The sequence below is a fragment of the Asparagus officinalis genome, chromosome 3 (assembly GCF_001876935.1).
Source record: "Asparagus officinalis chromosome 3, Aspof.V1, whole genome shotgun sequence".
NCBI classification, from domain to species: Eukaryota; Viridiplantae; Streptophyta; class Magnoliopsida; order Asparagales; family Asparagaceae; genus Asparagus; species Asparagus officinalis.
The window spans coordinates 23,682,974-23,740,830 of NC_033796.1; the positions used below are offsets into that span (position 1 = coordinate 23,682,974).

General features: G+C 37.0%; 3 protein-coding genes across 3 annotated transcripts; 1 reads left to right on the top strand and 2 right to left on the bottom strand.

Annotated features, from left to right (window-relative positions):
• Positions 15,132–16,069, top strand: LOC109832154 (36.4 kDa proline-rich protein-like). The gene is given in 2 exon segments (XM_020399592.1): positions 15,132–15,554; positions 15,556–16,069. Coding segments are annotated over 2 exon segments (756 nt in total). The 5' UTR covers positions 15,132–15,182; the 3' UTR covers positions 15,940–16,069.
• LOC109832155 lies at positions 18,126–18,889 on the bottom strand. Its single transcript, XM_020399594.1, has 2 exons — positions 18,435–18,889; positions 18,126–18,311 (listed from the first exon to the last, which is right to left on the bottom strand). Exons 1-2 carry the CDS (start codon positions 18,735–18,737, stop codon positions 18,225–18,227), a joined length of 390 nt encoding a protein of 129 aa, XP_020255183.1. The 5' UTR covers positions 18,738–18,889; the 3' UTR covers positions 18,126–18,224.
• LOC109833413 (cell division cycle protein 27 homolog B) lies at positions 28,799–47,522 on the bottom strand. The gene is made up of 16 exons (XM_020401066.1): positions 47,235–47,522; positions 46,873–46,945; positions 46,556–46,665; positions 45,927–45,973; positions 44,199–44,296; positions 41,309–41,589; positions 40,296–40,445; positions 37,814–38,051; positions 34,673–34,911; positions 34,523–34,588; positions 33,872–33,991; positions 32,407–32,483; positions 31,449–31,568; positions 30,713–30,932; positions 30,241–30,522; positions 28,799–29,268 (listed from the first exon to the last, which is right to left on the bottom strand). The coding sequence occupies exons 1-16, from the start codon at positions 47,337–47,339 to the stop codon at positions 29,218–29,220; spliced, it is 2,277 nt and encodes a 758-aa protein (XP_020256655.1). The 5' UTR covers positions 47,340–47,522; the 3' UTR covers positions 28,799–29,217.

A 57,857-nucleotide genomic window follows, 5' to 3' on the forward strand; every position in this document is an offset into this window, starting at 1 on the left:
TTAAACTGTGTATACTCCAGCAAACGTACGAGTATAAACTGTGTTAATGGCGATCCGTAAACCCTAGAGGCAACGCCAGTCAACGCATAACCCTAGGTCAACGCCGGTCAACGCGTTGCGACAAAAAAATCAACACACGGGGATCCGAAACCCTAAGCCAGTACAATGTGGTGGAGATAGTTCAAAGTCAACTCAATGACACGAGCCAAACTCATCAGCTGCAAAACTCGAGGCTCCGACGACGGCCAAGCGATAAACGCAGCGCCGGAAGAACTTCGGCTATTCGTCAAAGCATCGGATAAACCGAAAATCGAAGGAGCCAAGAGTTGAAGCTAACCACAGGTCCCTTAAGCCGACTGAAGGCCGGACCAATCATATCCAAAGTATTCCGGTCTCTTCTATAAAAGAAACGAGCCCGGAACACTTTGGAGGGGGTATCTGTAGGCATCAAAAATTGCCGATAGGTCCCCGCAAACAGCTCAGTGTTAACGAATGACGATGAACGTCACTATCCGATCCACAGGAGTCCAATCGACGTCGACGAACGATTGAAGTGAATCGACGAGCCACGTGAGCGGATAGGATTTCGGATCAACGAAGACCCGGGACAATCGGAAGCCCGGCACTGTTCACAAAAAGGACAACGCCCTTCGTGCCTCGACCACTCTACAGATAATCCAACCATCATGAGCTCTTCGTTAGAATCCCAACGCATCCGAAAGCACTCGAATCCGAGTTGGGACAAAAAGTCAACGGCGGAACAACGGCAGAGCCTCGGACTGAACTGGGGCACCCAAGAGTATCTCGGCGAGCTCAAAACACCCGAGGGGTGTCTTGGCAAAACCAAGACACCCCAGGGGTGTCTCGGCCAAGCCGAGACACCCAAAGGGGTGTCCTCACTTTTTTACCCCCCCCACTCCTCTTGGCCTATAAATAGACCCCTTGGGTCCTCATTCAAGAGGCTGGAAAATCTTTTGTCTTGGAGCAAGGCTAGAGAGAGAAAGAAGGAATTTTGGAGAGCCTTGGCGAAGCCCTGCTGCAGTGGAGAGTGTCCGTGCGCTTCAACAAGAAGAGGAGAGGTCTACATCAGCGCCTTCATCACCCGTTCCCTCTTGGCCTTAGTATTAGCCCTTGGCGTTAATACTAAGAAGAGCTAATACCTCGCTTTAACCGAGGTATACGCTTTAAAACTTCTAGATCTCACGCGGATCGACGAAGTTCTGCTTCTATATCCCTTCGCGGATAGACGAAGCTCTGCCCGATTTTCTCGGAGCGGATCTGATTGCCCGGTGGTCCACGGATATCAACGTCCCTGTCACAGGCCAAAGACCCACGCAAGCAAGAGATGATAAACAGATCTTGCGTTTGTTTGAAAGGAGTTGTATTTCTTTTGTTTTCATTGTGTACCGGTCTTATAAAAAGGCTATCTTTTTGTTTCATTGTAACGATTGAAGTTGTAATGAATGCAGCAATGAATACAGCAACTTTTTCCGCAAACAAGCTGGCGACCACAGTGGGAGTCGAACCCACGACCTTCTGAAACAAATATCTCGGCTAAAGCGAGATATTAGCTCTTCTTAGTATTAACGCCAAGGGCTAATACTAAGGATCGGACGGGTGATGAAGGCTCTGATGTAGACCTCTCCTCTCCTTGTTGAAGCGCACCGCCACTCCTCACTGCAGCAGGGCTTCGCCAAGGCTCTCCCAAAATTCCTCCCCTTCTCTCTCTAGCCTTGCTCCAAGACAAAAGATTTTCCAGCCCTTTGAATGAGGACCCAAGGGGTCTATTTATAGGCCAAGAGGAGTGAGGGGGGGTTAAAAAAGTGAGGACACCCCTTAGGGTGTCTCGGCCAGGCCGAGACACCCGGCACACCCCTGGGGTGTCTTGGTTTTGCCAAGACACCCCTCGGGTGTTTCGAGCTCGCCGAGATACTCTTGGGTGCCCCAGTTCAGTCCGAGGCTCTGCCGTTGTTCCGCCGTTGACTTTTCGTCCCAACTCGGATTCGAGTGCTTTCGGATGCGTTGGGATTCTGACGAAGAGCTCCTGATGGTTGGATTATCAGTGGGGTGAACGAGGCATGAAGGTCATTGTCCTTTTTTTGTGAACACCGCCGGGTTTCCGATTGGTCCGGGTCTTCGTTGTTCCGAAATCCTCCTTTAAGTTATCAGCAAGCCTCTGAGAGTAGGGACTCTGTTGCTTGGCATGATGCAATGAAATCTGAAATAGACTCTATGTACACCAACAAAGTATGGATATTAGACAATGCTCCTAAAGGGGTGATACCCATAGGTTGCAAATGGTTGTTTAAGAAAAAGTTGGGTGTAGATGGAAAAGTAGAGACTTTTAAAGCTAGACTGGTAGCTAAAGGTTTTCGTCAAAGACCTGGTTTGGACTACGATGAAACTTTTTCTCCAGTGGCTATGCTCAAGTCTATTCGGATCCTACTTGCTATAGCTGCTCACTATGACTATGAGATCTGGCAAATGGACGTTAAAACTGCATTTCTAAATGGTGATTTAGAAGAGTGCATATATATGACGCAACCAGAGGGTTTTGTAGTTAGTGGGAGCAGTGGAAAAGCATGTAGATTGCTTAAATCTATTTATGGACTGAAGCAAGCATCACGGAGATGGAACATCTGTTTTGATGATGCTATCAAAGAGTTTGGTTTCATCAAAAATCCAGATGAACCATGTGTGTATAAAAGGATAATTGGGAGTATTATATCGTTTCTTATTTTATATGTAGACGATATACTCTTAATCGGTAATGACATACCGTCATTACAAGCGGTTAAAATTTGGCTATCAAAAAGATTTTCCATGAAAGATTTAGGTGAAGCATCCTGTATACTGGGTATTCAGATCTATAGAGATAGATCTAAAAGGATGTTAGGATTATCGCAATCTAGATACATTGGCAAAGTGCTAAAACGGTTTAGCATGGAAAATTCCAAGAAAGGTTTTGTACCTGCATCTCCTGGAATCTCCCTCTCTAAAAAGATGTCTCCCCGGACTGATGAAGAGAGGAAACGCATGAGTCTAATTCCTTATGCCTCGGCAGTAGGATCGATCATGTATGCCATGTTATGTACTAGACCAGATATCGCTTATTCACTCAGTTTGGTAAGTAGATACCAATCTGATCATGGAGAAGAGCACTGGAAAGCGGTCAAGAATATACTTAAGTACCTTAAAAGGACTAAAGAGTTATTTTTGATATACGGTAAAAGTGACCTCCGAATGGAGGCTTTTTCCGACTCAAGCTTTCAGAGCGATATCGATGATAGTAAGTCTGTATCAGGATATGTTTTCACCCTCAATAGAGGAGCTGTCAGCTGGAAAAGTTCCAAGCAGGATACAGTAGCAGACTCGACTATGGAAGCTGAATACATTGCAGCTAATGATGCAGCTAAAGAAGCTGTCTGGATGAGGAAGTTCCTTTTAGAGCTGGAAGTTGTTCCCACCATTAAAGATCCAGTACCTTTATACTGTGATAATAATGCTGCAATAGCTCTGACAAAGGAACCCCGATCTCACCATAAGTCCAGACACATTCTGAGGAAGTATCACTTGATCAGGGAGATAGTTGATCGCCGGGAGATCAAGATTGAAAGAGTAGACACAAAAGATAATATAGCAGATCCATTCACAAAGGCAATTGCTCGTTCACAATTTGAGAAACTTGTTGAGCTATTGGGTATTAGATACTATAATTGGCCTTAGTGCAAGTGGGAGTTTGTTAGATATAGGTGCCCTGCAGGCAATTATTGTATATTGTAACAGGACCTATATGTATATAACATCCTTGTTCAAAATGATAGTATGCTATTTTGGTCAGATTTATCTGATGTTCTAAATATACAGATAATGTCCTTAGAATAAATACTAGACTATCAGACATTTCGGATAGTGATCGTAATGAAGAGATCTGATTAGTCGGTAACGTATATTCTAAAATGTTCCTAGTTGATGAAGTGTTGAGATAGGACATCATCACTTTGGTTTAGACTAGTGTATGCTTTATTTCTCCTTTTGAAGGAGATGATCAATCTCTTAGATCATTGATGTGAGACATCAAGATACAGTATACAGGTGACTCATTAGTGAATGAGTTGACTGAACGACTCGCCGAGAACATCTAGTTGGTAATATACTTAACTGTCAAATAGAAGTTCTCAAGTGATATAGTACATAGTAGTCTCTTGACCTGAGGCATGAGTGCAATATCTTATATGTCAGTAAAGATGTATTTAGACTTTTACCTAACCACAGTTCTTATTGAATTGTGCATAACGGTTCTTGTTGGGTACATCCCGAGACATAAGTAGATATTGAGATGCCAAGAAGGGATTCGTCTCTCCCAGTATAGGGGTTGATGTCATAAGATTGTTTGATATAACTATAGCCTGGAAATCCTTGGCCAAGGTGAATAAGATAAACTGAGTGTCAGTTTGATCTTATAGGTTATGAGTTTAATATCAATAAACACTAATCAAGCTATTAGGGTTTGACAGTTTGCCATACCCTAGGCTCAATAGTTTGACATGGTTTGACGAAGAGACCGGACTGTACGGTATTATCATTGAGTGGTCCTGATAAAATTGGATAAGCATCTTGCAGACCTTTATCACAACTTATACCCGGGTGGTCTTCATGTGTAGCTAGCACCTCTGTTGTACTTATGGATATGATCCACTACCGAGTTTTTTAAGTTGGGCCCTAGAGTCACACCAAGCGCGTACTTGAATCCTATGAAACACAATTTATGGAGTGATGCGTATGATTGATACGCATATATGATTTCTTCCGGATACACATAAACGGTTATGTATATCGGTAAAATCGGAATGCTATGTGCTTAGGAAATGAATTCCAGTATTTTTCCCATAAAGTTAACTTTTAGTCAACTAGTTGACTTTTTGGTCAACAGTTGACTTTTGGTCAACTCTTGATTTATTTGGTCATATAGTGACTAATTAGTTAAAGATTGGAATAATACTATATACCGTATTTATGAAATACTGTATTAGTGATAATAATTTGGTATTCTCATTTATGAAATACACATACCATGTATAATGAGTCATGAGATGAGTCACTTAGTGGTATGGTTTGAGCACATGGTTTATTAGCACATGGTTTTGAAATGTAATGATTCATAAGATGATTCATTGCATGACTCACTTGATTAATCATTAATTTTTGATGATTCATTGCATGACTCATAGGATGAGTCATTCATATCATGAACACATTTCACTCTATAAATATGAGCTCTTTTTCTTATGGAAAGGTTAATGAAAAATTGGCTAAGTGTTTTTTCCATAAGAGAATAAAAGAGAGCTCTCCTCTTACTAAACTTTAGCAATCTTTGAGCAAGAGGAAGTAGTAGGATTTTAAGAACCCCGGGGTGGATATCTTGCCTTGTGTCTTAAGAAGACTCCCATTTTATCAAGCTCACTTGAAGACTTGGAGATCCACTACAAGGAGATTTTCTACTACAAGGAGCAAGAGCTAGGGGTTATTCGATCTTCCATCGAATCACGCTACGAAAGTATGACTTTCTAACTCTTGTATGCTCACTTAATAATAAGGATCATGTTAGATTTAATTAGACGATCCATATGAATATTTCATGCTCTCTACATGCTTAGTATTTTTGTACATACATGTCTTCCGCTGTGTATTATGCATGTAGACATAGCACGATTTCCTTCATGGTATCAGAGCTATGGTTCTATCTAATTGAATCTTAACATGTACATCTAACTCATGGAGGACCTTGTTCTTGCTTCTAATTTCTAGTTTACATGAAACTAGTTAATTAATTCAAGTTATTTTATAAAATAATTAATTACAACTAGTGTAGTTGTATGTTAGAAGCTTGTTAGTCTTTTTTGAGTTTGGATAATCCTTATGCTATCTAGTTTCCAATATGTTGCATAACTAGATAGATGCATATTTCTTAATGTTGATTAAGTTATATGATTTATCATCTTGCATGGATGTTATGTTTATGGATGGTAGTGGACAACTATTCTCTTGTATGTTTTGTATTGATGTAATAAAGTTAGAAATGTAATAATTATTTACGACCTCTTCCCTCCCCGAGCATGGGCTACGCCTACGGGTTTAGGCACTTGCTCACCGATCATGGGCTACGCCTACGGGTATAGGCCCTTGTTCGGGTGTGGGGGGGTATGGTTGCTTAGTTTAGTTATTTCATTTATAGCTTTTGCTTTATATTTAATGCAATATTATTACCCATCCTACGAGATGGTTTTTCCATTATAAATGGGGCTTGCACGTCCTATGTTTATATGATTGTAATAATACAGAGTTTGCAAGGGAACAAGCACCGCAAGGAGTTGCATATGGCTTGCTAAAATGTAATTAGTGTAGTTGCATTTTATTTTCTTTAGTTGTCCACTACCATTCTATATAAGTTTTACATTACATATGTTGATATGTTGGTTGTGCCCCAAATTGTAGATGTCAATACAATTGGGTGCTATTTTTTGCAAAGTTTATATCTCTATCTCACTAGAGAATAGTTTTTATTATAAAAACTCATTTTTTAAACTTTGTGAGACATGGCAATAAGAGTTTATTGACCATAGAGTGGTGAGATCGACATTAACATAGTGTTAGTGTGAAAGATAAATAAACCTAAAGCAGTTAAAAGAGATGTATTTAGAATGAGCTTTTAACTAGTGTCAAGGAAAGTAATTATGAGATATAGCTCATGGGGTGATGCCCAACTTAAGATTAGGGGTGATGCCCAATCTTTCGCGCTATAGTCTTAAAGAGAAGTGGTTACTTAATTAAGGTCCGATAAATATTCCCGGTGAATAGCTCGGAACCCTCCCACCAATCTTGCGCTTTCCTGGCTAGTTTAATTGTTGCAAGTATAAATATAGAGCATCTTTAAACTATATCAAGTTCGATTACGGTAAAAGATTTGAGAAATCGTCCGTAGCCCTCCATCATTTTAGTTAAATACTATTAAGCTTATAAATACTATGTTTGTTGGCATACGTCAAGGCATAACTATTCTATGGCTAAATAGTATTCATCTGTATATAAGATATAAGGATAGCTTAAGTTGGTTATGCAACTTTGTTGGCATACGTCAAGAGTTTGCATAAGTTAAATTTAAGCCAGTCAAGAAATGATGGGTACAAACTTGACTAGCATTTTATGATTTGTTGGCATACGTCAAGGTCATAAAAGACTAGGGGTAAAATCATATCAAGAATTACAAGAGTGTAAAAGACAAAAGTTGTCTACCAATTATTGAATGTGTTAATTTGTTGACATACGCCAAGGTTGATGCATTCAATGATAATTGGATCTTGATCCCACTTGAAAACAATGAGTTGTTTTCCGATCACCTATTATAAGGTTTTGAGGGACTCGAAAAATAGTGGGAGGCATAACTTAGATAAAAATAAACCAAATCTATTTTATGTATTGAACATCTGCTAAAATACCTTTTCTCTCTCTTTCAGGCCATTATGTCTGGTTTAAAACTCATATTGGAACAGAACAAGTTAACCGGTCCTAATTACAAAGACTGGTTGAGGAATGTTAAAATTGCCCTAACTTATGACAAAGTAGCATATGTCCTCACTGCGCCCGAACCTGTTCTAGGCCTAGAACCCACTATAGCGGAAACTGAAATCCGCAATACATGGGATAAAGATTGTTCACTTGCTCAATGCCTCACCATTGCCTCTATGGATTTGGTCCATCAGAGACAACATGAGAATATGGATATCAGATCCATATTTCGTAATACAGAAGAACTGTATGGCGAGCAACCGCGACAAATGAAGTACGCGGCGTCTAGGAATCTGTTCCAGACGAAAATGACTGTGGGATCTTCTGTTGGGGATCATGTCCTCAAAATGATCGCCTATGTCAATGAGCTTGAACTTTTGAACGTAGGCCTAGATGCAGATAGATATACAGATATCATTCTGCAGTCCTTGACACCAGCATACTCCCGATTCATATCACAGTTTTTGATGATGGATCTGGAGCCCACTCTTCCTGCCTTGCTTAATTTGTTAAGACAGGAAGAAAGTTCTTTGAAAAAGGGACAAACACCAGTCTTGGCTATAGGGCAATCTTCTTCCTCTTCTGGCAAATTGGTTGCTAAGAAAAAAGGAATGAAGAAAACTACTAAACCAAGGAAAGGTGTTAAGAAGGCTGTCAAGAAGGATAAAGGAAAGGCAAAAATGATGACAGCAGAATGCTTCCATTGTCATAAGTCAGGACATTGGAAAAGGAACTGCCCAGAATACCTAGCCTCACTCACCAAGAATAAGCAAGTTGTTGCTTCATCTACAGGTGTGTTTGTTACTCAGAATTGTTTTTCTATAAATCATACATCCTGGGTATTAGATACCGGATCAGGATCTCACATCTGTAATTTGTTACAGGGACTTAAAAGTTATAGAAAACTTGGAGCTGGAGAGATGACTATGCAAGTTGGTAATGGTGCAATAGTTGCAGCACTTGCAGTAGGGGATTTTCATCTAGCTTTACCAAATGGAAACGTTTTGATTTTAAATAGCTGCTATTTTGTACCAACTATGATGTGTAATATAATATCCATATCTTTATTAGATAAAGATGGATATGTATTTAAGTTGGAGAACAATGTTATGAATATCATATTTAATCAAAAGTTGATTGCTTATGGAACATTGTGCAATGGCATCTATATTCTTAATCAAAATACAATTCTGAACACTTATCACACTAATAAAAGAAAGCACTCAGTTATGAATGACGCTTTCTTATGGCATTGCAGACTTGGTCACATTAATAAAGAAAGACTTGGCGAGCTTCATAAGCATGGATATTTAGATCCATTTGACTTTGAGTCTTATGAGACTTGCAAGTCTTGTCTTAAAGGTAAAATGACCAAGACTCCATTTACAGGAACTGGAGTAAGAGTTACAGAACTCTTAGGACTGATACATAGTGATGTATGTGGTCCTATGTCTACAATGGCCAGAGGTGGCTACTCCTACTTTATTACTTTTACTGATGATTTTTCAAGGTTTGGACATGTGTTTTTGATGAAACACAAATCTGAAGCACTTGAGAAATTTATCGAGTACAAAAATGAAGTAGAGAACCAAACGGGCAAGAAAGTTAAAATTCTTCGATCGGATCGAGGAGGTGAATACTTGAGCTCGGAATTCTTAGGTATTTTAAAAGAGAATGGGATTCTCTCTCAGGTTACTCCACCCTTTACACCACAGCTTAACGGCGTGTCAGAAAGAAGGAATCGTACCCTATTAGATATGGTACGTTCCATGATGAGTAACACTGAGTTACCTTTTTCATTCTGGGGGTATGCATTAGAAACAGCAACACACTTACTGAATAGGGTTCCAACTAAAGCAGTGCCTAAACCTCCATATGAGATATGGAGTGGGAAGAAACCACATCTTAATTATATTAAGATTTGGGGATGTCATGCTTATGTAAAGAAGCAAGATCCCAAAAAGTTAGAGGCACGCTCAGTATTATGCAAATTTGTAGGATATCCAAGGAATTCCATTGGATATCAATTCTACCACATCGATGAACAAAAGATAATTGTTTCTCGGCATGCCACCTTCTTAGAGAAGGAATTTCTTGAAAAAGAAATTAGTGGGAGCATGGTAGAACTGGAAGAAATTTCAGAGATACAAAATATTACTGATAAATTAGTGGAACCAGCAAATTCAGTTATACCAGAAGAACCTCAACCACTCCACAGATATCCAAGGCGATCTCATGCACCTAAGACACAATATAATTTTTTAGTTGAAGGTGGCATGTTAGATCACGTCATAGATGATGACGAACCTTTAAGTTATCAGCAAGCCTCTGAGAGTAGGGACTCTGTTGCTTGGCATGATGCAATGAAATCTGAAATAGACTCTATGTACACCAACAAAGTATGGATATTAGACAATGCTCCTAAAGGGGTGATACCCATAGGTTGCAAATGGTTGTTTAAGAAAAAGTTGGGTGTAGATGGAAAAGTAGAGACTTTTAAAGCTAGACTGGTAGCTAAAGGTTTTCGTCAAAGACCTGGTTTGGACTACGATGAAACTTTTTCTCCAGTGGCTATGCTCAAGTCTATTCGGATCCTACTTGCTATAGCTGCTCACTATGACTATGAGATCTGGCAAATGGACGTTAAAACTGCATTTCTAAATGGTGATTTAGAAGAGTGCATATATATGACGCAACCAGAGGGTTTTGTAGTTAGTGGGAGCAGTGGAAAAGCATGTAGATTGCTTAAATCTATTTATGGACTGAAGCAAGCATCACGGAGATGGAACATCTGTTTTGATGATGCTATCAAAGAGTTTGGTTTCATCAAAAATCCAGATGAACCATGTGTGTATAAAAGGATAATTGGGAGTATTATATCGTTTCTTATTTTATATGTAGACGATATACTCTTAATCGGTAATGACATACCGTCATTACAAGCGGTTAAAATTTGGCTATCAAAAAGATTTTCCATGAAAGATTTAGGTGAAGCATCCTGTATACTGGGTATTCAGATCTATAGAGATAGATCTAAAAGGATGTTAGGATTATCGCAATCTAGATACATTGGCAAAGTGCTAAAACGGTTTAGCATGGAAAATTCCAAGAAAGGTTTTGTACCTGCATCTCCTGGAATCTCCCTCTCTAAAAAGATGTCTCCCCGGACTGATGAAGAGAGGAAACGCATGAGTCTAATTCCTTATGCCTCGGCAGTAGGATCGATCATGTATGCCATGTTATGTACTAGACCAGATATCGCTTATTCACTCAGTTTGGTAAGTAGATACCAATCTGATCATGGAGAAGAGCACTGGAAAGCGGTCAAGAATATACTTAAGTACCTTAAAAGGACTAAAGAGTTATTTTTGATATACGGTAAAAGTGACCTCCGAATGGAGGCTTTTTCCGACTCAAGCTTTCAGAGCGATATCGATGATAGTAAGTCTGTATCAGGATATGTTTTCACCCTCAATAGAGGAGCTGTCAGCTGGAAAAGTTCCAAGCAGGATACAGTAGCAGACTCGACTATGGAAGCTGAATACATTGCAGCTAATGATGCAGCTAAAGAAGCTGTCTGGATGAGGAAGTTCCTTTTAGAGCTGGAAGTTGTTCCCACCATTAAAGATCCAGTACCTTTATACTGTGATAATAATGCTGCAATAGCTCTGACAAAGGAACCCCGATCTCACCATAAGTCCAGACACATTCTGAGGAAGTATCACTTGATCAGGGAGATAGTTGATCGCCGGGAGATCAAGATTGAAAGAGTAGACACAAAAGATAATATAGCAGATCCATTCACAAAGGCAATTGCTCGTTCACAATTTGAGAAACTTGTTGAGCTATTGGGTATTAGATACTATAATTGGCCTTAGTGCAAGTGGGAGTTTGTTAGATATAGGTGCCCTGCAGGCAATTATTGTATATTGTAACAGGACCTATATGTATATAACATCCTTGTTCAAAATGATAGTATGCTATTTTGGTCAGATTTATCTGATGTTCTAAATATACAGATAATGTCCTTAGAATAAATACTAGACTATCAGACATTTCGGATAGTGATCGTAATGAAGAGATCTGATTAGTCGGTAACGTATATTCTAAAATGTTCCTAGTTGATGAAGTGTTGAGATAGGACATCATCACTTTGGTTTAGACTAGTGTATGCTTTATTTCTCCTTTTGAAGGAGATGATCAATCTCTTAGATCATTGATGTGAGACATCAAGATACAGTATACAGGTGACTCATTAGTGAATGAGTTGACTGAACGACTCGCCGAGAACATCTAGTTGGTAATATACTTAACTGTCAAATAGAAGTTCTCAAGTGATATAGTACATAGTAGTCTCTTGACCTGAGGCATGAGTGCAATATCTTATATGTCAGTAAAGATGTATTTAGACTTTTACCTAACCACAGTTCTTATTGAATTGTGCATAACGGTTCTTGTTGGGTACATCCCGAGACATAAGTAGATATTGAGATGCCAAGAAGGGATTCGTCTCTCCCAGTATAGGGGTTGATGTCATAAGATTGTTTGATATAACTATAGCCTGGAAATCCTTGGCCAAGGTGAATAAGATAAACTGAGTGTCAGTTTGATCTTATAGGTTATGAGTTTAATATCAATAAACACTAATCAAGCTATTAGGGTTTGACAGTTTGCCATACCCTAGGCTCAATAGTTTGACATGGTTTGACGAAGAGACCGGACTGTACGGTATTATCATTGAGTGGTCCTGATAAAATTGGATAAGCATCTTGCAGACCTTTATCACAACTTATACCCGGGTGGTCTTCATGTGTAGCTAGCACCTCTGTTGTACTTATGGATATGATCCACTACCGAGTTTTTTAAGTTGGGCCCTAGAGTCACACCAAGCGCGTACTTGAATCCTATGAAACACAATTTATGGAGTGATGCGTATGATTGATACGCATATATGATTTCTTCCGGATACACATAAACGGTTATGTATATCGGTAAAATCGGAATGCTATGTGCTTAGGAAATGAATTCCAGTATTTTTCCCATAAAGTTAACTTTTAGTCAACTAGTTGACTTTTTGGTCAACAGTTGACTTTTGGTCAACTCTTGATTTATTTGGTCATATAGTGACTAATTAGTTAAAGATTGGAATAATACTATATACCGTATTTATGAAATACTGTATTAGTGATAATAATTTGGTATTCTCATTTATGAAATACACATACCATGTATAATGAGTCATGAGATGAGTCACTTAGTGGTATGGTTTGAGCACATGGTTTATTAGCACATGGTTTTGAAATGTAATGATTCATAAGATGATTCATTGCATGACTCACTTGATTAATCATTAATTTTTGATGATTCATTGCATGACTCATAGGATGAGTCATTCATATCATGAACACATTTCACTCTATAAATATGAGCTCTTTTTCTTATGGAAAGGTTAATGAAAAATTGGCTAAGTGTTTTTTTTTTTCATAAGAGAATAAAAGAGAGCTCTCCTCTTACTAAACTTTAGCAATCTTTGAGCAAGAGGAAGTAGTAGGATTTTAAGAACCCCGGGGTGGATATCTTGCCTTGTGTCTTAAGAAGACTCCCATTTTATCAAGCTCACTTGAAGACTTGGAGATCCACTACAAGGAGATTTTCTACTACAAGGAGCAAGAGCTAGGGGTTATTCGATCTTCCATCGAATCACGCTACGAAAGTATGACTTTCTAACTCTTGTATGCTCACTTTATAATAAGGATCATGTTAGATTTAATTAGACGATCCATATGAATATTTCATGCTCTCTACATGCTTAGTATTTTTGTACATACATGTCTTCCGCTGTGTATTATGCATGTAGACATAGCACGATTTCCTTCAGAGACACCCCAAGGGTGTCTCGGCCATGGCCGAGACACCAGGGGTGTCCGCGCCCTTTTGTGGTCCCCTAGACCCCCCTTACCTACTCCTAGAGGCTATAAATAGACCCCCTTGGTGCCTTGATTTGAGGAGGATTTTTGGAGAGCCTTGGCGAAGCCCTGCTGCAGTGAAGAGTGGTCGTGCGCTTCAACGAGGAGAGGAGAGGTCTTGATCAGAGCCTTCATCACCCGTCCGAGCCTTAGTATTAGCCTTTAGCGTTAATACTAAGAAGAGCTATTACCTCGCTTTAGCCGAGGTATACGCTTATAGCTTCTAGATCTCACGCGGATCGACGAAGTTCTGCTTCTATATCCCTCCGCGGATAGACGAAGCTCTGCCTGATTTTCTCGGAGCGGATCTGATTGCCCGGTGGTCCACGGATATCAACGTCCCCGTCACAGGCCAAAGACCCACGCAAGCAAGAGATGACAAACAGATCTTGCGTTTGTTTGAAAGGAGTTGTATTTCTTTTGTTTTCATTGTGCAAGGGTCTTATAAAAAGACTATCTTTTTGTTTCATTGTAACGATCGAAGTTGTAATGAATGCAGTAATGAAAACAGCAACTTTTTCCGCAAACACTCATGTGAGCTTGAGGATAGATGATTCTCATGATAGCATGAGAATAGGGGTGTAAAACAGTATAGTGGAATCGCACGATATCATTATCGATATCCCACTTTATAGTGGTTGTCGTCATCTTCTTGTCCGATCGATAGCTAAGGGCTCTGATACCAATTTGTTATGACTAATTCCCCAGGATAAGCTAATATCAATCACACAAGAGCACGAAAAATATCAATAACACACGAACACAAAGATATACGTGGTTCGGCTTGTAGTCTACATCCACGGGTAAAGGAGGAGAAAAACTTTACTAATTGTGAGGAATACAAAGTGGAATCTCTCAATCCCAAATAACACCCTAAAAGCCTAATACAACTCTCAACTAAAGGAACAAAAGAGAAGAATATCAAATAGGCTTCACAAAAGAACTCTCTCTTCTTGATTGGTGCTCTGAAGATTGATGCATCTAATTGGCTTGAAACATTGTACTTATATAGTCTTAAAGATCCCAGCTCATTTCTGTCTAAGGAATAAGAGTTCTAATAGGAATAGAAATTCACATGTCCTAAAATCCAACAATAGTCCAAGTATGAATAAACCTCTAATATGATTGGTTGTGCAAAGTCTAATATAAATAGAACTCTTGATCGAAACAAACCAAGCTAAAAAAGGAACTCCCAAATCAATATCAATTTGAGTATTTGAGGCAACTTATAACAATTTCAAATTCAGAAAGCGAGTGTGGCTTAGTTACAACAAAATTAATCAGGCTAACAAGACTAGACCATAGAAAGGCTTCACATAATGTCATTTGGTTTTGGTGCTACTTGATCACTCATTCGATCTAATGCAGAGGAAGTGATCAGATTTTGCCAACTGCTCATGAGTAAGTCCTAATTTCACATTGGAAAATTTTGCAAAGAGCTCTGGATTTAGATAGACGTATCTAGTGGTTTTACCATTTTGGTTAATTTGGTTTGCAGCGCTTCGCACAAGTCAATAGCACCTTCTCTCCTCTACATCAGTTCGCCCACTAGGATATCCACCTAATCACCAGGTATTTCAGCTATAAAAGGATCCATACGCAGTGCTACACAAGGGCACCAGGCAAACCACACACATTCTCAAAAACAAAATGGGGAAGTGTTTTCTTGCCAGCATCCTAGTCCTTTTCTTGAATCTTGCATCACTCCTCCCTTCTTCAGCTTGCCCCTACTGCCCTTATCCGACTCCATCCCCGCCTCCACCACCAAAAGAAGTCCCTTGCCCTCCATCACCAAAGTCGAAACCCCCACCATCACCGCCAAAGCTTAAACCTCCTCCACCACCTCCAAAGCTTAAACCTCCACCACCACCACCAAAAATCAAACCGCCACCGCCACCACCAAAGTCTAAACCTCCACCATCACCACCAAAGCTCAAGCCTCCTCCACCACCTCCAAAGCTTAAACCTCCACCACCACCACCAAAGATCAAACCGCCACCGCCCGCCGCCGCCTACAGCCCTACCACCTCCACCACCAAAAGTCATACCACCGCCCTCTAATGTACCATGCCCACCACCACCACCACCACCAAAAGTCATACCACCGCCATCTAATGTACCATGCCCACCTCCTCCAATCGCACATAGATGCCCGATAAACACCCTAAAGCTTGATGCTTGTGTTGACTTGTTAGGTGGTCTAGTGCACATTGGAATTGGTTCGGGTACAACAGGAGCTTGTTGCCCGTTACTTGAAGGATTAGCTGACTTAGATGCAGCACTATGCTTGTGCACAGCAATTAGGGCTAAAGTTTTGAATATAAACATACTGCTTCCTATTGCTCTTGAGGTTTTGGTAGATTGTGGGAAGCATCTTCCTTCTGATTATCAGTGTCCAGATGCCTAGGCCAAGATAAGATGAGATTTTTTGTGAGTTGTTTGTTATTGGTTATTGTTGTTTTTCTATGTATTTGTATTCTGTATGGCTTCATGAAATGAGGGAGCTTTTTCTTGAATAAATCTGGTTTGCTCGTGTATCTGTACTCTTTTCTTATAGAACAGAAATTTGAGGTTTTACTCAATGGAAAAAGTGTGTAATTTCAGCATCCGCAAATTCTCTTGTTTCTTTGTGATAAATGGTAAACAATTTAACCCCAAATTTCATTTTTCCTACGAGTCCATAACCAATACCTGGAGTACAAAATACAAATCATGCTCACAACAGGCTAGTGAATGATATAAAGAGATAAAGTTCTGCACACTTTTCATATATACAGTTTTCCTGAAGTACAAAAGTTTTGCAATTACCTCTCATATACTTGTTTTATTCCATCTTTTATAGGAGGTTAGAATAGAAAAACTGAAAAATGAAAGGAAAAAAAGCACGAAGAGAATTGAAGAAAATAGTTGTCTCATTTTCGACGTGATCGAAAAGGATTGACAATTCGTATAACCCAGTTTCACGCTCCTTATATGATGAATTTGTTCGATAAGTGGACCTTAGATTAGAATTAGAAGAAGACACAAAGTGATTACTAGTTGATTGTTTCCAGATTAAAAAAGCATTAGAATGAATATATGCAATCTGTCGAAAATTTCATATGTTTGTGGTCAGGTATATTGTCATACCGGTCCCAATTAAAAGAAAAAGGCAATAAGAAAGCTTCAATAACTCCAAATCATTTTGATCCGACTCTGTTAATGGTCATATCTTCAGTTCAATTAGCAAACTAGCCTATCCTTTTAATTTTTTTGGTCCCTTTCTTCAGGATTTGCCTCTAGTATTTAACCAGAACAGCAAAATTAACTACAAATTGTTACAAAAAGTTCCAGCTAAATGTTATCTAACATGCATCACCAGCAAACGTACAGTGAGTGTCGACACCTTATAAAGATGGGTGCCTAGAGCTACATAAGATTTGATCATACTAAGCTGAGAATCGGAATGCCCCAGAAAATAGTGACTATATGAGACCCAAAAACTAGAAATGAGGGAAATAGTCAACGCAACGCTGTAAACTGAAAATGCTACGGCAGTGGTGTAAAGAGATGGTAAGTTATCTAAGGAGTGAAACTTCTTTTTGCACATCCACATGCCGCAAAACTGAGCCACCTAAAAGATTCGAAAAATTAAGTACAAATAAACTGGAAAATATCTGCCATAGGACAAATTTTCAAAACCAACCCATTTGATAAACTAATTGCAAAAAAAGACCCGTTTCAAATTTATTTAGAGAAACCGACCTGGTTTCAGCACTGTCGCTGAAACCAGGTCGGTTTTTCTAAAATACTTTACGAAACTTCACGGGAGTTCAACTCCCGTGAAGTTTTTTCTCATAACAAAACTTCACGGGAGTTGAACTCCCGTGAAGTTTCGGAAACTTTTTTTCAAAAACCGACCTGGTTTCAGCGCTGAGGTTGAAACCAGGTCGGTTTTTGCAAATAAAACTGAAATGGGTCTTTTTTTGGGAATAGTTTGTCAAATGGGTTGGTTTTGAAAATTTGTCCATCTGCCATATCCAAGTTATACTTATGAAAGCCCATAATGAGTTCGTCTTGGAATTAAGTAGGCATCTGAGATTTGACTCAATCACGTGTCAAATCCCCAGAAATTTAGCTTTAGTTGATTAGTCTCCAGTTTCGATTGCAGGACTTCGTGACGGAGAAGTTAATTATATTTGCAGCATATGTTTGTCCTAAACCATGCAACGAAATAATGTTTACCGAGAAAATCATGAGCAAGAATGATAGGACGGACGTTACTGGAATTTTCAATAAGAGTCATCTTGATTCCTGTAATGTTTGTGTTTATTGTGTAGAAATTTGAAGAAAGGATTTAATGAAAGCAACAATTTTACCAAGTTCGAATAATCCTTTTTCTTTCAGTTGCAGATTATAGCGAAACACTAATTTTCTCAATCTTTGGATCTCACTAATCTTTTACTGCATAGATTGCAAGAGAATATATAAGCATTTAAATATGTAAAACTAGTCCTCGCTATCCAAACTTTGGATATATTTTTTTTTCCCCTTTTCATTTTAAAGATCAAACAAATGGCATGAGCAGGACAAACTACAGAGCGGACAATCTTGTCCTTACCAACTCATTAACAGCAACTTTTATTGTTATCTCATGAGCTACAAATAATAGAAGATACATAATGCAACCAATAAAATATGAAAAAAAAAAGTTCACAGAGTAGGCAGGATCATCTGGATAGCTGCTCTCTTCTGCACCTTAAATCGCCTTGCCGCGGCCTTCAACAACCAATTCCATCCCTACACCAAATAACAAAAAAAACACGAAATCTCATTCTTTAAAAAAAATTAAAAAAAAGGAAACAAACAAACTCTAACCTGTAAATTTAAATTAAAAAATTGAGGGAAAAAATATATACTAACCCTTTTAGGAGTGGTTTTAGGATTCGGAGAGAAATCCAATCTCTTGTTAAGCCCATTAAGCTTCTTCTTCCTCCTCCTCTTCATTGCCTTCCCTCTTGTTCCCAACAGCTTATCGGAGGACCCGAATGCTTCAGACCCACTCCGGCCTCTTGGAAGCAGTGGTGACCAGATCCCACTCTCAGAGTAATTGAAGCCAAATGCAGAGTCATCGGGAAACTTGCAGAGGAGATTCTGGGACATTGAGGGGTCAAGGTACTCTATCGTTATAACGCGCTCTATTATCATTTCTTTTGTTGTTTTCATGGAGTTGTTCTCGAGAGGGAAAAAGAGAAGGAGATTGGTTTGTAAAGGGGAGGAGAGGGAAGTGACCGTTGAGTGAGATTATGTTTTGGAGGAAAAGTGACCGTTGGGGTCGTAGATTAAGATTTTGGATTCAGACAAGAGAGAAGTGGTTCAGCTGTTTTGGTCCGGTTCAGTTGGATTTGGGACCATCCATGAGGGCTAAACGGCACTTGTGTACCTTATAGTACCCTCCTCTTTATTTCACCTACTTTTCACTTATATAACCCAACCTGTATGTGGTAACAAAAAAATACCCCAACGTTTTTTTTTAAATTGCGCTTATATACCAGCACTTTTTTCCGTTATCGTGGTGTACTTAAACACCCTAAAATTTTTAAAATAATGATAGGGGCACACCCTTAACCACACTCTCAACCACACCTTCATACTCTCTATAGTGCTTGTGGGCCATGCATGATATTTTTTTAAAAATATCATGCATGGCCCACTAGCACTATAGAGAGTGTGGGGGTGTGGTTGGGAGTGTGGTTGAGGGTGTGCCCCTAGTGGGACTCAAATTTTTACAACTAACACTTAGAAAACCTAAAGTTGTTGTAACTTGCACATAAATACACTCGGTTATGAAACTTGAAGATATTCAAGTGCAAGTTATAAAAACTTTAAAACTTGAAGATATTTAAGTGCAAGTTTTTAAAAAATTTAAGATATTTAAGTATCAATTTTAAAAACTTTGGGACGTTTTAAGTGCCAATTTTAAAGACTTTAGGGTATATAAATGCTACTAAAAATAAGTGACATATAAGTGTAAGTTCAAAAAAATAATGGTATTATCATACTACCAAATGTAAGTAGAGTATATACGTGACAAGTAGGCGAAACAATAGAATATATAAATATATAAGTGCTATTTAGCCCTCGTGAGGCCTGCTGGAATCTTATGAATCCAGATCAACTAAACATCATTTTTAACTTAGATATTTCAAAGTTCTTGTTCCCATGCTTTGATATACTAAATAATGCGCCTTTTATAACTTGATAAGCCAAGTTTTTTTTACCGACTCTTTGGTACTCTAAAGGTTATACATTATTGATCTTTGATATTCTAAAGATTGTTGTTGACATTTTAATACGCCAAGATGTAGGATATCAAAGTAAAAAAAATATGCAAAGTTTGGGGTGACTTTGCACAAAATAACTGTTTTGGGTTAATTTTGCACATCCTCAATGATATCTAAATGACATCAGATTCATGTAGGGCTAGAAACGAATTGTATCCAATACCGTGGTATTCATAATTGTCTTCATTTATAATTCTCGAATAAGAATAAAAATTCAGATATCATTCTATGAATTTCTTCGCACTCGAATTTGAATGCAAATTCTTTATGAATAATCGCAAACATTTATTGCATACTATGATACACTTATTTGATTATTAAAATTTATAGTTCAGAATATTAGACTACGCAATGAAAAAGATATTTTCATTTGGTTAAAGAAATTTTGGTTAAAAATTGACATAGGGCTACTTAAGTTTGACAAAATTACTATTACAAAACGTAATGGAACAAAAACATAATACCATATATGTAATAATACAAATTATAAAAGATGAAACTCTAAACAAATATAAATGGATTAAAAGTATATATGGTTAAATTCTATTTGTTTATAAACTAACTGCTAAAAACTATTTGTTTCTTGTTAAATAAACAACCAAACCGAATATAACCAAATAGTTGTGAACAATTAACAATCTATTCGTTAATCATTTTGCACACTTCAGCCCCTATTAAGAAGTTATTTGAAAGCATCAGATGATATAAATGTTGGCTAGAGGGGGATATTGAAGCAAAAAAAAAATTTAATGTATATGTGTAAAAGACGATTGTATATGATAGTAAAAAAGAGTTAATTTTAGAAAACTCCCAGAGTTAGAGCAACAACATAAGAAATCCAAAGGATTCTGAAATTAATAATAACCCACAAAACATAAAAGTTATCCATTGAGAAAGACTAGACTTGCCTATATTGTTCTCACTAAAATGCTTAGGTACGAAAATGAGTTTGTATTTATTTTTTAATTAAAAGGATAAAGTAGGTATTTTATGGTTATCATCTTCAATTCCCCAATCTTCAGAATTTTTTTCATCTTCAATTCCCTGATCGGTAGTTAAATAGAATGAGTTGGTAATAACTAGTTTCTTCAATTTTCCATTATTACAATTAAATCTCATCTGCAACTTAATAGTCCCTTCTTCCAAAGCTCAAGTCCTTGCTCCTCTTCCGCAATCCCTTATCTTCCTTCTTCTTCAAGCTCAAGCTCTACATTAATGGCCATTCAGTCACAAGCGATGCCCCTCTCCCTCCTCCGCCGCTTCCTCTCTCCGACCTTGTATTGCACCTGCCAACAAACGTCGGCCAATGCCGCCATTTGCGAGGAAGAGGCAATGCTGATCATGAGGATTCAAACCTGACCAGGATGGGCAGAGTGTGAGACCCCCAAGTGTTTTTAGTCCCACATCAGGAAAGTGTGAAATGTTTGAGTGGGTTAAATAGATATGTCCAAGGCTCAAGTGTATCAGGTGTTAGCATTTTTTTCAGTAGATATAATCAAACAATGTGTTACACTCGGTGAGTCTCATGGCTTATATCGTGAGCCGGGGCGTGCCAAATTGTATCAAAACAATTGCCAGCTATAAATGTGTAGCTAAATGTTATGCGGGAATGTCTCATATGTAAGATGGGGTGATTGTGAGACCTCCATGTATTTAGTCCCACATCGCGAAAGTGTGAAATATTTAAGTGGCTTAAATAGATATGCCTAAGGCTCGAGTGTTACAAGTGCTAGCACTTTTTGACAATGGATTTTGACCAAACAATACATTGATATCACGAGCCTGGGGCGTGACAGTTAGGATAGCGACGATGATCACCACCTTCGTGACGTAGTTGAGCATTGGCTTATGGTGGTGGTACTGAGAGACGGACGGAGCGGACACAGGTGAAAGCTTCAGAGAAGAAACAAAAAAAGAGCGAGCACTAAATTAGATCTACAAGGAAATTTCATACTCCCTTTAAAAGCACGAGTTCGGAAAATCTTTTTTAGACAAATATACCCCTTTATAGTTTGAACTACCTTATCTATAATCAAATTCTAATTTTCAATGGTCAATATTACCCTTCACTATTTTGAATATTTTATTTATATCTTAATCTATCCTAATCATAATCATATCTTATCTTAATCCTATGTGAACCATGTTTAGCTTAACAATTTAAAAAAACTAATATTAATAAAATATATAAAACATAAAAATGATATTAGTTTGTTAAGATAAAGAAATTACAAGTAGATAACATATTATAATACATGAAGTATTGCAAAAAAACCATAAAAAGTTTTAAAATTGCAAAAAAGACCCTGAAAAGTTCAAAATTATAAAACTCATCCAAATATCTCAAAACTTAAAATAAAAAACATGAAATTAAAAAATTAACATCAGTTTGCAAAGAATTTAAAATTTACAGTTAACACCTCAATGTCTCAAAAATTATAAAAACACCCTCAAAAGTTTAAATTACAGACAAGCACATTAAAATTCTAAAATTTTAAAACTTACAAACAACACAGATGAATTCAAGAGATTACCATGATACACCTAAAATTTTTGACATTTAAATTTAAATTTTTTAATTAACACCCTCAATATCTCAAAAATTATAGAAACACATTTAAAAGTTCAAATTATAAAAAGCCACCCTAAAATTCTAAAATTTGTAAATAAAATAAGATGAATTCAAGATATTACCCTTAGACACCTAAAAAATTAAAATTTGCCAAAATTAACCTCAAAATTTTTAAAAAACTCCTTCAAAATTTAAAAATCGTAAAAAAAACTCTAAATTTTCAAAATTTTTAACTAGCACACATCAAATTCGTCGATTGGTAGACCGCTGAAATTTAATATTTTTCAAAATTAATCTATAGTTTTAATAATTGCAAAAGACACCCTCAAAATTTTAGAGTTACAAGAAATATACTAACATTTAAAAAATTACCACCAACACATGAAACATAGAATTTACAACTACCAAACTTAAAAGTAAATTTTTTTAAAAACTCTTTCAAAATTTTAAAAATTATAAATCACACCCTCAAAGTTCAAAACCACAAAAATGGGCTAAAATTTTAAAACTTGGCAAAGAAAAGTGTAATTGTTTGGTATTTTTCATATATATATATATTAAAATTTCTAATTTAGGGATTTACTATCCATTTTCAGCATCTAAGAATAGTCTAAATTGATACTGGTAAACAAAAACAATAAGAATTGATTAAAACATCCGGTTAATGGATAAATTTTTTTAAAATATTATAGATTAAAAATTATCGGCACTATATAAATTAAAATAATTTAATATAATTTTAGTAATAAGTTGGGGTAGCTAAAATACATTCGTAACATTAATTGATAGATGTTTAAATCCATAGAAATGATAAAACACTATAATATTATACCTTAGCATTAATTGATTTTAATTTAGAAACTTTAATCTTTGACGTTAATAATATTTATAGGGTAAAAGAATACAAGGAATTACATATGGAGAAACTATTAGAATATTTAGAGATAACTTTAAAAGAATTGAGTTATTTCCATTGCAAATGGGAAAGTGATGGAAATAAATCTAAAATTAAGAAAATGTTAATGAATCACTTGAATTGGCATTAACATAAGACATATCTATTAAGGCAAAATGGCCAGATTGGTATATTTTCTAGGGGCTTGGTGACAAGTTGGTATATTTTTTTTAAGTTTTGTCAGATTGGTATAAATTTTTAACTCCGGCGCCATATAGGCCTTAAGTTTGGCCGGAGTTACTGTTCCGACTAAATTTGATGGGATTTTTTGCAAAAAAACCCCTCATCAAATACAATTTCCTACTCCTAACCCCCCTCCTCCTCCTCATCCTCTTCAACCGGCGGCGGGTGCGGTGAGGAAGCAGTATACAGTGATGGTGACGATGTTGGATGTGCTTGTGAGAACCCAAACCAACAAATCAAGAGAAGGAAGAGGGAGAGGAAGATGAAACAGAGCAGGAGGAAGATGAGGAGAAGAGGAACATGCACCTAGCTCCGCGATCAGAGGGTCCGAGCTCTCGTGGCCCACAAGCGCTGGCTAGTGGAGGTGCTCTACACAACCACCCTCTCCCACACAGTCAACGTCCTCGTCTCCAACAACATCGTCACCGTGCCCGTTGCCGCTCCACCCAGCCGCTGGATCGGCGCCGGTGGGTCGATGATACTGGAGTCCGACCGGGGCAAGATTTGGAGAAGAAGATGTCAGTGCCGGTGTGGGAGGTGATTGGGCACTCTCCCGAAGGGCTCAACTTGTGGACTCTGCATTATTGTCGAACAAGGAAGCGTTGCTGGTGGGGGATTGGCCCTTGACTGATGGGGGTTTGCGGAAGCCAAGAGGATTGTTTCAGCAGAAGCTGTGGACATATTTGGAGGTGCATCAGTATGTGGGAGAAGAATGGGAGTTAATTGAGCGGCAAGACCCTGAGTAACAACGGAATAGGTCTCTTTGGCATTTCGTCGAATGGATTGTGAGCGATCCTGCAAGGCAGGATTCGGGCCTGAAGCTTGGGGCTGGTGGGTGTCCAAAGAGATTTTGGAGCATTCAACATTTGTGTGACCCTGCATGTGGCAACATATACACAATTTGGGCACTCTCTCATAAACAATTGCTTGTTTAAAATCTTCAAACAAATCAACCCAAATGAACTGCGGTCCAACCAGACCAAATGTCATCATCGTCGTCAGAAAAGAACGTATGCCACCAGAGCCTCTTCTTTCGGCGGGAGGTTCTGTCTTTGGCACTTGGAACCAAGCGGAGAACATGTCTCCTCCCCTCAGAAGCGGAAGCGGAAGCGGAAGAGATGCCCTGTGACGGCGGGGAGTTTCGCAGGATGAGGACGGGGATTGTGGAGCTCGGCATGAAGAGAGCAGATAAATGTTGGCCATGAACGGGGGCACTGTGCGGCGGCGATGCCGGCGTCGCCACTGTAGAAAAAAGAGGGGGACATGAGGAGGAGGGAGAGGGGGGTTAGGAGCAGGAAATTGTATTTGATGAGGGGTTTTTTATAAAAAATCCCATCAAATTTGGTCGGAACAGTAACTCCGGCCAAACTTAAGGCCTATATGGCGCCGGAGTTGAAAATTTATACCAATCTGACAAAACTTAAAAAAAATATACCAACTTGTCACCAAGCCCCTAGAAAATATACCAATCTGGCCATTTTGCCTATCTATTAATGAAGCACTGAACGAGTTACATTAAAAAATAATTTAATAACTTTATCCTAATCAAAGAAAAAATCTTCATGGAAGATATAAGAAAAATTAGTAAGTATTCATAAATTCCATATTGTGTTCTTCAAATTAAATATTGATATTATAATCTAAGAGAAATTGGTAATGAATAATGCAGGTATTTAGTTTAGATCTTTATGGAAAATGAAAGGGATAGAGCAAAGGTAATATTATTAAAATAACAGAAATTCTTATTAGATGCACATCAAAAGAATTCATTTTAGAGGAAAATAAAGAGATAGCTTCTAATTTATTTAAGTAATAAATTAGGAACACAAAGAATTTTATATATATGAAATTAATATTTATTCTCATTGAAATAGAAAAAAATCAAAATCTATATTTTGAGCAGTTTGTGCTGAACATCATAAGTACATTTGACTTCTTTGTGAAGTTAAATGAGATGATAAAAAATTAACGAGACTAGAAAAGATAATAGCATAAAAAATACAAAATTAGCCTGATGTCATAATTGATGTAGATGATGAAGACAATACTCTAGAATTATCCGAGAAATGATAAATGATAAACCTAAAAAAGGATTGATCTTAACTCAATAAAAAATAAAATAGAAGAAATAAAAATAATATTTTATGAATATTTTATAGAATAGTTTAATTATTTTGAGTGAAATTAGGAATCTTTAGAAGGGAGTTTCATGAATTTTTTTCAGTACTTTTATATTCTTATGTGGATGTTTTTATCATATAAAAATATACTAGAGTTAGCATTAATCTTTAATTTATATTTTTTTATGAAGTCTATTAATGATTAGGAATAAACTTTATATTCTCTTTTGCATTGTTTTAACATACTTTAAATCAATCATTTTGTCATATTGGTTTTAAATATTCACATTCCTTGTATAACACTATTTTAATATTTTTCACTTTGCAATTGCTATACTTTCTCAAATAAAGCGTAGTTTCATATCAGTCAAAAATAATATGAAAATTCAAATTATTTTTAAATTATATTTGTTTTTTGTCAATTTAAATATCAACATGAAAATTTAAATTGGGTGTATCTCATTTAAACAAACATAAAAAAATAATCGGGATGTAAGAGTTTAAAGAAAAAAATGAGCAAAAACTACCAAAAATACTTAATCATGGTATTAAATCACGTGCATTGCACGTGTGTAAAAACTAGTAATTACAAAAATGTCAGTGGAACTCTATCTATATTCCCAACAGAAAAACGCTTACAATTTAAGCGTACAATTAGAAAATGAGAGAGCTAAATTTACAATAAGTATTTACAATGTGTGTCATCAATACTTCAAAATTTTGTTTTTGGAGTACCGGAGCAGTCGTGAAATATCAGTCATCAACATTCACGGAAAAGGATAACAAAATCAATTTTAATCCAATTTATACTTTATATAAACAAACACTATACCTACCTCTAACCTGCTCTCGTTAAAAAAAACTCTTTAATGGTCCACCTTAGAAATAGAGAAATGATAGAGGCACACCCTCGGGCATACCTCCGACCATCCCTCCTCCTCCCTAGCTACAGTGCGGTGCCCCATTTGAGATTTTTTTAAAAAAATTCAAGTGAGACCCCATGCACTGTAGCTAGAGGGTGGGTGACCGGAAATGTGACTGAGGGTGTGCCTGTAGCGCCTCCCTTAGAAATAACACATCATGTGACTAAAATAGAATTACAATATTAAAAGAAGTTACTTATGTGAATCCATAATTTGCCAAACATAAAAAATATAGAAGGGTTAAATTAACCCCTCTAGAGGGGTTAAAATGAGTTAACCCCTCAAAATGAGGGGTTTACTAATACTCCTATTTAGATGGAATAAGAGTTAACCCTTCTAATTATAAAGAAAATAGTTAAAATCATTGTTATTCCCAAACACTAAAACTGATCATAAGGGCTAAAATAAAACTTATTTAACGGGTTAATAATTTAGTCCTTCGGATTATCAAATGGGCTAAGTACATTAATCCTTCTCTTTAACCTCTCTTCATTAACCATTTGCCAAACGGGGCCTTAAAGTTTACTCCATAGAACCAGATTTATATTTTTATGACATGAAAGTTATGAATAAATTAAACTTCGGGTATTTAAGTATAAATAATAATAATCCAAAAAATTGATTATTAGTATTTAACAAAAAATAATAATAAATGTTGGAAAAAAAATTTAAAAATGAAATAAAGAAAAGAAGTATGTAGAATGAGGGACGTGTGGCAATAAAGTCGGGTTAGGATCCTGTCAAAACCGAAGGTTATTAAATATTTAAAAATAACGCTCATATGACTATATGTTTTGTCAATGGGAAAGCTAATGAGGCAATGCACTTGTTTGCCGAGGAGAGTGCTAAAATCACAAATATATATTCATTAGGTCGAGGACCCTCCATCATTTCTTGTCTCTGAACTTGATGGATTTAAGCTCTTCTTTATTAATTTAATAAAAGTTGGTCATTTTGACATAAAAAATTATATTTGGGATATTTATACCCTAAGGTACCGTTTGGCAAAAGGTTAAGTGAGGGGTTAAGGAGACTTAACCCCTTCTTAACCTGCCAAACACAACAAATCTATATAAGGGTTAAAGTGAGTTAACCCTTCATAATTTGGCAAACATAAAAAATATAGAAGGGTTAAGTTAACCCCTCTAGAGGGGTTAAAATGAGTTAACCCCTCAAAATGAGGGGTTTACTAATACTCCTATTTAGATGGAATAAGAGTTAACCCTTCTAATTATAAAGAAAATAGTCAAAATCATTGTTATTCCCAAACACTAAAACTGATCATAAGGGCTAAAATAAAACTTATTTAACGGGTTAATAATTTAGTCTTTCGGATTATCAAATGGGCTAAGTACATTAATCCTTCTCTTTAACCCCTCTTCATTAACCCTTTGACAAACGGGGCCTAAAAGATTTGCCAAATTATCCATTTTACATCTTCTTCGTGTTTTTACTCTTTATTTCAAATTTTCTTCCCCTGTTAACCGGCTCACTTTTTCCGTCAATATTTTCTCTGAATTCCACTAAATGGAACAATTGCAAGAAGCCCTTTTGTTCATCAACCAAACCCTCAAGCTAAGATCGCATTTCATCAACCATGATGAATTCAACGGCGGACACGGCGACTTCATTACCTATAATGGGTTATTTTTCAAAATCAAATAATTCCTCTCCTACTCCTTCCCTATCAGCCGCGTCTGCTTGTCTAAAATTAAGTAGGTGCTACTGGGATTTCAAGAAATTTTTTTGCAGCAATATAAAACGAGGTGGTTGATTAAAAGAAAAACTTACTTTATAAGTGGTTTAAGTATAAGTTTAAAATATAAAGTGACTTGCGTAAGTATAAATTAAAAACCCATAAAATTAAACTCACAAATTAGTGAAGAGAAACTGAAATTTTATTTGTTTCCTGATGATTCTAAATTACTCATTGCACGTTAGGTCTCTGCAGCTTCAGTTTTCTTAAAACCTCTTCATTCTCATCCCATGTGTCAAACTGTGATATTTGAACTTCATAAGCTGATAGGATGAATGCAAAATCACTACACAGAAGCTCCTCTCACACACAACATCCATAAGTTCATCTATTAAATATAATATACAACCACGGGCCAGTGCAAATCTGTAAGCTGGTTAAGGGCTCACGTTAATTTAACAAAAGTGAAGTCTCGTTGCAGAACACAATACCGATTAGATTTAAATAAAATGGAACACATTTGACCTCTCGAGAAAAACTTATAAGAATGTAAAAGAATTACAGGTTAGAAGGCGAACAGCCGTCATCTACCAACAATGCAATGTTTTCCTCTGTATTTATGCAGTTGCTTTCACTGTGATGTAAGCGTCCAAACATTATACATGCATTATCAGTCGTGCTCTCAATACAAATGTTCCACTCGATGACTCACTAAAGCTACAAAACTGAATGATTAATGTTACATTTGAGACGAGTAATACAATGTTAGAGGTTAGCCGCCGCTTTCTTCAAGAATGGGCTGTCTTCAATAGTACCTCGAAAGCCCGCTTTCCACAAGATTGCCCGAAAGCCCAAGCATGCGGCCAAGCCAATTGAGCCATTGCTGCACCTTCTGAGTTTTGAGGAAATGAATCTATAAGGTGTCCTCCAATTCATCCGGGAGATGCAATTTCTCCATCGCAGACTGAAATTTATATATAAATGTTAATAGGTCATAAATAAAAGAGCACAACAAATACAGGCATGTAATGATGAAGAATTAACTCCTTGAATAGCTTACTGCCTTAGTTTCATTGTTTCTACAGTAGAAGGAATTTTATAAACCTCATAATTGGCTTAATCATGTGTCCATAATTGGCTAAAATGTCCAGAATCATACTCTATCACCCCTTATTAGTTGTAAATGAGAGAATTCTACATCATGGCTCTTCGAAGTTAAGGGGGAAAGCTAAAAAATGATTACTAATTGTTTGCAATTTTTAGACTTTTTGGTAGTAAATGAGAGTCTTCTACATCATGGCTCTTCGAAGTTAAGGGGGAAAACTCAAAAATAATTGCTAATTGTAGAAAGGGTGAAGAAGGTTTAGCGGCGGCCAATACAATATAAGCTTTGCTGCTGCTGCTTCTTCTTCTTCTTCTTCTTCTTTTTCTTTTTCTTTTCTCTTTTTTTTTTTTTTTTTTTTTTTTTTTTTTTGGTTTTTTTTTTAAAGATTGTTTAAAAATTAGTATATTTTTTTTTTATGTCTAAATTAAGGGGGAACTATCAACTGTTATATCCTAGCTTGTGGTGAGTGACGACGACGATTTGTCCGCTCCCCATCCTATTATAACTGTTATATCAACTTTTGGACATGGGACTTTTTAAGTTCTGTTCGCATCCCTCTTGTAAATTTTTTATATTTTAATATATTTTCAATGAATAGGGCACCTTGCCTGCTTTTTCTCTAAAAAAAAGACGGGAAGAGGATGAAATCCATATTAAACCCTATAGTTTTTATCTAACTTGGACTTGAAATTAGTTTAGGCCATACAGGTACGTGAATAAATTTAAAACTTAATAGATCTCAACATTTCAGATAACCTTAGGCATCTGAAATAAGAAAGGGAAATAATAAAGGGAAAGGACAGACCAGACAGAAAATTCTGAATGCAGTACCTTGATAGCAGCAACATCAGCTGCTGGAGGCTTCAGGTCCAATGCAATACCAAAGTAGAACATGGCCTTAGCATGCATATTAAGCCTCTTGTAAATCTTCCCCATCAACGCATAGATGCTGCTCTCACATGGAGTGAACTCCTTTACCTGCTCCAAATGCTTCAAAGCTTCATCACATCTTTCAAGACTTAGGAGTATGTTAGCCTTCTGATAGACTGGGAGTGGGTTCTTCTTATCTGCAAGGATAGCCTCCTCAATTATCTCCAGGGCTTCCTCGTTCCTCTGCCAACCAAAGGGAGACAAAGTTTCAAACAGTGAAGTATAACAGTGCTTGAGAAATCTATAACTAAGATCTAAGCATTGCTACTCATCATTGAATTCAAGTCCAATGACACAAAAGAGGAGATGAAAAAGTAAGAAGCACAACATGCAAAATGGAAATTCAAGAGTATATACAGCAGCAGAAGCTGACCTTCAATGAATGCAGTGCCATTCCAAGATAGCACATAATAATTGAAGAGCGTTGATTAATACGGTAAGCTCTCCGGAAATGATGCTCTGAGAACTCAAATTTCTCCTGCCGAAGATAGACCACCCCAAGACCATACCATGAGTTATAGTGCCTTTCATCTACCTCAAGTGCATTCTGATAACACTTTATTCCGTTCTCATAATCCTCCAAGGCAACATACCTGTTAATAAAAAAAGATGGATAAATATGAAACATTAATAGTAGCAGCTGTAGTTATTTACGCCCAAACCTCGGGGTTAAAGAAAACAAAGTTAAACAGGGGCACTACAGGTACACGACTATATACTCACGCTAAGCATGGTGTCTTATAAAGGTTATTTTATAAAAATTAGGGGGTCCACCAAACATTGAGAGAGAGAGACCACCCGCCACCGGGGGGAGGGGGGGCGTTGTTAAATTGAGGCTAATTGACTGAGGCATTTCAACAACCCACGCATACTGTCAAGGTGGCCATTATGAGGAACAGGGTGCTTAGGCATACCCAATTCACCCAAAATAGGCTTAAGGCGTCAATATTCAATAGGAGCGCCTAGACGCTATATTGTGAGGCCTCAGAGCTGCCTCCGCCAAGGTAGAAGCCGGGACTGCTTTTTAAACAGCCTGAGAGTATAAAACAAATGTCCTATTGTATACAGGAAAACTGTAATGAAATAATGCAAGAGAATAGAAGGCATACTCATGGCCGCATAGTGTATGAGCATAAGCAAATCTCGAGTCTAGTTGCACTGCACGCAGAAAATTTTTCAGTGCAGTTTCATGATCTTTCAACAAACTATAGCAATTTCCCATGGCACACCTACATCACCATTTAGCAAATAAATCATGAAGCCATAAAAAAAGTGTACAGCAGAACACAACAGAGAGAAAAACATATAAGGAGAACCAAGTGTAAACATCACCACTTCTAGGAACAACCACATTGAAATATTAATGAGAAACAAGCATAACTGCAGCAAGGAGAAGTGTGCTATGGACACGATTAAAAACTCTCACTTAAATTCAACATTTTTTGTCAAAAAGATCCAAACTTTTAGGCTCTCGTCAAAACTGTGAGGAGGGTTTTGAATTTGGCTTTGGATGATGGGGTTTCATGTGTGTTGGCCATCAGGCTGGTTTGTCGTAAGGGGATGAATTGCAGCAAGGGAGGACATTTCCAGTGCAAGAGATATGTTGGGGCATTTGGAAAAGTAAAGTGTTGAATCCTTTCTTTCTTTTCTCTTTCCCCTTTTTTTTCCTTTCTGAGTTGAAGTGTGCATTAAAGCATTAAGTAGGTATTTGGGGGGGGAACACCCAATCCAAATTTAAACTGAATAGGAAATCACAAGATATGGCCTGTTCCACTTTTTAAACCATGCACAAAGACCAAAGTATTAGTACTCCGTGGTCTAACACATTCACACACACACATGGGCGTGCACACACGAGTGGTACACACAAACATTTAACACTCCTGTGAATAACACATTACGCCAGGAAATAACTAATAAACAAACACATACATCAGTAGTCCAGCCAGTGTATATGATGCATGTATGTTTGCTCCTATTTCATGACTGTATATGATGTGTGTATGAATCATATAATAGGTATGCATAGTAACAAACACAGATGGTCGTAACCTTCAACCTACATACCATGCTTGAGGGGATAATCGGTCAGTTGAAATAAGATCTTGAGCAAGATAGCTTAACTTCATTTCCTCCTTCAAATGCTACCAAGGTAGACAAAAGTTAACTGTTAGGTATGAAATTTTATATCACATAAATAAGAGTAACTAAGAAGACTCCAGCTGCAGTCGAACAATTAAAAAACCTATTGTCACAACAAAAAATAAGTCTTCCAATCTGTTCCCGGAAAATGGGTAAAGGGCACATACAAAGTATTGTTTGAATAGCAAACTTTACAGTTTTTTGTTTGGTGGCAAAAGTATCACTGCCTAATCATACAAGCTAAATGACAGTATAAACCAAGGAATATGTTCGGGTTAGAAAATTCTTGAAAAGAAGAATATAAGAAAAGAGAACATAAGCAGACAAAGTAGAAACAATGAAACTATGTGCTACGAGGAAAAAGGGGAACATGAAGAAAAGTATCAGTTAGCATCATCATCTGGATAGAGGAGATAATGATGATGGTAGTATTCGTGCAACTGTATGTGCACCTCAGCTTCAACTCAGAACCCCATCAATCTACAGAATTATTTATTATAAACAGTCCATAAACCATGTTCCAAGTATTAGCAAGGAATCTGCTCAAATAACTTATGCTTCCCAAGGAAACCATAAGAAAACGGGATGCTTCTGATGCAGAGGCAGGCATCTCATCAGGCATTCCACTTTCTCATGCATTACCTTAGAACTTGAAATCCTACAACCATCCTAAGTACAATAATTTATGAAGCATGTCTATTGTTCCACAAAATTTATGTCATTAAATCTCTACGAATTAATTTCGCATTTAAAAATAAAACATTCCTCCAAGATGTTTGAAATGCACAAGCTCCATGGTTTCCTACACAAGTTGGTAGAGAAGGTCTTGAATGTCACAGCAAACAAATTTAAATAGAACTAGAGAATTAATTAAAGGTTTCAGCCAACACAACCAAAATTAAGGAAGCTTCAATGATTAAAGGTTTTCATCCAAGGGTCTGGATTAGCTGGTTATGAGTGTGACGTTGCTGAGGAAGCAGATAGATACAAAGATTTGAGACTTATAAAGAGAACTTCAACATAAGTAAGGAGTGCAAGAAAACAGGTGAGGCCAATATTCACCTATATGTGAAAACTAATCTAACTTCATGCCTGAAAGGCTGAAATGAGAAAGTACGGGTTAAAGTATAACAATAAGGTAATGGTAGTTAGTGCGGTTGTATCAGGATTAGATCAGAAAGGAACCCATTAGTGAAGGATTCTAATAAATAAAATAAAAAACTAAAACAAGGAAGCAGAGGGCCTTCTTCTTCAAAGTATATTTGCAGATTTAAGTGAACAGAAATAGGGTCCCCTTGTGAAATACCATAACGGAAGACACCCAGCAGTGGGTAAACTAATCAAATGTAGAGGTAAAAAAAGATAATAAGAAGAAAAGAATGTAACTTACAAAAAGGACAGTGGAGTATATATCCATGCCTTCTAATATATATGGTGATAATCGGCGTGCCAAATCAAAGACACGATCAGCTTCAAGAAAATCTACTAATTCAAAATATGCTTTACCAACCTGCATTGAATTTAACCCACTATCTTTAATTCATACCACAAACAAAACAGAAATTCAGAGTTCAGAAGCATGCATATCAACTTAAGATGCACAAAGGATTACTAGATCTGAGCATGGTAATAATTTATCATGAATTAAGTCTCCATAATAGCTAAAAATCAAGTACAATATTTCAATACTCATCCCAGGGCTTCCCTGAGAATTATGATATTCTAAAGCTTAAAATGAATGACTTGTAAGTCATTCAAGAAAAAATGCAGAAAGGCTAAGTTACAACCCAAGAAAAGCTTATAGCATGAACTAATAAGAAAAATCATCTTCAGCCCCCAACCTATGCTTTGCGATATTAAGACTACTCATCCTAATTGGAATTACAAACTTTTACAAGAGTAATAAGGATGACTAACTAAACTATGCGCAGTTTAGCTTTCTTACGGAGCCGTTGATCATCAACTAGAAATAACTTCCACAGAAAATGACATCCTAGAACTAAATGAGAGATAGTACACAACAAATTCAAATGGTAATTACCTGAGATAACACCCACCCAGTGTTATATTGATGTTGTGGAAGTTTTAGATATACCTCCAGTGCTTCCTGCTCAAATAAGAAATGACAACTAATGAATGAACGAATATGCGAAAAGGATGCATATCATTCTTTATGCCGATAATATTATACCTGGGACCTGTGTAAACAAGACAGCCTATAGCCCTCTCCAAGAATCCTTAAGAGGCCCAACAACTCTACTATGCCATTAGCCAATTTTGAGTCATGCGACATTCCACCCATCTGATAGTTTAGCCTTTCTTGATTGTTACTTCTACCATCATGAAAGGTTGGCACAAATGATGAGGTAGATGATGCAGTAGTTGCACCATTATCCATCCGCAGATCATCAAAAACTTCAGATCTCCTTCCTATCATCACATAAATTGGGTAACACTTGGAATGGTGTTTGGCCAACAAACATGAACAGAATTTTTCCAGAACAGGAACTTAAAAGATGAACCATGATAATAAGGCCTCCAAGCTAAGTTGCATGGAAACAGGCACGGGAACTGGTACGGGTGCGGGTACGGGTACGGGTAGGGGACATGGCAAAATTGTAAAATGTAGGGTACAGGGAAACGGCTACATATATATATTGAATTAATAATGTACATGAGATATAATTTTCCTGCTTCATGTGTCATTAGAATTAAAATTCCGATTACATTTTTGAGTTTCTTTTATCATATTGATTATTGTGAATTGTAAATTACTAGACATCTAAACGACCCATTAACTATATAGTTTTGAACTTGGGTATGGACTGAAACGAACCCGACCTGTATCTCATTAGTTTCAAAAGACGGATGTGAAGTGTAAGCTCTACGTCCAGGAAGTCTTTGACAAATGTTTTAAATTAACACATATATCGTATAAATGAGTACATGTTGTAATAAATGCATGCATATATTCAAGAAGTGTCCATGAAGTTTGGGTACGGGAAAGTGTCGGGTACGTGTCCGGTACGGGTACGGCTTCATTATAGAAGTACCCGTGTAACATAGCCTCCAAGTGAATTATGCAAGGATACTCTCACAACGAAGCCAAAGCAAAGGTGGTCTTAGACTAGGTACAACCAATGTTATACTAAACGCTGGGCGTTTCTCGGCGTCAGATTTGGCGCCCAGCGCTTAGTCACCTAGGCGGGCGCCTAAGCAGTTTCTAGATATTTTTTTCTTTTTTATTTTTTAATTGTGATACTTGAAGATAAATATATATATACTCAATCAAAGATGCATAAATACTAAAATACCAATACTATTAACTAAATTGTTTAGTTTACCAATTACAATAGCTCTTTGTATGTTTATACTTCTCAACTCAAATTATAAGTTCATCTCAACAGTGAAAAACTCATTCTCAACTCAAATTACTGTTAACTTATAAGTTACCGTTAAGTTTAAGTTAACAATAAATTTAAACTTAAGTTTACTGTTAACTAAAATATTGTTAACTTAAGTTTACTGTTTACTTAAACTTAAGTTTATCATCAACAAAAAACTTAATATTAACTTAAACTTAAACTTAAGTTTACTGTTAGCTTAAACTTAAGTTTAACTTAAACTTAAACTTAAACTTAAGTTTACTGTTAACTTACACATCTTAAGTTTAAGTTACTGTTGTTAACTAACTTAAATAGATATTTAAGAAGTACTATTTACCTTGTTAGTAGTTACAGAGATCGGGGAAGCTCGACAATGTTACAGAATACGCTAGGCAGGCTAGACGTTTGAACGAGCGTCTAGAGCCTAGACCCCTGGGCGTACGCATAGGCAGCGCCTAGGCGTTTGACTATTTTTAAATTATTTAATTATAATAATTAAAAAATATATGTATTAAATTCATATAAATTTTTAAAAAAAAGATAGCAATCTTATTTCCACAATAAATCATGCATACTTAGATACTAAATAGCCAAAATAATAATTAACAAGGCTAGAGCCTAAGATGTTTTCTTTTTTTATTTTTAATTATAATAATTGATAGTGAATGTCAATGTTATAGAAAGCTTAGATGCCGAACTGGTGTCTAGACGGATTTCTTTCTTCATTTAAGTGGTGGTCGATGAGGTTTTGCTGAAGGTCAGAGGAGGTAGTGGAGGTGTTCATATTTGGAGGTTAATGGAGTTTAGAGGATGTGTAGGCTACAACACAAAATCACAACCAAGGCCTACAGGGTGCAATCCACGTAAGCAGATAATGTTTTCCTAAACGCTCGTAAAACCTAGGTAGGCAACCTAAATACCGCCTAGGCGCTAGGCGCTAGTTAGGCGGCCTAGGTACCGCCTAGGCCTAGGCGTACGCCTAAACGGACTAGACGGAGGTTTTTTAAAACAGTGGGTACAGCTTTCTTACCAGGCCATAGATATGAGGCATAGAGCAAACACACACTGCATGTTTTATGTAAAGCAACATATATTTAAAAGCCCGGCAAAAAACTCACTTGCTAAGTGTGAGGACTGCCAAACAAATTTAGAATGTCTATCTAGAAGGTAATACTATACATTTTCCCTCCCTTATAAGCGTTGTTCAGTTGCAAAAGAGAAATCTGAAGAAAAGTGTTGGTAACCACTCAATCCATAGATAACATGGTGAATCTTCACGGAACACCGCTACATACTTTTACATAGAGAAGACAGAAGGAAAAAGTTTTATGTTTTCGGAAGGTTTGAACCCTTGACCTTCAACCTGGTGCTCAAAACTATGTTTGTAATGGCTATACTCAAAACCTTAAATGGACATGGACAAAAAATTATTTCACATTTTAACATCCAATACAAAGTTTGCATCAAGCTTGTTAAGGATGTTGAGTTGCTTGCTTGATTCTGTTCCTTATATACAAAATTCTTTTGAGGGATACGGAAAAGATAGATGCTTCAGAAAATTATTTTTACCAACTAATAGAAAACTCCTAATGGCCAAATTTCTTTTGAAGGTTATATGGAAAGAATCATAGTCTCCTCAACTTGGAAATTATTTTACCAACTAATAGAAAATGTGCATCAACATGATAATAAGACAAAAACTGGCCTTTATCTGACGAGCGAGTTAACATTTGCAGCTTCAAAACATGATATAGCCAACACCTGGGAGATCTAATACTAGAATAGATATGTGATCACAAATATTCAAGTGAACCAACACACCAGGCTGCTTTGAAAGGAGAAAAATCATAAAAAATTACGCCCAGCTCTAACTAAAATATCGAATTCAATCACTATCATCAGCAACTTAAGATAAAATTTGTTTTCCAAATGGGCTCGTAAATTACCTTCGTCAAAATTTTCAGAAGCCCATTGTTGCCCCTTCCGATTTGTCAAACTGCGAGAAACCGCCGAATTCATTTTAGATGATAAGGATATTCCTCCAAGAAATTTTGAAGAGGAATGGCTTGTGCTAGTTCCTCCTACTTGAGACCCATTTGAGTTTGCATTGGCCATTGCATCTCCAGAAAGTCTTGTGCTTCGTCTCAATCCTGAATCCGAGCCAGAGAATAGTCTCCCAGAAACCTGCATTACAATGTTTGACATCCAAGCATATTGTTTATTAGAATAGCGTAAGTTTTCAATATAACTTAGAATACTCTACCAAATTGATAATCTGATTTAAAGGAGAATTCAGCCCATCTCTTAAAAGAAATTAATATAGTTGTCAGAAGAAAACATTTTTTTGGATGTTGTAAAAATGCCTCATGAAAGGTCATAAAAAAATAATAAAAGAATGAATTCATTAAGGCTCAACAAATCAAAAATCAAAAGCTGGAAGATTTTAGAACTCGGGGTGACTAAAACCATCTTCAGACTTCAAATACAGCTATGTTACATAGGTATGGGTATGGTACGGGTACCAGTACGGGTACAGGACACAGGAAATTAGTAAAAGGTAGAATACGGGACACGGCTATATAAATAATCATATACACATATGTTATATATTTTAATAAATAGCATGAGATCAATACTTTTTATTCACGTATTATGACAATTAAAATTACTATCATATCTTTTATGTTTCTTTTATTGGGGATTATAAATTGTAAAAACGTTTTTTTTAACCAGACACCCCAATGACCATTAAAATCATAGTCTAAAACCCAATGAGTTTCAAGAAGTAGATCTAAAGTGTAGGATTTACATCCAAGAAACATTTGGCAAGCATTCTAAATTAAATCATCTATTGTTTAATTGAGTACATGCCCGTATGCATATATATGCAAAGAGTGTCCAAGGAGTTTGGGTATGGGTATGGGTACGTGGTGGGTATGGGTATGGCTTCAAGATAGAAGTACCCAGGTAACATAGAAGTACAGTAAGGAAAATGACAATGCCTCATAGAAGTTCTAAAACCATCTCACATGTGATCTGGTAGCAACAATTAGTTTGCTAAAGTTGATATAGTTGTCAGAAGAAAACAGAATTAAAGTTGTTGTTTTTTTCCGGCTCTGACACTGTATTAATGCTTCATGAAAGATCATACAAAATATTAAACAATGAATTCACTAAGGCTCTACAATTCAAAAATAAAAAACTGGGAAGATTTTAGAACTCAAAAGTGTCTAACCATCTTCAAGTACGATAAGGGAAGTGATAATGCATCTAGCATAGGATCTGGTTGCAACAGTTAGTTTGCTAAATTTGGTGGTTCCCGTTCCACAATGAAAAAGAAATAATAAAAGCAATCAATCTCTATGATCATAAAAACAAACAAATTAGCCATAACAAGTGGTGGCATGGATAAATTATACGCATTTACTACTGAAACATAACATTAAAAATTAAGAAATAAGGAGCTTAGTGGAATGATTATCATTTAATTAGCATCAGTGTTATCAATGCGCGAGGTGCAATGCGGGGTGCAAAGTCCCTTTAAGGGCACATGTGAAAAGCGCAACGCGATGCAAGCACCCGAGTGAAGCGAGTCACATGTTGCACACATAATTTTTCAAGATATATAATAAAAAATGAAGGAAATGTTTATGATTTTACACATAAAAATATGTCAGAATAAATAATCTAGTACCAAATCATAATATAAGTCTTACTTCGTAACGCTAACACACTCCACATGGTAGTAAAGTTCATAATTTTTCAAATCAAAGATCAAATCAAGTCTAAAACCGAATAAAATTCAAATAGTAAATGAGACCAAGTTAAGTTCCTCAATCAGGCAACTAAAATGGCCTAATATGTTTTGGGGATGTGGGTTATCGAGTATAAAGACCAAATTGAAATGTTAAGGCACAAAAATATATGACGCTATCCCTTGTGTGCGCCTTGTCCGAGTACATGCGAAGCGCAAAAAGATGCTTACGATTCAAATGCGGGGCACTTCGCCACCGCCTCACATCGCAGGGCGCAATGAGGCGGGCGTCTTTGATAACATTGATTAGCATGTCATGAATAGTGCCAGAACTAAACAACAAATACAAAATCTTGTATTGCACCAAAAAAATAAGCCGAAGCTGCAGAACAAAAAAAGTTGAACCCTCCATCCATATTAGGTGGTGACTTAAATAAATTCGGAGATATGAATCCACAAGCAAGGAAACTCATACCAAACAAATGAAAAAACATTAGTTCATACTCAACATGGTGAGAAGTAGGACATGATTGCTCCAGAACATAAGCAATAAGCATATGAGCAGGCTCTTCAAAAACTTTTGGAAGTTGAAAGTTGAAAAGGTGAGGCAGATATAATATGTTAAGAGTATTTTCTTCAAGAGTATCATGACAGTAACTAAAGAAAGATATTACCTTCCGTATTTTCCCGTCATCCAGTACCTTCCTTCTGGCTTGAATTGCTGCATTTGCATTCAACCTGGAAGAGCCATCACCACCAAGTGCATTGGAATTCAGGTATTGTTGTGCATTCCTACATAGAGGAGGTGGAGCTACCCCTGACAACTGCAGGAACATGAGGAAATCAATGATTTACTTGAAACAAGTTTAAGCCGTACTATACAAATGAAACTCACTTACTCAAAATCTGAGGATCAATGATATAATTCATAAGAACCATCAGAAAGCAAAGATTGTAAATAATAGAAATAAAAAAGAGCTGTTGAATTAGATGGCAACATTCTACATCCTATAACTGGTGAAATGTGAAAGGGTTTTCTAGATACCACATACCAGAGAGCATCCATTGCTAATTCTATAAGAAATTTAAAACATATGGTTGCCATATTGAGTGATGAAATATGTATCAGCCTAACTTAACAGTTGTCTATCATTTGTACAGACAACATTATAAAAACTTGTAATATAAATATGCAAAAATTGGAATCATCTCTCTAAACATGTGACTGGACAACTTTGCGAGATTCCAACAGCAGTAATAATGCTAACAGGGGCATAGGCCAATGATCCACAGATTAAACTCCCAGGCGTCTACATTATTTCGTTATGAGAATTATGAATATCATAACTAAGATACAGTTGAAGAGAATGAAATTCAACTATATAACAGAGGAACTGAAAGCATAAAGGTTATCAAGAAAAAGCTTTATTGCTTTCATCAGTTCATGATGAGAAAGATAAGAGTGATGAAGTAATCATATTCTCCTGGGTAGCTGTTAGAGAAGTGTTATACTGTGACAAATTAGGCCTATTTGAAGATAGCCCAGATCACATTATGCCATGATAAGAAAGATATAGTGATTTGACAAATGTCTCATGCAATGTCTCTATCAACTATTAGTTGACAACAAGTACGTATGTAAAAAGTAAAAAGATATATGACCAAATGATGAAGTTGTCATATTCACCTGGGTAGCTGTTGGAGAAGGAGTGTTATATTGTGACAAATTAGGTATATTTGAAGATTGCCCAGATCCCGTTATGCCATGAGGATCTCGCAAGTTGTTTGCAGGCAGTTGTTTTGATTGCCTTGGACTAGAATCCCCAGAGGCTATTAACCGATTAGATGGTAAACTTCGGTCCTCACTGCCCAGATACAAGTTCTGAGAAGACAGTTCAGATAAATGTTGGTCATAGATGCGTGCAACAACTGAATCACTAAAACATTCATTAGCTTCTTCTGCCGCACCTGAAATGTGATAATACATGTTAATACATTAGCATGCAAATATATGGATATGACAAAAAAGAAAATGCATGAATGTTGTAATAGCTCGAAATGTTCACTTACATAACAATGAAAAAAAATACAGATCCATGTGCTTGATTCCCATAAAGATCCAAGGAAGGAGGGACATATATAGTTCAGAATGAATAGGAGAACCTATATGAATAGACTCACAGCCTAGGTTAGAAACTAAACAACAGGTTGGAGCATAGCTTCTTGGACTTCCAAAGAAATTTCAGTTGTCTCGCTCCATTTTCACCATTACAGGATTTTACTCTCTTATAGAGTCTTTCCCCTGAGACATCTAACGACTAACAAACCACACAAACTTCAAACATTTTGAAGAAAACTGAGACATGATTAAACTGCTGAATCAAAACAAACTTTCTCCTATTACATTTGCCAATCTAGCTGAATTGATTCAAGGAGGATGTCTAAACGAAGTCATACCGAACATATTGACTCTTAAGTCAAAGGGGAATCTATCAGTCCATGCACACAACGTGAGCCTAGTGACAGATAAGACAGTGGCCAAACTTTGGAAAAAAGGATTAAAGTTTCAGTTGCATGATAGTAGTCAACCACCATTTATCCGAACTCAAATTCATCCATGTAAATGTTTTGCCTTCAAAGCAGACATCTAAACCCATTAGGATATTTGAAATTGAGATGGTTAGAAAATATCTGAAGCCATAGACGCTACTGACATCATAAAGAAGGAGACATATTCAACAGAAAATGATTAACTGCCCTCCAAGAATCATATGCAAGTCTCAAACTAGAATTCCTGTATGAGAATATCTGTTGCTGAGTCATATGTACCTCAAAAGAGCTCTACATTCTACAGTAAGAAAGTATGGATAATTGGCATTTTTAGAAAGAAAAAAAAAATCTTTTAGGATATGCAGGAGGTCAACCTCCATCCCCCATAACAATAATTCAGCTAAATGCCCATTAACACTCATCATCAGGCTCCCATTCTCAGGAATCCTCCCGAGCCTGTAGGTAGATCGCTGCTACCATGATCATGCTAAGGAGCATAAGATGCTAGTATTGATCATTCAGCAGATGTAGGTAAAATAACAGCACAAATGCATCATTGAGGACACAAGGTTCGTTGCCATTGACTTACTTTGGCAAAGGAAGCCGAGCTGAAGTACTGGACAATATTTTCCTGGAATCTGGATAGTTCCTCATTCAGAAGGGCAACCTGATTTATCAGAAAATATTTGCCAACGGATAATGGTGGCTTACTTATATGAGTTTATAAACCACAAGACATGTTATGACTAGATTTGGTATATTCTATGGTCTTCAACTTTGTGGCACAAGAATAGTGGTAAAAGGTTGGCAATAAATTTTATCATTGTCAATGTTCTTGCTATTTGCTATTGCTTCTGATAGAGTAGGACTGTATGTTCCTTTCGTCCCTTCTTCCTTGTTTATTTTTATCATTCCTGTGCTGCTTTGAGGATGTGTGGTAAGTTAATCAAAGATGAAGATTCAACTTGTTGCCCTCCTGCAGAATGGGAATAATACTCTACAGCACCTCAGCATCATGCATGCTATAGTTGCTCAAAACAAGGCAATGTTGCAAAAATGTAATTAAAAAGAGAGCATCAAATACCCACATGTGTAGCTAGTATTAAATTTCATGCCAAATATTGGATAACAAGAGAGCATCAAATACCCACATCCACATGTGTAGTTAGTATTACATTACATGCCAAAGATTGGAGAATGTTGAAATTTTTATGAGGTTAAGGAGTATTACGAACAAGCAATGTTTTTAATATCGGTTATCGGAAATATATCGGATGGCCAAAATTCATATTGGATCCTAGTTATCGGGATATATCAGGGATAAATAGTAAAAATCGGAGTGTTACATCGAATGGTGAACATATATAATATAATGTCTTAAAAAGTAATCTAAGCACATTTAATGAAACATAAACATACTAATATGTAACATATATAATATAATGTCTTAAAAAGTAATCTAAGCACATTTAATGAAACATAAACATACTAATATGTAAATAACACATGTTTAGGTAATCTAAGCACATTTAATGAAACATAAACATACTAATATGTAAATAACACATGTTTAGGATCACTTACCAATTGTTTTTGTTTAGTGGAAGCAAATAGAATAGGATAGTATTGTTCTTGTTTAGTATGTGGGTCGAATATGGAAAAAAGAGGGTTTTTGTCTCCAAACGCAAACCATTTCACTAAGAATGTAAATTGTAGAAAATCAGGTGATTTTAGCCCACGAAAAATCGGCCGCTTTATCAGATTTACACCGATATATCAGGAAAAATCGGCTCAAAACTATATGCGATATTTTTTTGCAAAAATCGTATCGGCCATAGCCCAAACCCTATATATCGGCGATAAATCGATAAAATCGGCTTATATTTAAAACATTGCGAACAAGTAGTTTCTATAATCCGCTCATGGCATTACCAACAAAGAAGTAAAAAACCCATGAAATAACTATAATCATACGCATACAAGAACATATGATCCTGGACACTACCATAAACATGCTTAACACTGACCTAGTATACATAGTTCTTCATAAGCAGCCCATAGAAGAGGATCTAGAGCCAGAGCCTGCATAAAATGATCGATGGCATTGCTCCTTCTACCTGTGTACCTGAAATGTCAAATACATAGTTGTGACTGGACTGTCTTTTAATCTTTTACAAGAAATGAAAATAACCAGAAGCTACAGCCACTAGACATCTTTTAAAATTAAAACAGTAGTACAAACTGTGGTGAAACTAGACCTCGCAGTATAAGAGTACAAATGTAAAAGTGTCCGCTAACGATACTTAAGAAATTTGTGACAAGCCCTTCCCTTGTCTCCAAGAATATGACATAATAGACCATGTTAGGGTTGTTGTCAATGCTTCCTATAGTAATTTTCAGAATATTAGGGGTGCAACTGCACCCCAAGCCAAGTATATAAATCCGCCCCTGCTAACATGTTAATTTTATAATTTTCTAACCATTAATATTTGTTAAATTTTGGTTGTCTATGAAACCATCTCTTTTTTTAGTTTGCTTCAAAGCCAAAACTTGCTCCATCACGTAAGAGGTGTAGAGATGACAGTCAATCAAGAAAGAGTTATACATGCCTGGCATCCTTCCTCAGGAACAGAAACTCAACTAGGGATACCTACGCTATACTAGATAGACACCTTGGCAACCACCAAGGCACTAAAGAAGGTGATTGGGAGAGATCAAGTAGTTGAGTGCTTGCTAAAGAGGTTATTGGAGTGCTCAAGTAGTTGAAGGGTTGCTAAGGAATACTTGGAATGGGGATTCTGAGCTGCTAAAAAATTGGTAGGTGAACTGAGAACAATTTGTCCAGCCTAATAGCATCCTCTAAACAGTGAGTACAGATAATTGACAAGCTTATTAAATTGGTAACTAAGATTGTATTACCAAACTGACCACATACAGATAAAAGTTTTCCAACTGAGAATAATATTTTTTTACTTAATGTAGAGATCTTTCTGAATTTATTTTAGTATTCATACTTTTATTATTAAAAGCTAATATATAGGTTGCCTGTCTAATCAGAACCGAGCAAATGCTAACGCAAATGTGTGCATTCACAGATATGTCCACTTTGCAAAATCATGCTTGAGAACAATGAGAGGCACATGCATTTTATCATCACAACACAAAATATGAGAAGAACATGGAATAATGTATTATAAAGGAAAAGTTTCTGGTTTCTAAGCTAATTTCAATCACAGGTGAAATGTTATGCCCCCTGACCGCCTGCCTCAAGTTGAATCAGAAACAAGTAGCAACATAAAGTAACTATTTTTATTTCTAGTGTCATGCACTCATGTTAAGTTTGAATTTATAAAGAATATGGATTCGAGCAAGTTTATATATGCTATAAAAGGAATACAGACTTCCCTCCATGTTACAATTGTAGCTACGACTAATACAATTTGGAACTCATGTTGAGATACTGTAGGGCTACCTACCAGCGAAGCATAAGGCTATTTCTCACACATTTCGAAGTTCAATTACTAGAAGAAGTTAACACTGACATCACTGTCATGTTGATTATGCATAGTAGAAAAACGCAAATGGATGACAAGAAACACTAGCAGATACGTCAATAGGGATTAAAAATTAAAATAGTTTATATTTGCTCCCAATCACTCTTACACTTATTTGTTGAACTAAAGTTTGAAAGGGAAAAACAATTGAATGCATGAGGGATTTGACAGTATATAGTGTTCAAGGTAAAAAAGATAGACCTATAAACAAGACCCAGAAGATAATGGCCAGCTGCTCCATTAGGAACCTGTATTAAGGACACAAGAATAATCAATTATTTGTAGAGAAAATATTGAACATATTAAAATTATAAAAGCCAAATAAGCAAGTAAAAGCTCAGAAGTATGAATCAATAATAGCTGGGAGTCCTAGTAGGCTCATCTTTACCAGTCATCAACAGCTTTAAAAAGTGTCTGACAAGATGCTTTCAAATTATAGTTGTTAGATATTTAGAATCCAAAATTCCAAAGCTAGTCATCTTGAACTCAGAGAGGAAGAAACCAACATCAGTAATGAGATTAAAGAATAGATTCAAAAAATTAGTAGACATAGGATGAATGTACATAATCTAGAACGACAAGTTCTGCAAATATAAGACCAAAAGGAAAATCGAACAATGGAATTCACTAATGCAATATAATGGATTCCCACATGTGTAATGGAAATTGAAATACAACTTTTCATCAAGTATCCCCAATATCAACAGAAAAATAATTCAAGTATTAAACAAAACTACAGAAGATATTGCAAGAAGCTGCATTGCTTTCATTGTCTAGATATGCCTTTTTTATGAACAGCTGTTGGAGACACAAAAATAAAGGATGGCTACCTCTGAATTCGGCTCATTGGCTGGACATAGTGCTGCTTCAGCTTCACGGAGAAGATTCATCTGAAAGCATGAGAATGCAAACAAGTACCGAGATTGAGGCATCCGGGTTCCTTCATTGATGATGAAAAAGAAAAAGACATACATCAGTTCCAGCATACATTAGTTCCGGCATTAAGTGGTAAACCAATAATATTTCAAGCAATCAATCAAAAACAGGTCCGCAATTTGAACTTAAGGAGACATAGAACCATTGCAAACTATAGGTGGAAATGAAGGAATATCAGCTAATAAATAAATATTTATAATGTAAAAACTACCTTTCAAAATGTGGTATGCACAATAAGCTTGGTTATTTCTCAAATAACAAGTCGCCATCAGTTGTAAATTTAGCTGCATTCAAGATTTAACCATCAAAATCAGTTCAATATCGAAAGTCCAAGCCTAAACGCTGCAAATAGAAGCCCGCTTCAGAAGAGAGAAAAGGAAGCAACAAGGAACACGAAATTACCAATTCAAATAAATAATCATTGGCCTTTGTTCAAGAGATAACAATAACTGTTAGAAAACACAACTAAAGCCCTAGATTTCGACCGTTCGTTCCCAAATAGCCAATCAATTTAGTAAAACCCTAGCTTGCCATGGTGAAGAAAACCTAAAATCAAGAAATTAAAGAGGAAACCTCGGAGGGGAATTCAGCGCAGAGGCGCTCGCAGAGGAAGATGGCGTTCTTGTTCATGAACGATCGAAGGCTGCTCTGCACTCGCTCCACCATTAGGGTTTCCATCGCTTCTATATTTACTTTATCTCCCCCTCTCTCTCTCGCCCTCTATTTTTTCCTTCTTCTTCTTCTTCGTTCTGTCTTCACTCTCAGTGAAGGAGAGGGAGGCAAGGAGAGAGGCAGAGGAATCCTTGTTGAAATCACAGGTGGAGTTTTTGGAGATTTGGGGTTTTTTTTTTTTTTTTGGGAGTTCGAATGGATTTCAAAATCTCAGGAAGAAAAACGCGTGGGATGCACGTGGTGTGGTTCTCTTGGACGTTTTTCATAAATTTCGTGATTTTTCACTAGTGAATCTACCGGATGTATAGATATTTTTTCAGGGAAAAATTGCTTCAAGGCCCCAAAAATGAAAATACAATGTGACCCAGCCCCCTGTATTATTTTTCATGTGTATTAGCCCCAAAAATGAGAACTCTGTGTGATTCAGTTCCAATTACAATTCCTAAGGGAATATATCCCCAAATTACCCCTCTCATTCTCCAGATCTCTTCTTCTCTTCCAACAAACCCATCTCCTCTTTCACCCTCTCTCTCCAACCTCGCTGGGAACCTCCAACACCGCCGCCACCTCCTCCACCTCCGCCTCCCCTCGACCTCTACGACTTCATTCTCAGTCGTAGACCCCGCCGCCACCATCGCGCCGCCTCTTCTTCTTCCGCTGGAATCGCTAGATCTGGAGGAATCTAGGGATAGGGTGGGGTCGCTGGAATCGCTGGGATTGGCCGAGTTTGGTGGTGGTAGGATCGGTGGTGGGGTGGTCGGAGGTGGTGGAGGGGGGGGGGATAAGGCCCCTTGTTGTTTTTTGAAAAGCTGAAGTCTTTTGGGTTCAAATTTATCCTATCTGCATGTGTGCATCCTTTTGAGTTGCTTTCTATCCTTTTTTTCTCTCATTTTGTGTTGATTTTTGATGGACGTTTTTAGCAAGTTGTGAGCTATAAGTGAAAAAAAACATGTAGAAAACAGAGATTGGAGCTGGTTTGCTCTCTTTGGTGATGTTTTTTTTCGGTGGTTATAACAATTTGTGAGCTTATAGTGTACAAATAAAAGAAGAGCAGAGATTGGGTCTGATCCCCCCCTCCCCCCTTTGGTGATTTATTTTTGGTGGGTTTTAGCAATTTGTGAGCTTTAGTGGGTAAACAAAGAAAATAGAGATTTTGGTTTCTTTCTTTGAGAGTTATGAGGAGATTGTACGTGATACTGGGTTTAGCTATTTCATGGATCTGATGGTGAGCTCAGTTATGAGGAGTTATGAGGAGTTTGTGTTGCTTGCGAGATGACGAGGTCTCAGAAGGTGGAGGAGAAGAAGGCTAGGGTGGAGGAGAGCTTGATTGTGGAGAATGTAGGTTTGGTTTTATGCCATTGCTTTATGATTTGAACGGAAGTATTTAAGAATAAAGTGAATTTATGTTAGTTCAATTTTTATAGTGGTGTATCATGTTAGTTCAATTTTTACAGTGTTAGTAATGTAAACTATAAAAAAATTAACTGTTAACGTTTATTTGTTCCATGTTAAGTATAGTGGAGTAAATGTTAATTTTTTTCTTTTAAATGTTAAGTTTTGTTAATTAGCTGTTAAGTTTTACCTATTACATGTGAACTATAGCCGATTAACTTAACATGTTGACTTTTGTGGATAACATGTCAACTCTTGTGGATAACATGTTAACTCTTGTGGCTATATGTTAACTTTTGTGGATAACATGTTAATTCTTATGGTAACATGTTGACTTTTGTGGATAACATGTCAACTCTTGTGGATAACATGTTAACTCTTGTGGCTATATGTTAACTTTTGTGGATAACATGTTAATTCTATGGATAACATGTTAACTTTTGCTGGCTAACATGCTTCATTTGTGTGACTAACGGTTATTTAGACATGTTAACTATTGTGGTTAACATGTTAACTATAAGAACTTAGATGTTAACTAATTATATGAGGATTGATCTTACGCAGAAATATATAGATACAATCCCATAAACTGGCTTGTTTTAAGGCAACGTTCTCCTGCAACTGTAACCATTGCCGTAATCTATCTAAGATGACCTCCATTACTTTGTCATCGAGTCTTCCCCCGCGGAGCAAATACAGTAGTTTTGGGTATGTAATTGTGCTGTTATCACTAACGATGACATAGCAAGCAATAAGTTACGGAGGGTTAAAATCTAAAACATGAAAGCTAACATCTAAACACGCAAAATAATAAGCAACTACAGAGCCGTTCACAGTTAACATTAAAGAGAGTTAACATTAATATACTAAACATGTTAACTCTTATAGATAACATGTTATAAATCATCGTGCTGAATCCATTGCTAACATGTTAACTCTTTGTAGATAACATGTTAACTCTTGCTGGCTAATATGTTAATTCTTGTAGATAACATGTTAACTCTTGTGGCTAATTTGTTAACATCTTTATGGCTAACATGTTAACTATTGCTGGATAACATGTTACTCTTGTGGATAACATGTTAACTCTTGTTGGCAAACATGTTAACTTCTTGTGGATAACATGTTAACTCTTGTGGATAAACATGTTAACTCTTGCTGAAGAAGAAGAATTGCACATATTCACACTTATGTTAGTGATCCAGGTGGTTTTAAACAACAATCACAACCTATGTTAAGTGATCCAGGTGGTTTTAACAACAGCCGTGGCTGAGAAACAGTTTAACAACAACGTGTTAGATGCTACGTATTATAGTTATCAATTTACGTATTATAGTTTCTATATTTTAATGTGTTAACGGATTATGTTAACATGCTATGTATTATAGTTAACATGTTAAATGAGAACTATATTAACGTGTATATGACCCGAAATAACAGTTAACGGATAATGGATTACAAATAACAGTTAACGATAATGAATTATAGTTAACAGTTTACTGAATATAATTATCAATTTACCAATTAAAGTTAACATGGTACATATTATAGTTAACAACAAGCGAACTGTGAAAGTTAACATGTTACCAGTGTAACTTAACAAACGAACAAAGAAAGTTAACATGTTTCTGATGATATTTACCAAATAAATTACAAATGGAACATGTTATCCTGATCTCATGCAAAAGGAACATGTTACTCAATACAGACTAAAATACTAATATCTATGTATCATCACACCTCACACGACACTACTAGAATAAACTTTTCTTTTGGAAAAAAAAGTTAAAAAAGTAAACACATAATTATGAGTAATAATTTCAGTCTATTTGTATAATTGGCGGTGCATCAGATACATTTTGCGGGCGCAATGACTACAAATCAGAGAACTAGAGAAGCGGTGATCTGATCTTCCATAGTCAACGAGACGCTGGCCTCCAAATGTCAATCTATGAGTGGTTGTCTGCTTCTTGATCAGCTAAACTCACACCGTTCTCGTCCATGCCTTCACGACAGAGAAGAATCACGTCTCCAGACCTTCCGCCGCTACTCCAAATCCCAACCGCCCACGCCACCCCAACCGACTACACCCCCTCAGTCTCCTTCCTCTCCTCCATCGCCTCCCCTCCCCTCCCTCCGCATCCAGACCTTGAGCTCTCCCAATCCAACCCTTCCTCCTCTCCCTCCCGGCCTCGACCCCTCCCTCCTCAACTCCCACCTCGACTCCGTCCCCATCGACCCCTCCACTGGTCCCACCCCTTCTCCGCCACTACGACCCCTCCGTCCCCGAATCCTAAACCCCCAACTAATCTGTCAATCACCCAACAAAGCAAAAAAACACAAATTAGAACTCCTAATGATCTCACCAACCTCATCAAAAACAACCCACACTCCGGCTGCGATCCCCTTAACCAACCGACGCGACGGATAGGCCGTCAGAATCAGATCCCGGACCCGCCAAGGATTTGACAGACGGGGAGAGATTGGAGGGGAGGGCTGACGTGGCGATGGAGGCGACGGAGACTCTGCTCTATCTCGGGGGGGGGGGGGGGATGGGCCGAGGACGGGGAGAGCACGGAGCCCTTCAAAACTCCAGACGGCGGGTAGACAGAGAAGGAGAAGAAGAAGAGGAAGAAGGGTAGCGATGTGGCGGCGGGGGCTACGACTGAGGATGGAGTCGACACGAGGTCAGGGAGGCGGAGGTGGCGGCGTCGCGTGTTGAGGTATTCCAGCAGTTGGAGAGAGGGTGGAGAGGAGATGAGAGAGAAGGAGAAGATTGAAGAAGAAGAAGAAGCAGAAGAAGAGGTAGTTTGGGGTTTTTTGGGAATTAATTCTCTTGGAAATTGTAAAAAGGGCAGAATCACATTAACTTTTCCTTTTTCGGCTAATACACATGAAAAATAATACAGGGGCTGCGAGGTCACATTGTATTTTTATTTTTTGGGCCTTGAAGCAATTTTTCCTTTTTCAGATTAAAATCCATTTTATAGGTGTTATTCGGACCGTTGAACGAAAACAATGGATTTAAAAGACAGGAGGTTACAATTAGGGCTGTCCAAAACCCCGCGGCCCGCGCCCAGCCGGAGCCCGCCCGGCCCGGTCCGGTCGTGGCCCGGCCCGGTCCGGGAAACCCAGGCAAGTCTGGGCTTCCGGGCCGGGCCCGGGCCGGCTCTTCCGGCCCGGCCCGGCCCGGAATAGTGTATTTTTTTATTTTTATTATTTTATTTTTATGTATTATATTATATATGTATATATAAATATATATAATTATATAGATATATTTTATATATGTATAAATTATGTATAATATATGTATATATAAATATTTCTATTATATGTATAATATGTCATAATGTGTGTATATATATACTCTCTCTTAGTATATAAGCATATATTAAGTATTACTCTCTCTTATGTAAGTATATATATGTATAGTATATATAAGTATACTTTCTCTTCTATATAAGTATATATAAGAATACTCTCTCTTATATATGTATATGTATGCATGTATGTATATATATACTCTCTCTTAGTATATATGTTATATATAAGTATACTCTCTCTTATATAATATATTTCTATATATGTATAATATGTCATATCGTATTGTACGTATGTATATATATACTCTCTCTTAGTATATTAAGTATATATATGTATAAAATATAACATGTTATATAAGTATACTTTCTCTTATATAAGTATATATATATATATATATATATATATATATTATATATTATATATATATATATATATATATATATATATTATATATATTATATATATATATATATATATATATATATATATAATATCATATATATATATATATATATATATATATATATATATAAAAGAATACTCTCTTTTATATATGTATATAATGTATGTATGTATATATATACTTCTCTCTCTTTAGTATACTATGTATATATAAGTATACTCTCTCTTATATTATGTATACTCTCTGCTTATATAAGTATCATTATTAGTATACACTTCTATATATATATATATATATATATATATATACTAATATACTCTCTCTCTTAGTATATATGTATATATAAGTATACTCTCTCTTATATATGTATACTCCCTATTATATAAGTATACTCTTTTATATATGTGTGTGTGTATACTCTCTCTCTTAGTATATAAGTATAGTATATTACAACGGTTACTTCCCCATTGGCCCAACGAGCAACGGCTACAGGGTTACTTATGCGATTCTCTCTCTCTCTTAAATTATAACTTATAAATATATACAATATATTTACATATAATATATGTATATATAATATATAGTTACATAATAATTTAGAAGTATATACTAATACATAATTATATAAAATATAATAATATTAAACTAATTTTTAGCATTTTTTATCAAAAAAAAAAAAGAAAAGAAATTTAAAAAAACCTAGGTGGGATGTACTTATCTATTGTGATGCGATGAATTCCAAAATAAATTTATACTTGTAATTTATAAATGATTTATTAATTATTAATAAAGAATTTATTTTTATAATTTTTTATTTGTAATTTATGTTATTTTAAGTGATTAATAAAATTATTATTTTACTATTATTTTTTTGTCTTTTTTTATAATTTAAAACTTAAATAAAATTTAAAATTTTGGAAAAAAAAATTTTTTTTAAAAGAAAAAACCCGGGCCGGCCCGGAACCCGGCCCGGTCGGGCCCGAGCCCGGGCCCGAACCCGGCCCGGGGTACCCGGGTCCGGGTCCGGGCTCCGATTTTGCCCGGGCCGGGCCCGGATGGACAGGCCTAGTTACAATCTATACTACATACTACATATAAATCTATATCTATTTATATCTATACTTACTACATATAACTACATATAAAAGAGGATTAAAGTATTAAAACTTTAAAATTTCCTTTTGCCCTCTTAATTTTTGATATTTCTTAATTATACCAATTATCTCTAATTAACTAACTAATCTAATATTATTTTACATTTTTTCTCAAAATGTCCTCCGAGCTTCATTTATAATCACCAAAAGGCCCTTATATGTCATTAAATACCAGTTTTAAAACTTTCAATGTTTTCACTAAAATTTTACTATTAAATTTAATATTTAACTAATTTTAGTAATTAGTATTTATGAATATTTTTTTTTACTAGAGTAAAATCTAACAATCTAATCCAATTGTTGATATTCAAATCACACGGAATAATCCAGAATAGGATGGTTGCGGAGTGATGAAAGATGATGGAGGGGATTGCTTCCTTCCTCGACTTTATGTCTTGGCCACTGAGTTAGAGTGAACGATCTGCACAAAAGAAGGTCGTGAGAGGGCGAGGTGATGATTCCCCGTGGAACCTCTGACGATCAAGTTAGTTGATGAACTTGAGCTTGAGTGGAGTAATAGAACTATGTGTTCTTATGCTATGTGCATTAGAAATGATGATCTCTGAGATTTAGGTCAGGAGGAGAGTTTAGATTGTCAACATTTGGCTATGGTGAATAGCATCTGTACTTATAGAGGATGCCAAGGGCAGATTGGTCACTTCATGAGTGTACAGCAAGACGGTGGTGAGGGATGAGCTGGAAGTTGAGTCATCTTTTGCTCTACACGTGTTGGTTAGTGAGTGACGGGAGGTCACTTCAGCAACATAGGGAACCAGCAGTCCGACAAGTCTTCAAGACTGTTGAGGATGGAGATATAATGATGATCATCGAAGATTAAATAATGTTGAGAAGTGTCACCTATGCTGATAGGTTCGAGGCGAGGATAATCTCTTAGCTTCGTCAAGAAGTAAGGCCTATAATGTCATATCTTCGAGTTGTTGACTCTTGTGTTGACTGACACCGCCTTTCGTGTCGACACAAGAGTGTCGGCTTGTCCGACTAGTCGGAATGTCGTCTTGTACCAGCTAACAACCGTCTCTCAAGTCGATATAGAGATGTCGACTCATCTGGGAGGTCAGGATCTCTCGTGCCGATCAACATTGTCTTTCGTGTCGACACAAGAGTATCGGCTTATCTGGCTAGTCAAAATGTCGACTTATGAGAGTATATATCCGTGGAATAGATATACCCCATAACAGTTAGCCACTTTCGCTTGGAGTCGGTTTTAGCCGAGTCCGAGTGAAATGAATAAAGCTCTGGACTGAAGTTAGGGCTGCTGATTGCTTTGTAGCATTGCTCTGATCGAGCAAACCAAGTGGCAATTCTTGAGTTGGCAGTATTGTGTCGACCCAAATGTTGTGAGTCGGCTTGACAACTGGCTCATATTGCGCCTATTATGGGCAAGATTCTCGGGTCTTGTGTCAATGAAGACTGGCAAGTTGAAGTGCTTTAAGTCTTTTTGCCGAAGATAACTGGGCAATTGAAATTCATGCATTGGGTTTACTCATGATGATACTAAGGTCTTAATGGTAGAATGATGATTCTGAGGCTAGGTTTCACGTTGGACCTAAATTTTCATAATCCTCGTATGACCGAGAGGTGACTGTGGGAGTCGACCATAGAGTTGTACCTTGGGCTTATCCTGAAAAGGAACCAATGTCTTGACCATGATGATCGATAAGAGCCGAAGGAATCAACCATATGTTGTGCCTTGGGCTTACCCTAACAAAAAGCCAAGGGCTTTTGACACGCCAGCCCAGAGGTTGGGTCGCCTAGGACTTATTTTGGTGCCTAGGGTTTCACTATGATGGTTGATGAGAATTAGAGGATCCAACCACATGTTGTGCCTTAGGCTTACCCTGATAAAGAGCCAAGGGCTTAGAATCCGACTTAGGAGTCGAATGCCTAGAACTGTGAGGAGAGTTAACTAGGGCTTCCCCTCCCCTATGACCGAGAGACGACTGTGGGAGTCGGTCAAAGGGTTGTGCCTTGAGTTTATTCCTGATAAGGAACCAAGAGCTTGCTCCAGAGTGCCTAAGGTGCGACTGCAGAGGACTCTGTGGCCCTGGCTGCCACCTTGTAGGTTCAGGCATCTTCCATGTCCATGTATCCATGCTATCTAGCCACCAATTGCTCATAATTGGCGACTGCCTTCTTAGACAAAGAGTCGGCCAATGCATTGCTCTACATGCCGGCTATGAGTGCTAACACGGTGACCGCACTCCCTGGATTGTCGACTTCCAACCTCTTAGCTTGGAATCTCTTGAAGTAGGCCTAGAGGCTCTCTTCTGGTCCCTGTCTCATTTGGATCAGCACATGAGGGGGAAGCTCCTTCTTAGTGTCAGCTAGAAAATGATGGATGAACTTTTGGCTAAGTTGTCGAAAGTTTATGATGGATCTCTTCTCGAGAGTGTTCCACCAGAGCTTAGCACTCCCTGAAAGAGTGATAGGAAAGCATCGATAGAGGATTGCTTCTGATGCTTGGAGCATACTCATCATATCATAGTAATTCTGACCATGCTCGGAGGGGTCTCCCTCGCCCTTGTATGTCTGCATGCAAGGCATCTTGAACTTCTCACATAGAACATTCATAAGGTCGTCTGAAAGGGGGTTGTTACTCCCGAAGACGCTTGCGATCGGTCTGTTGACTCAATCGTATCCAGAGGCTCTAATGGTAGGAATTTTGCCGGTGAGTTCTTGATGAGGAAGGAAACATCAGCGAGTTGACCGATGGGGTGCAAAATTTGCTTGTTGCGTCTGTGGAAGCCGTCTGAGAAGCTCACTAGTGAAGGTAGAAAATTACTCTTGGCAAGATTGATGAATCATACGAGCTATTGATTCAAGCTGGGCTTGAGTAGCATAGCTCTGATGAGGTCCTTTAGGACGAGATCGCTTAGCTCTATCTTCAGAACTAGACATGTTCTCTCAAAAAAGAAAGAGGGCCCCACGATGGGTGTCAGACTGTTGATGTTCAAATCACACAGAATAATCCAAAATATGATGGTTGTGGAGTGATGAAATATGATGGAAGGGATCGCTTCCTTCCTCGACTTTATATCTTGGCCACTGAGTTAGAGTGAGCGATCTGCACAGAAGAAGGTCGTGAGAGGATGGGGTGGTGATTCCCCCGTGGTACCTCCGACGATCAAGTCAGTTAATAAACTTGAGCTTGAGTGGAGTAATAGAACTATGTGCTCTTATGCTATGTGCATTAGAGATGATGATATCTGAGATTTAGGTTAGGAGGAGAGTTTAGATTGACAATCTTTGGCTATGGCGAATAGCATATGTACTTATAGAGGAAGTCAAGGTCAGATTGGTCACTTCATGAGTGTATAGCATGACGGTGGTGAGGGGTGAGCTGGAAGTTGAGGCATCTTTTGCTCTACACGTGTTGGTTAGTGAGTGACGGGAGGTCACTTCAGTAACATAGGGAACCGGCAGTCCGACAAGTCTTCAAGACTGTTGAGGATGGAGATATAATGATGATCATCAAAGATTAATTAAATAATGTTGAGAAGTGTCACCTATGCTGATAGGTTTGAGGCGAGGATAATCTCTTAGCTTCGTCGAGAAGCAAGGCCTATACTGTCATATCTTTGAGTTGCTGACTCTCATGTCGACTAACACCGCCTTTCGTGTCGACACAAGAGTGTCGGCTTATATGGCTAGTCAAAATGTCGACTTATGAGATCATATTTCCATGGAACAGATATACCCCATAACACCAATACTAATATATTCTAATACTAGATGTATATGCATAAATAAAATATAATTTACAGCATAATACTATAGAAAATAGACATAAGTATTATTTAGATATAATACTATAGGTATTAAATTTATCTGAACGATATATTACATATTAAGATAACATTATTATATATTATTGTATAATTGTAATATATTACCACTATTGAAATATTAAAATATAGGACAAATTTTCAAAAACGACCGTTTTCCAAATTTAATTGGCAAAATCGACCGTTGGACAAAAAATTTTGCAAAATCAACCCTTTTCTGCACGGGACTACTAGTCCCGTGCAGAAAAGAGTCGATTTTGAAAATCGACCCCTCCTCCTCCCCCAAATCCCCGACTCATCTGAGACGCTTCCTCCTCACCCAAATCCTCCAACTCTGCCTCGCCATTCTCCCCACCACGTACAGGTCCTTCCTCCCTCCCTCCGTCAGCGGCGACTAGGCGGACGACGGTGAGGCTGAGTGCGGCTAGCGGTGTCGGCGGGG

Bases quoted from the DNA above. Each gene is read 5' to 3' on its own strand.
- LOC109832155 (XM_020399594.1), bottom strand. From the start codon at position 18,737: ATGAAAACAACAAAAGAAATGATAATAGAGCGCGTTATAACGATAGAG. The intron at 18,312-18,434 runs GTTAGTATATAT...TATTTGGTGTAG, and splicing joins CTAAAACCACTCCTAAAAGG to GGATGGAATTGGTTGTTGAA.
- LOC109833413 (XM_020401066.1), bottom strand. From the start codon at position 47,339: ATGGAAACCCTAATGGTGGAGCGAGTGCAGAGCAGCCTTCGATCGTTC. The intron at 46,946-47,234 runs GTTTCCTCTTTA...TCTTGAATGCAG, and splicing joins GCGCTGAATTCCCCTCCGAG to CTAAATTTACAACTGATGGC. The intron at 31,569-32,406 runs GTATGTAGGTTG...ATGGTGATGTAG, and splicing joins CGATTATCCCCTCAAGCATG to GTGTGCCATGGGAAATTGCT.